Genomic DNA, 72089 nt, shown 5'->3' with positions numbered 1-72089 from the left:
AGACAATACCATATAACTATAACAATACTGATCAAGTCTTATTTCCAAGCTCCAAATGATCATGATCCAAAGATCATTCTGAGCTTTTCTCAAACTGTTCCTGTCACTTATTAAATATTTGCCCATTGCCTCTCTGCAAAGTTCATCCTGCTTTGTAAATTTTGATTACTTTATTAGAATTCTCATGTCTGGCAATAATCTCTATCACACCCATTTTCTTGGGAGACACTGTTATATGTTTGCATTTCTGCTTGCTTCTCTTTATTCTGACTGGGTCACCAACCTTCCTGGCCTGGCCTGTGTTTGCTTATCCAGGCCTTCAACTGTGTCTCTTGTCAATATTTACCTTTTGATGCTTCCTCTATTCACCCTATCCAACTCTTGTGTCCCTCCCCAGGTGAGGTCTAGAGCACCTTCAGACATCAGTGATGGTGCTATTATTGTCATAGGGTCTGTTCTCAGGGCCATGTGACTGAGAGTAACTAGTACATCCGATAGTACATGGCTGAACCTGACATGATGAATCTCCTGTGCAACTTGACTGCTCATTTCAATTACATTACCAGAGATCACCCTTTGGATTTGCTGTCCAAAATCCATGGCACCATGTTTTTAATATCCTCAGTGAACTTCTAATTCAAGATGGTGGACTAAGCACAAGCTTCAGCCTCTTTCTCACCCTGAATCTCTGGAATTGATAGCTAGACAATATACTTTTTAATCCACAACAGAACAAAACAAGATGGGAGAAACCTCCTTGGTGCAGAAATTCTGGAAGCATAAAAACTGATGGGATAAATCTGGTAACGGAAAGAGATAATAGTATACACAAGAGAAGAGAATTCCTACAAAAGGGGGGGCAATATCCTAGAGGGTTCCACATATGTAAATAGTGGATTACATGGATTATGAGAGCAGGAGGAAAAGAGACAACCAACAGCTTGAGGAACTGACTCCAGGGCGGAGTTCTTACCCATCGTCCTTCCCCTTACCAAGCAGTGACTGAAATGGCGGTTCTGCCCAAAGAAGCTGTGGGTGTAGAAGGTTGGAGCTAGAAACACAGGATACATCCGAACCTAGAATTCGAACTGCTAAAATACTTTGGCCAGTGGTGTGTCCCACTTCTCTTTAGTCTTCTGGAAAACAGATAGGACTACAACCCACATAACCTTCATCCTGTCTTCCTCCTACCCCCAGAAAGTGAACAGACAGAGGCAGCCAACTGACTAACATGGAATCTCAGCTACAAAAAGGAGCTCATAATTAAGAATCACCAAACATTTTGTGAAAGCCAATACTACAAAAGAGTCCAAACCTGAGGAAGCAGACTTGCAAACCAATCAAGACAGGACTCCAGAATATATTGGCTTAGCACTGGAGATGCCAGAAGATATGCTATCTGTAAAAATGATCAGATAACAGACATTAATATTTTTATTTTTTTGAAGTAAAAGTCTGAGGAATGGGTTGAAAGCACAAACAAATAGCAGTGGACAAGCTAGGAGATTCAATTAAGGAATTGTCCCAGAATGCAGTATAAAGAGAAAAGAGATGGGAAATATGAAGAAAGCAAGTAAACCTACATACTGTGGGGTCGGGCTCCAAATTCCTCAATAGGACACCCATAGCACAAGAGTTAACATCTAGAATCAACAAATGGGACTTACTCAAACTAAAAAGTTTTTTCTCAGCAAAAGAAACAATAAGAGAGGTAAATAGGGAGCCTACATCATGGGAACAAATCTTTACTCCTCACACTTCAGATAGAGCCCTAATATCCAGAGTATATAAAGAACTCAAAAAATTAGACAATAAGATAACAAATAACCCAATCAACAAATGGGCCAAGGACCTGAACAGACACTTCTCAGAGGAGGACATACAATCAATCAATAAGTACATGGAAAAATGCTCACCATCGCTAGCAGTCAGAGAAATGCAAATCAAAACCACGCTAAGATACCATCTCACTCCAGTAAGATTGGCAGCCATTATGAAGTCAAACAACAACAAGTGCTGGCGAGGATGTGGGGAAAAGGGTACACTTCTACATTGTTGGTGGGACTGCAAATTGGTGCAGCCAATTTGGAAAGCAGTATGGAGATTTCTTGGAAAGCTGGGAATGGAACCACCATTTGACCCAGCTATTCCCCTTCTTGGTCTATTCCCTAAAGACCTAAAAAGAGCATGCTACAGGGACACTGCTACATCAATGTTCATAGCAGCACAATTCACAATAGCAAGACTGTGGAACCAACCTAGATGCCCTTCAATAGACGAATGGATAAAAAAAATGTGGCATTTATACACAATGGAGTATTACTCTGCATTAAAAAATGACAAAATCATAGAATTTGGAGGGAAATGGATGGCATTAGAGCAGATTATGCTAAGTGAAGCTAGCCAATCCCTAAAAAAACAAATGCCAAATGTCTTCTTTGATATAAGGAGAGTAACTAAGAACAGACTAGGGAAGAAGAGCATGAGAAGAAGACCAACATTAAACAGGGATGAGAGGTGGGAGGGAAAGGGAGAGAGAAGGGAAATTGCATGGAAATGGAAGGAGACCTCAGGGTTATACAAAATTACATACAAGAGGAAGTGAGGGGAAAGGGAAAAATAATACAAGGGGGAGGAATGAATTACAATACAGGGGGTAGAGAGAGAAGAGGGGAGGGGAGGGGAGGGGAGGGGAGGGGGGATAGTAGAGGATAGGATAGAGAGCAGAATACAACAGACATGAGTATGTCAATATGTAAATCAATGGAAGTGTAACTGTTGTGATTCTGCAATCTGTATATGGGGTAAAAATGGGAGTTCATAACCCACTTGAATCAAAGTGTGAAATATGATATATCAAGAACTATGTAATGTTTTGAACAACCAACAATAAAAAAATAAAAAAGAAAAATAAAGAAAAGAAAAAAATCAAAAAAAAGAGAAAGCAAGTAAAAAATATGAAGGATGGGTCCATAAGACCAATTTTTTTTTCAAGTCAATACTTGAGAATGGAGGAGAGGCTACTTCCAAAGAAATAATAACCAAGAATTTCCCAGAACTATAGAGGACTACTGAATTCTCAGTAGTCACACAAACAAACAAAAAACAAAAACATAAAAACCCCACATACAGATATCTCAGTGGGACCAATTCTTCACCCCACTGAAGAAAGACTTGATTTGGAAAGGAGTAGAAGGTCATTTGAAACCAAGTATGTGGGAGAAAAAAAAATGGATGATCAAGCTCAGTCCTTGTTGACAATGAGTTAAACTAGGTAGGAATTTAAAATCTTTTCAAGGCTCATAAATTTGTTCTGAAGATGCCTGCTTCTGCTACTAGCACCTGTAGGCAGTTTAGCTAGTATAGTTTGCTATGTTTTCTCAAAACTTCCTTTAGGTTTCTTGTAGCACAGCATGGAAGTACATGAACAAATCAGAAGCCAGAGGTGGAGTGAGGATGCTTCCCAAAATGCACCCAGCTTCTTCAGTCTCCCCAATGGCTTTACTGTTTCCTTCCGCCTGGTGTTTGTAAAGCCCACTCCTCTACTCACCAGGAAAATCCAAACCACCGTTTCAAGGCCAGAACAAATTGCACCTTTCACACGAAAACTGCTTTGACTGCATCTCTATGATACTATCTCCTTGGACTTGTCAATGGCATCACATATGTTAGTTTTTGTCTCCTACCAGCCTGCAGGCTGTCCTAGAGTAGAGAAAGTGCCACACATTTCTTTCATGCCCTCCAAGGACCTGCTGTGGACACCTGTTATGAAAACATTCCCAGGAGAGAGAACATGTTGAAGGGTTATCCCCTGGACACTATTTGGTGAGACAATTTCCTCTGACTGGGCAGAGGAAAGTGGGTGGACAGAAAATGGGGGGAAATGATTCAGAGAAAACATTGTGGGTGAGGATGGACACTGGAGGCAAATGTCAACTATTCCACAATTCTTTTCTGGTCACCTCAGCATCGCTCGATATATAGGTGACAAGAGGGCCATAGAATCACAGAACTATAGGGACTTTAGAGACTATCTGGCTCCTTTGGCCCCAAAGCACACAGCTCCGGAGTGACCTTGGGGACCCAACTCCACTCCAGAGACGGTTCCTTTAGCTATTGCCAAGACTGTCCTTTAATAACTTTTTCTTCCTTATAGACTGAAGACTAATAATAACTTTTATTGAACTCTTCCTGTGTGCCATGCATTCTGGCAAGACCCTAACATGCTCTTAATCTCGTTTTCTCTTCATAGTAACTGTATCAAGAAATACTCCATGTCTTCCCTTTTGCTGATGAAGAAACTGAGACAGAGCTAAAGCAGTGAATGCAGTGATAGAGAGCCCACCTGGATCCAGGAAAGCAAATGGCATGAGAAGGGACACAGGAGCAGTTAGCTTTGAGATTCTCCTGTCCACCTTTTCACATTCTGTCTAGCTGCAGTGCATTTCTCTCAATATGAAATCTTGCAATATAAGATCTGCTCACAAAGCCGTGCCTGACCTTCCCAGAAAGCCACTCCCTCCTCCCTTCCCATGGTGGCTTTTACTTCTGGTTGAATATTTTTGCCATCTGACTTTTACTATCGAAGTATGGGTGGTGCTGTCTTGCCCCAATTAACTCCTGAAGGGCAATGACCTCATTTTTCTATCTTCCTAGAGCCTAGAAGAGCAGCTAGGATGTGCGGATTAATTTAGTTTGGGGACTGAAGACAGTAGCCTGAATGTGCTTGGGTATGCATGAGATGAGACCTGCTGTAGCAGAAGCCCAGACATCTTGTGTGCCTTGATATCTACTGCAGAGCTGAAGTACAGCCCTGGATGGTGTCAGGCTGAGATAGCTATGGTCCTCTTCTTTGGTTCCATGGGCCAAAGAATTCATCACTTAATTATCAAGCCTTCAGTGTAGACTTGGGGTCCAATTAAAATGAAAATCCTCTAGAGAAATTTAATTCACTTACAACCTGGAAACAATACTAATTAGTGAAGATGCTTTTGATCTGAAAAGAGCCTCTAGGATCTTGGGCACCTGAGACAGAAAGTGGAGAAAGGAATCAGACTGAGGAATTCTTCACAGAGGCCCTGTCAATAGATCCCGAGGGTTCCAGGAGCCCAGTATTGTGTTCAATGCATTGCATGTCGATTTCTGAATTTTCCTCAGAGACAGTTTACACAGATTTATAAGATTCTCAGAATGGGCCTGGGCCTTTAGAGAGAACGAGAAGACTTAAAGATGGAGGCCAAAGTCAGTCATTTGGACCCCAGCTTCCCTGACCCCTGGGCTTAATTAACTCTGGGCCTACAGGCACCACTGGCTGGCATGAGGCAGGATGAAGAAGAAAAGAACTCAGGAAGGTTGGGGGCAAAGGACTGGGGGCAGGGGGTGGGGAGTTGATGAAGGTTAAATATGTTGGGCATCAGAGTCAGAACTACAAGGAGTCATGTGGCCCTATCCACTCATTTCATAGATAAGGAAACAGCGGTCCAAGGGGGCTAAGTAACCCCAACACTTTGGGGTCAGCCAGTGGCTTCCTTGCCAGAGAGTGGCCCTGCTCTAGGACATCTTTATGGCCTCACAGTTTGTTCATTAAACAATAGATAAGCTCACAAGAAAAGGCCAATGATGCTGCTGCTATCTGACTGTTTGGGTGGTAGCTATGGGCCTCTGCATTGCTGGAGCTTGACATTTGGAATCACAGATAGGATACTGAAAACATTGCTCTGGGGATATGCGCATGTATCATATTTTGATGAACATAGGCCTGGAAAGCTTAAGATGCTAACCACTCATTCGTCCTCTCACATTTCCTGGGCACTCGTGGTCACCTCTATGGGGGCAACAGACAAAAGATGTGCATTGTGGTCCCAGAGGAACATAATGCTGTGGTAGTGGAGAAATACACCCCACTGCAGAGGCAGTTGGCTGTCCTCAATGGCGAGGTGTGTCCACCCATAGAAGAGCATATCCAGGTGAATGAGAACTGAGGACCTCAGGGTGATAAATTTTGGACACCAAGGCTTAGATGTGGCTCCGGATCATGGCCAGAGATTCCACAGCCTCTATGGCATCTGGGTTGCCCTAAAGATTGTCTATCCACATGGGGATCTTCCATTGTTGCTCCCAAAGTCACAAAATCACACAATTCCTTGTGCCATGGAGATTTTAAAGTCTGAGGAACGAGACTGCCACTGCTGGTGTGAGGTTCATGGGACTTCACCTTACCTGGCCTCAGCATCCTGAGACAGGGAGGGTTCGGGGCAGCTTGGAAAGTGAACGAGGTTACAGGACCAGTTAGCTGCAGAACTGAGGCTTGAACTCAGGTCTTCTGACCCCAAATCCTGTTCTTGTGATGCTGTCACTTCTGCCTTTTCCCTCTTCAAGTTAAAAGCCAAAATTTTGGAAACAACAAAAAATTCCACTGGGCCAGGCAACATGGTAAATCTAATGAAACTGAATTAAAAAGTGAAATGATTAAAAAAATATTTTAGAGAAATGACTTTTTTTCCCTGGCCTTTTCTGCCTCCTCCCTAAGGCAGTACTCCTAGTGAGAAAAACTATAGTTTGGATACTGGGAAGCCCCAATACAACCTAACCTGAGGGCCTATGAAGGGCCTCTGGTCCCCAAATACTACCAAACCTTGTCTTGTGGCCTGAAAAGCATTGAACAATCAAGCTCTAGAAGGCCTGTAAGGCAGTCACAGCCAACAGGGCTTTGGAGCAAGCTCTTCTGGGAGACTGCATCTCCTACAGCTCACTGGGACAACCATGGATCATTCTGCTGAAGGGCAAGAGACACCACTGGAGTGGCAAAGATCAAAGCTGAGGTAAAAAGACACCATAGAAACTTACCCAAGTCCCAGGCCTGCTGCTGGTTGGCCAGCAAGCTCTCGTAAAAATGGGAGTGAGCATTTCCACAAATATGTGACCTGTTCTTCTATGCCAGATATTGTGCTAGAAGTTTGGGGACCTCAAAAGATGAGTTTAAAAGCCCCAGTCCTGCCTTTCAGCTGCCTGAGAGCACTGGATTTGCACGTTCACATGAAATGTGGGTTTAAGCAGCAGGTGTCTTTCATGTACCTCTAGTAGTCTTCCCTGTGCAGTTTGAAGCCTAGGGTTGAAGTCTCCCAGTGGCACCTCCTAGATTTTTCATTCATTCCACACACTGGATTATTGAAGCATGGCATCAGAGGCTGAAAGTACAGGGTGGACAAAGACACTTGCCCTGAAGGTGGTTCAAGCCAACTGCACATCTTTTGACTTGGGCTTTCCTCGTTGGTTCCCTTCATTTCTCCCCTGTCCTAGCTCAAGAAATTCCCAGGAATTAGAAGGTTTCTGGAAAGAATGACCAGAGGCTCTAGTGTCATGACCTCAATGCCAGGGCATGGAAAAGCAGATCCCAGGAGGTGATCACTGATAAACCTTCCCTGCTTTGAAGTGACCATGGACAATGAGCCTTTCTTCCCTGAATCTCATGTAGTTGGTTCATTTTTAAAGGGAGATAATAAGATGATCTGATATCTTATGTTTCTATGATGTGGAAGTTTGTGGGCAGCTCTGCCTGTTGTTCTAGAGAACCATGGTTCTCCTAAGATGTCCTGGCTTAGAGCACTTTTAGTTTGCTCATCTTCCTACCTTCGATGTCTAGAAATAGAACTGAATGTAGTACCACCCTTAGACAAGGTCTTTAATAAATATTTGTTTAATGAAGCCCTCAATGACTTTGATTTATCTAGTCCCTTGGCAGTTGAAAGCAGGAGTACCCCAGGACCCATGTCAAAGAGAAAAGGAGGAAGGATTTTTATAGCAGGTAAGAGATGGCTCAGAGAAGGACAGGAGGAAGCAGACCTATCCTGGGAGGTCAGGGAGTAGGGAAGACCAGGAAGACCAGGAGTCAGCGGGAGGAGGAACCCAGCAGGTAGGATATTTGTGGGTCTATGAGGAGTCCGATGTTGAAGGAGAGAGCCAAGAAATGAGGACGAGGAGGATGAGTTTGGAAGCCAAACGGTCAATTAGAAGCAAAGAAGAGTTTGTAGCAGGGACTGATAGGATAAAACTGAGTTTAACAACCTTGCCACAGTGTGAGGGACAGTGAAAGGGAAGGTAGAAGGGAAAGAATGTCAGAGAGGTTACTGTAGGGAACACAAGCGGACAAAGTCGCAAAGAGTGCAAACTTAGGCAATAGGTTTGTAGTGAGCATGCATGAGGGCCTGGACCCTATTCTACAAATGGGATACAGCCACAAAGGAGAGACACAGACACATTCTTTGGGCAACTTACCTTCTAGAAGGAGAGGGAACAAAAGGAGAGATGTATACTTTAATGTATTAATGACCCATTTTTTTTCCTAAAAGGATTTGAGGAAATTAACAAAAATACATCCAGTTCGGATAAGTAAAAATGATTTTATCTACTTTGCTTGACAACATTCTTTGTTAGATAAAAGTGATGAGTTTTATATGGTTGACCTTGTAATGCCACTAAGTCAGATTATGGCCCTGCAGTAAAGCCTTACTAAACAAAGGCAGTTGCAGAAAGGGCACAAGTGTGTGGTCCCAACGTGTGGCTCCTTGAAAGTGATGGCAGTTGATTCAGACACTGAGGTAAGGCTGCAAACAGCTGGAGGCCGACTGGACTCATGGGGAAATGTTTTGCAGGCCTGGTGGTTTGAGAGGAGGGCTGTGCTGTCTATGTAACATGGCTGTCTGTCCACTACCTCCACATTCACATCACCTGTGCAGCCCCTGAAGGCAATAGTTTGGGGTGCTGAGAGGGGGCTGAGGGTCCAACAGTAGATTTTTCAAGAGGATTTTGAAAACAATTGGATGTCAGAGAATTCAAGGTAAGGTAATTTTTGGCAAGAGTCTAGTAGAAAGATATGAGTTTGCCTTCAACTGGCCACTGAGAATATACTTTGATCATGACTGAGTAGAAGGTAAGGTTTGGGTTCATTATAAAACTTAAGATATGGGGGCAGAAGGTAAAGGAAATTCAGGGAAGCACCATGAGAACATTTTTAAGGAATATTCCTAGAACTTTGTGACTAGACATAGAGAGGCTGAGATAGGAGAGAGAGGTATCAGTAGGAAAGGAAGTAGGGAGAAGGAAGAAAAATACTGAGATTCTGAAGTTGGAAGACTGGATAATGATGTATAAGAAGGTTGCGTTTGGGGAAGGAGCTTTGGAGCAAGTTGACAGATTGGGTTTTAGACCTAACTGTGGGGAGATGGTGAGACATGGTGATGTCCACCAGGCAAGCACTTAGGCTGGGGAAATTCTTGTGTTTGGGGAGCTGAAGGAGAAATAAGGACAGGTGTAGAGGAATAATCAGGAACAATGGGAGAAAAGGAAAAGCTGACCTCCTCGACAGCCACAAGAGGACAAACACAAAAGACAGGGGAATGGTCAAATGGCTCCAAAGCCACAGAGTGAAATCAAGAGGAGAAACAGAAGCTGAGAAGGTACAGATGGGGCAGTAGAAAGGCCATGTGTCACTTCTGAGAAATGGTTTTGGAGCGGCAGAATCCGGGAGAGAAAGGAAATGGGTCAAAAAGAAACAGAAGCTGTGGTGTGAGCTGCTTGGTTTATAAGGAAAAGAAGCTATGAGAAGAAGGGAAGAGGCCAGGGATGTGGAAGGAGAATACAGAGAGACTGGTATTGCAGGATCCAGGAAAGGAAATAAACAGTAGTGAGGTGAGGCATAAAGTACAGCTTAGGTTAAGAGAATGGACATTCAGGTCACATAGATTGTTGATCAGCCCCCTCCCACCTTCACTACTTGCTTTGACAGGAGCCTCATTTCTCCTCTGGAAGATGGAGATATAAGCTTGGGCTTTTTCCATGAAGACATCATGAAGGCTGAGCCATAACACATGTGCTATACATTGTGGAACATTCCTGGAGAAAGGGAGACCAATGCTTACGGTCAATAGGTCTTGTCCACTCTTTTCAAGGGACTATGACACTCTATCCACACTGTTTGTCCTTCTTGAAAAATAGCAACTGTTGTAATCTTTTTAAAAAAAGATTTTTTTCTCATGCCCTTTGGATACTTACTTCAATTTTCCCCCTCTGCTAGTCTTTACTGTAACATCTCAGCCAAGCCTCCCGTCATCAAGGATACTCATACTTAGCCACAGTCTGCTTCTGCTGGTATTCAGCTACTCCTTGGGCCACTCCTTTCCTGCCTTCTCTGTAAATTCATCTTTCTTCCCGGGTTTATCCGTCTCTCATTAAATTTTATAATCAGGACACACTCCTCGGGCTGCACATCCTCCTTGATTGGTGTCTTCCATAGCCCAGGATTTAATTTCTTTGCACATATCTTCAGCTCAGACCTCCCCCGTGAGTCACAGAACTTGGATGATTCGACAGTTTCATAAATTCAAAATGAGTTCCATAAACACTAAATGAGCTTCCCTCCCACACAACACAACACTGACTTTGGCTCACAGAATGGTATCACCATCACTCCAGGTGCACAGTATAGAAATTTTAGAGCCGTTTTAAACATTATCCTCTCTACACTTCTCCTCACTACATTTAAATCATGACCCAATCACATCACTTTAAACTCCAAATGTCTCTTGTCTGGTCCACTTGTCTCTGTTTCTACTACCACTCATGTCTTAAGTAACTGCCTCTCCTACTTGAAAAATGACAGAAGACTCTCCACTGGTCTCTTTTTGCCCACTCTAAGACCCACCACCCCCATTGTATTCTTCTGCAGCCATATGATTTAGGTTTTCAAAACAAATATGATTTTGTTGACACCCTCCTTAAAGCCCTAAGTGGTTTCTCATTTCTCTTAGGACAAATTCAAGCATCTTTATCACAGCCTGTAAGGCTTTACAAAAGTGTCCCTTCCCCCATTTCCAGTCTCAGTGCTCCCTGTATAGTTTCCTGCTTTCTGATCTCTGGGTCCCCAACTTCATCTCTTTTCCTTACTGATGTTTCTGCGTATTAGCATTATGCTCATTCAACCCTTGCCTTGTCCTGCCCAGTGTCATTCAGCAGTCCCCTCACTGCTAGAAATAGAATATTCTCCAGCTATACCACTTCCTGCCCCCAACAGGAAGTTTTTCCTCACTCAGAAAATCATCCACTAAAAGTCAATCATTAAAAATCTCCCTCTTTAAGACCCTGTGAGCTCCCAATGGGCCAAGGTCACATGTCTCTTGCCTCTAATGGCAGCCCTAGGAGTCAGGCCCCCTATGGGGACCCAAAGAAAAGGGAGAATCAGGGGGAACCAACATAGCTGGGTTCTGTTCCCCCCAGAGTGGGGGCATAAAAGAGGGACGGCCCAGGAATGCTAGAGAGAATAAGGAGGGCAGGCTTGGCTTCTAGCCCTCAGACTCAAGGTGGCTGGGTAGATTTCCTGCTGAACATGCCCACCCCTACTCCATGTTGACAGGTAGGATGCAGTAGAATCTGACCAGGCTGGGTTGCACATTTGAGAGTTCAGGGCCTGCCTCCCCTCCCTTCATAGGTTGTACCAGGATATCTGGGAATCCCTTCTGGTACTAAAATGTAATTTAATTTCTTAATAGAGAAAAAAAGTACATTCTGCTACTGTGGGGCTCTGATGTGTCTTGACACCAAGGTCATCAGGACACCTAGGCTGTGTTCTGTCTACTCAGGCTTTTGTCCAAACCAAGATGAGGATTCTGAGTAAGGGAATGGCATTGCCTTACCTTGAGGTTGGCAGGGTATTATGTGGAAGTATTGAGACATCTGTGACTACATGTAGCACAGCATTACAAGCCCAGAGAAATCAGATAGCCAAAACCCCAGTGCCAGCCCAGCATGGGATGCCTAAGCAACAGAGACTGCACTGCAGGTAACAATGGCAAGACCTGACAAGATAACTCTCAGAGGGCAGTGAAGACGGGTGTCCCTTCCCCCATCTCCAGTCCTGGTGCTTCTTGAACAGTTTCCTGCTTTTTGAGGTCTGGGTCTTCAACCTTCTCTCTGTTCCTTACTGATGTTTCTTTCTCCTTATTAGCATCATGCTCATTCAACTTGTCCTGTCCTGCCCACGCAAGCTGAAACTTGGATGCAAGCCTAAAAATCAAGAGAAAAATTATAATTAATTGTAATTAAAATTGTTCCTTGACCTTTAAAATTTTCTGTCTGGGCTGGGGATGTGGCTCAAGCGGTAGCGCGCTTGCCTGGCATGCGGGGGGGGGGGGGTGCTAAGTTCGATCCTCAGCACCACATAAAAATAAAATAAAGACGTTGTGTTCACTGAGAACTAAAAAATAAATATTAAAAAAAATTCTCTCAAAAAAGTTTTCTGTCAAACACTAAAGACTCTCTTATCATATGTTTTAAATATATAGTTTTAAAAGTAGTAAAAACAAGCATGCAATAAATTAAAACACTAGAAACAGCAAATTTTAAATTTAATTTACATTTAATTTAAAATTAAAGTGTAATTTAATTTCTTTTTTAGTAAAAAAAAAAAAAGTGATCAAGGATATTTGGACAGTGTTGCTTTCTTCTATCTCCACAGAGCCTCTTTTTTTGTCTTGGCAAAGTGTCATAATCCTTTATAGATCTGTATGAGCTTTCAACACCTTACACTTTGCACTTTCAATGTTGTGAAATATTTCTGAAAGTTCCCTTAATGTGAAGGTTTTTGCTGGCATTATTTCCTCCAGACATCTTCATCCTTTTGGTTATAACCAGTTTCCTCATTTACACCTTTAACCTTGGTTTCATGTTTTGTCAGACATAGAAACGTCAAAGGTCCTGCTTGTCAGAAAGTCACAGAGAGCTTCCTCAGAATGATGTAAAAATTTTATTTTGGGAGTTAAAAACCTAAAACAAAGAGAACAAACAAACAACCTCAAGCTATTCAAAGTAGCTATTCATTAATAAAGAAGTCAGATGATAACAGATACAATTCTAAATGTTCAGAGCCAACTCATGTATGTTAAAAAACAGCAAAAACAAAATTACCGCACATATGCACGGACCTTTTCAGATCCTTGCACTTAAGTGTTAATGATTATATAAGTGGTGAAATAATAAATGAATCAATAAAATGTTGAAACAACTAAGTAAATTTAACTATCCTGTGAAAATTTTGTAGTTGCCAGAAATTGGTATTTGGATGTTTAATATCTATTATAGATTGGGGGAAAGGTAAAATTACATCTTCCTTAAGCATCTGATAAAATTTGTAGCTCTCTCCCTTCAAAAGTGCATGTGAGCAGACACGACATTTTGGACATTTCAGGAAATTCACAGAGCTCCTGACATCCAATTAGAAGCCCTATCTATGAACTTTTATTACTAGGTAAAACGGAGCCAAAGTCTGTTTCAGAGTATGGCAAGTCCCACCAAATTTCGGCACTTTCTTCTAAATAAAATTCTATTAATTTATTTTAATATTTTGTTCTTAGTTGTAGATGGACACAATACCTTTTATTTATTTGTTTGTTTGTTTATTTATTATTTATCTGCTGATAAAGATGAAGCCCAGTGCCTCAGTGTGCTAGACAAGCATTCTACCACTGAACCACAATCCCAGCCCCCAAATTTGGGTACTTTCTAAAAAAAGACAAACCTTGCAGCATATCAACTGCCACTGGAAAATGGATTTAATGGTGACTTTTTACCGTACCAGTTTATTCAACCAAGGCCTCTTCAACTACTAACTACCACCCCTGAAACTCTCTTCTAGAGTAAAGGTATTATAAAACCTGGCTGTAAAAACAGACTCCACAGCAGATGATTGTTGAAAAACAGCAGAATCAGCAATCAAATTGACAAGGGATTGTATTGCACAGGATTAGCCCTGTTGGGATAAGGCTGCAGAGTGGCCTGAGTCTCTTACAGGTGGCATCCTACTCGGTCTGTCCTCTTCCTTTACTCTTCCCCTCCCATTCTTCTTTTCCCCACTACTTCTAATGTTGACTCCAGGGACACTGCTTAATTAGGCTATGGTGCAGGAGATTTTAGATCCTTATGAAAGTCACAAGAGAAAGACATTCTGCATGAGTTACTTTGAATTCCATAGACAACCCAATGGGAGGCTCTGAGAACATTTCAGTGATGTCCAAGAAGTGGGTCTTGGTCTTGCTGTCTTACTATAGAAACTCACTATTTGGGAAAGTAACGTCTGATTAAGGAAAGGGATTGCCAGATTGTTTTATTTGTTTTTTTTTTTAATTGATTTGGCTTCAAGGAAAAAAGATTGCCTAAACAAAATCTGCTGATGAAGTCACAGAATGATTCCACTTCTGGAATGAGCTTCGTTTTCTTGTATTTTGGTAAGAGATTTGGCTCTCAATTGGGAATGCGCATCACTCTACCCACTCAAGGGCAAGATGATAAGGTTCTATCAGACCACGCATATATGAGAACCTGAGACTCTACCAAGGTCAGAAATGCTGCACTTCAAGCCAAAAGATCTTTCTTGGGCTTGCTTGTTTTGACTTGTAACCACAAATTTGTCTTGTCTAAATGTCCAATCACATTATAAAACAAAGTACTGATCTCCCCAACACAGCATCCTCTGAAGCAGCTGGAGTCATAGACGAACCTGTTAGGGGATTCTCTAATAACTTTTCTGCCCCTTTGATTTCCATAGAGCTCTAAATTGCTGTGTCTGAGGCTGATGAGAGCAAGATGGTTTTGGAAATGCTGAATCCAATGCACTATAATGTCACCAGCATAGTGCCAGAAGTCATGCATGTCGGCACCATGCCGATTCTGCTGCTCATGGGCCTTCTTCTCTTGATTTGGAATTATGAGAACACATCTTCAATACCAGGTAAGTCACTTGCTTATTTCTGTGTCTAAGGATATTGTTTCTTCAGGCTTTTGATTCATGATTGTAAAGAAAATTTTGCAAAAGGACGAAGAGCAAACCCTAGTAAGATCTCTGAAGACCATGGTCATGAGAGCAAATGAGGACTGAGGTTAAAAGGTTTATAACTATTACTTGCACATTTTAAATGAAAGCATTTTAAAAATATCTTAGATAAACTCATCTAGTCTGCACACTACTTTGGAAAAATAGACTTGACACAAGTGCTTTTTAAAGCAAGCTTGAGATGGGGTGGAGCAAGGTAGAATTCCAGGTTTTTTTTTTTATTAATTTTTTAAAAAAATATATTTAAATCCATTCCAATTCTGCCCTGTGGCTGAAGTGTCTCTGGAATCCTTTCTTTCTCCATTTTTATCCCTCCTACTTTGCCTCACCTGCACCCTCTCCCTTTCTTGTATTTCTCCTTTCTCTTTGTTTTCTCTTCTTGGCAGTTTAGTGATTGTGGCATCACCATGAAAGTTGAATGGGACCTGGGCAATGGGAGAAGAAAGGGGGCCACCACCATTTTATAGGCACACCACAACCTGATGGAATCTTTAACAAGGCCCATGGGTCAATTAAGAGTAAAGAATAAAAGAATTATCTAGATAATCCCAATGGAAAAATCCTACCATTCCACCACTACTGCTTTAATTTTCAGATTAATTCAGAATTACCAGAACTGTTGCTTTAGTTTTCAATGTAAATGCCTCCTGGCAGGCACCTGTTCCCAATTCCATAAGCTATCCAATAACACAGTTTCAAGAGCATAGTAATTACATATTTCTAAGTGTGTTGAGCCTCAGAGATACAGGGTAACTGAAAATGGGCACATGAGACTGGTACAAAATATTGCATGTCTGGATTCTTTTCAAAATGTCCCAGTTAACTGCCTGTTTCTCCGTCTGATTCAGCCTGGTTACTTGAATGCCAAATTTATTGGGATATTTAGTTAATTTTGTTCTCTGCTCTCCAGCCTCTGGGTCATCTCCAGAGGAGGAGGCTTAGAGCTGAAGAAAGATTTCCTGGTCTTTGACTTGAACTCCCACTCTGGATGTGCCTCTTCTTCACTGGATTTTTCCTCTGTCTAGTGGGCTCCTAAGTCAGGGTCAATGAACGGTAGGAGTGAAGTGAATGTGTATGGCAGGGAGGGGTGGAAAGATTTTTCCTCCTCTTCCCTGACATAGGCTGAGGTGTTAAAGTCTAATCCACTTATTATCAGTGCAGCTTGCAAAGAGAGAGAGGTCAGCATTGTCTGCCCATCCAGTAAGCCACAGGTTCTCTAACTTTTAGTTATTAGAAGAATCAATGAGACCCAGATTCCCAGGCCCTCCCCCAGACTTTTGAAATGGAGATGTTCCATGCCTGGGAAATTCATTTAAAAAAAGACATCCAACTGCCCTAGATTCTCGTACTGCAAGCACCAGTGATATTCCCTTGAACCCTTGAGTCTGAAGTTCATCTTATGCAGAATAAGTGTAAAAACTGGAAGCCTTAAAGCCCTGGGTCAGGAGGCTAGATGGCATCTCACTTTGTCCTTCACTTCTGGGCCAGGAGCATTGGCAGTTAGATCACATTGATAGCACAGTGGGCCTCTGCTCTGCCAGAGGTGGGGCCCCAGGCTGATGTTTTAAAAACTTTCCTCTGGTAACTTTTCATGGGTAGCCAGGGTTGAGAGCCACAAAGATGGGCCCAGCTCCTTCTTTTGATAAAAGGTTCAGAACAAGTGATCTGCCTTGCCAGGTGACATGTTATGACAAGAGTGAGAAACCGGGGAGTTTTACAAGTGAGGGGTGAAAGCCCAGAGCAGGGAAATGGCTTGTCAGCTCTCCAGTGGAAGGAAGGTGAGAGCATAGGGGATGCCTGGGAAGTCCTCAGTCCCATGTCAATGAGCACTTAGCTGACCAGGGAGTTTCTAGCTTTGTGCTAACTTGAGGTTTGGTTAGAATCTTCTAGTGGCACAGACTAAGAACCTGTGGTTCCTGGTTGGGGGTGGGAAGATGAGAAAATGGTCCTTGTTGGGGTGGTTGTTCTTGCTGCTCTCTTCTCCTGAACTCCTCCTGCCAGCTCCCTTGCATCAGGGATCACTGGGTTCTTGGTTTTACAGGTTCCGGGGAAGCTCAGGGTTGTCAAAAACTGAAGGGAGTTCAGAAGGCATAACGATTAAAAGACCTTAAGTTATAAATTACAAGGCAGATCCACACCCGTTTTCTCTGGTGAGGTTGATGTTAATGCCTATTTCTGTGGATCAAAAAAACTGAGGTTCAAAGAGGGCAGATGTTGTACTGTTAGTAGACGATGGAACTGGGACTCACATCTAGGCTTCTTGTGTTTTCTTAGAAGCTCTCCCAGGTCAGGTGTTTAAGGGTAGAGGGCATGTGAAGACAAGAGGCGTGGTTTCTGGCCTGGGAAGTGGCTGACAGTTAGATGGCACAGTGCCAAGGAGGGGGCAGTGAGAATCTGGGGGAGGAAAGACTTCTGTGGGGGATAGGGTTGTAGGCTTCAGTTCTGAGAGATGCCCTAAGGCCACTGATCTCCGTCCAGGACTCTCAAAACCTGGCACCTGGCAGCTCTCCCTTCTCCAAGGACACACAACCATCCTAACCTTGAATGTGGGTCCTCTCCCTCCAGATGCCACACTCTGCCCTGGGCACCACATCCCCAGAGCAGGGCACTTGGAAGGGGACATGGCAACATGTTCTTTTTCCCACTAAGAAACTATTTCACAGAAAAGTGCACAGTGTAATGGAAGATTTGCCATCATGGTCCTGTACAAGAAATAGGATGTTAATGGCATTCTAGAAGTTCCTCATGTGCCCTCTCAGTCACTCTCTCATTCCTGGAAGTAAATTCTTTCCTGGATTTTGTGACAGTCACTCCAGTACTTTTTTTTTTTTTTTAATAGTTTGGTCTCCTCATTTTATATTCCCAGACAAAATGGTTTAATTTTGCCTAGTCTTAAGTGTTTGAATAATCAAAGCATTCATGTATTTATTCTTCTGTCTTGCTCCTTTGCTGGATATTATGTTTGTAAGATTCATCCATGTTGTGGCATGCAGCTGAAGTTTGTGTCATGGCCACGTGGTATTGAGTCTATGAACATCTCATGGTTTAAAACCAATTCTACTGTTAAGGACACTTTGGGCATCTCCAGTCTGGTGGATGGCATGGCTGTGAACACATGTATGCACAGGTTTGTTGGGATATATTCTGAGGTGTGGAATACAACAGCTCTTGATTAGAGCAGCGGGTGAGCAATCCCAGCTGTTGGCTTCAAGGAGGCTGTCTCTGCACAAAAATGCAGTGAAGGATTTACTACTCATCTTAGGGTGTGAAAGAGGCTCCTGCAATCACTGCATGCCTAGATAAGCATTCCCAAAGCAGACAGCAGAGTAATGTGGAAGCAATCAGAATATTCCCCTAATATTTTACCCAAGTTTCTATCCTCCCAGAGCATTTTTCCTCTTCAGCGGGGTTAAAACACTAAGGTTCTCAGCCCAAACTTCAGGGTTATTGCAATTTCCCTTTTTCAGTAGATACAGCTCTCCACAGTCATATCTTATGTCTTAAAATGTTTTCATTTTGAAATTTTATGTTTTGCAAATAGGTTTTTTAGAGTGATGGGGGGTCTCACTATGTTGCCCTGGCTGGCCTTAAACTCCTGGGCTCAAGTGATCCTCCTGCCTCAGCCTCCTGAGAAGCTGGGACTCTTGGGGTGTGCTACCATATCCAGCTCACTGTTTTACATTCAGTTGGAATGGTGGCTCCCAGATAATAAGGTTTTCTTCATGGCACCAACCTTTAGATAAAAGAAAGATGGAAAGAGCAGTGTTTTATTTGTATGTCTTTGTTTCTCATGGGACTTGCATATTGAGTGAGTGAATGCTGAATGATTCTACTCGAATTCAAGTAGCTATTTGGCTCTTGTGAACTAAATGTGTGTTATATGATATTTTTTTCCATTTTTTATCAAAATGTAAAATACCTTAAATAAGAATAACATTCAAACTTCATTCTCTATGTTATCTGCATATATTTATGAATTTTGAATTTATGAATTTTGAAAATTAAGGAAATACTGAGCATGCAGTATGGCTAAGCTATAAATATCCGGTGATATAGTTTGTTATTACCTATTTTAACTGATGAAAGTTTTCTATATCTGATGACATTTTAGGGAACTATATGTTCAATCAAATCTATTTGTTCAAATCTTTTTTAAGAACTCAATGAATTATTTTAATATGAAATTATTTTAATAAAGTCAATCGTCTACTATATAATATATACTGCTATTAAAATAATCACAAGATTAATGACCCTTTGATAATATTTTGGTTTTATAGATATTAACAAAGATCTCCTTAAAAGGGGAGAAAGAGCTGACAGTATTGTTCTTATTAACTCAGTCATTGCAAAATATAAGGTTAAAAATTGTTTGGATAATTCCAGTGAAAGTTTTGATTATCTAGATTATTGTACAGCTATAGCCCTGGGGGGTGAGGGTGTTCTCTTATACAGTCAGGCGTGTTTTGGCTTCACAACTATTTAACTGACAGAATGGAATTAAAGAAGAAAGATTTACAAAAATGACTACTTTGCAACTCCTAAGACCATCCTGAATGTTTTTATTTAGTTTGTTTGCCAAAACCAGTAAAGTCAAATGACCAAGTTTGTTCTCTGCTGTAAGCAACATCAAGTTCCCCAGTCATTGCCTGGATTTGGGTTCTTTGAAATCTTATCCCTGACTATATAAGGAAGGATGTGAGTGGCCACTGCTCTTGCCTAAAACGAGATCACGGGACTCAAACTAGTTTAGACACTGAGAAGACTTGTTGCCTAATCCCTCAATTCTTAGCTTTATTCATGAGACTTAGCCTAAGATTCTTTTCTTAAACTGAATCTTTTTTTGAGAGGAAAAAGAAGATGTGAATGTTTTTCGATTAGACATTATCTTTGCAGATCTTGCTTCTCTCAGTTAAGAGGATTATTTCCAAACTGCCCAGTTCTGACATACCCGTTCTGTCAACTGGGGCATTCAAAACCAGAAGTTTTCAGACAAAACCAAACTGCCAAATAGTTTTCATGGGTTCCACACTTGTTACCAATAAGACCAATTAGCTTGTATGCAAAACACATTGGCGCTGTGTGACTTGGGAAGAGATCAGCACACAGCCTCCAGTTCATTGAGACTGAAATGACTGAGACCAAATGGAGCTAGTGTGATGGGCTCCTGAAGTACTTTTCACTCACAGAGGGATGAAGAGCCCAGGTGAAGCTTGTCTTGGTTTCCATTTTAAATTGCTTTCTTAGTGAGTCACAGATAGATATAATTTTGTAAAATTTTGTAAAAGGGTTTTAATGTTTAAAGGGTTATTCAGAGGATTATGTGTCACCCCTAAAATAGCCCTAAAGAAGGCATGCAACAAGTGGCAGCTACTTTGCTCACCTACTCTCATTATCCACAGACCTGGGGCCCTAAGACGTCATTGAGCTAGAATTAGCTCAGCAGCTTTCCTTTCATATGTGATAATGTTTCTAAAGGCCAACAAAACACATTGAAGATAGCACCCCTCCCCAAAAAAGAACATTTAGATATAAAAGAACAAGTATTTCTGGTTTGCTAAAATACAATGTTCTGATAACTATCCTAGGTCCTGGATACTGTATGGGAATTGGGCCCCTCATTTCCCATGGTAGATTCCTGTGGATGGGGATTGGCAGTGCCTGCAACTACTACAACAAGATGTATGGAGAATTCATGAGAGTCTGGATAGGTGGAGAAGAAACACTCATTATCAGCAAGTAAGTTTGTTAATAAAATCAGAGACACAGGGGTGGAATGTGGCTCAGTGGTAGAGTGCAAGGGTCTGGGTTCAATCACCAGCACCCAAGATAATCATCATCATCATCATCATGCGTACTTTAAAATCAAGACTGAAGTTTTTGCTATTTAAAAAAAATGTAATTTTGATTCCTTGATATCTTGGTAAGGATATGTTTTTACTGCTATAACGAAGGTGAGTAATTCCTAGGTAATACTGCATGCAAACAGAATAATTGGATTGAAGCCAGAGGTACATAGATAAAGAAGTCTGGAAAGTTGGGAAATTATTCAAAACTTCTGAGCAGTGGATGTGGAAGCTCAGAATCCAAATGATATGGTGTTGACAAAACAGACTTTAGGGAGAGGCATTATCTTTTCTGCTTTTCTAAAAATTTGGTCTTATCTCTACAAGTAAGCATTAAACACACACACACACACACACACACACACACAAGAAATTTAAAATAAAAAATTAGAACAAAACTTGAGATGCAGGATCTGACCAGTAGTTTTCTAGAGTGTTTCTAACACTAGTCTCAGAGTCCTCGGAGACAGCAGACAGCAGGCTATGGCACCATTCAGGCGCTGCCATCCCTCTAAGACTGTGTGCCAGTATCCTGGCCTGGCAATTCCAAATAAGTCAGGAGCAGCATCACCCATTAAGAAACATTGTCCTAACTCCCTGCATCATCGTGTTTGCTGAGTTACCTTAGTATGTTGACCTCACTCTAGAATTAACCAAATATATATCAACTGTGCACTAGTTTTCTTGATTATTGATCTTAAAAAAGTGAAGCATTTCAAAGAAGGCATAATTCACTAAACTTCAGATAACTTGACAAGAACTTTAACAAAGCTATCTTCCAACAGTGTCTCACTGATAATTTTTTTAATTTACAATCCCTGACAGAGCTTTACCCACAAACGAAAACTCACCAAGGCGTTTTAGTAATTTGTTGGAATTATTCATCCCAATACATAAACTATTGATCAAAATGTAAATAAAGCATTTCTGGAAACTGCATGAATTTTTCAGGCCAAGGTTATATATTTCATTTCATTAAATATCATGGTATCCTCAAAGCCCAATTCTTTCAAACAGATTCTGAAAAAAGGAAGCAGTGAGAGAAAATGTGTTGTACTTCCAAATATTTCAGACTACCTGGTAATGTTATTTTGGATCTGTCCAATACTTCATTTTTTGCCAGGGTTTTTTTTGTTTCATTCAGTTTGGTGTTGAAGCCCTTTCCAGAATAGCTAAGGCAGACCACATTTATACAACTAAACATAAATGGCTGCAGGTGGACATGTCATTGCCCTGAGTTCATTGTAAAACACTGCTATAGTGGTTCTCAGAATGTTCTTCCTGGACCAGCAGCCTCAAACAACCTGACAACTTGTTAAAAATTCAAATTCTTGCCAGGTGTAATGGCATACACCTATAGTCCCAGCAGCTCAGGAGGCTGAAGCAAGAGAGTTACAAGTGTAAAGACAGCTTCAGCAACTTAGCAAGGCCCTAAGCAATTTATCAAGACTTTGTCTCAAAAGAAAAAAAAAAAAAAAGACCGGGGATATGGCTCATTAAAAGTGTTTCTGGGTTCAATCTCCAGTACAAAAAAAAAAAAAAAGCACATTTTTGGGCCCCACCTCGACCTACTAAAAAGGAAAGCCTGAGGGTAGAATCATATAGCCTGTGTTTTGATAAGCTTTCCAGGTAATTATGAGGCACACTTGAATTTGAGAACCATTGCTATATTCAATAGATCATAATTACTCTTTGATTTTACTTGTCCTAGTCAATTGAGCTCTGGTCAGTCAAATTTGAGTGAATTTGATATCCTTTTTTACTTTTTATATTTTGGTACCAAGGATTGAACCCAAAGGTATTTAACCACTGAGCCATATCCCCAGCTCTTTTTTTTTTTTTTTTTTTTTTGTTTAGAGACAGAGTCTCACTGAGTTGCTTAGGATCTCACTAAGTTGCTGAGGCTGGCTTTGAACTCTTGATCCTCCTGCCTCAGCCTCCGGAGCTGCTGGGATTATAGGTGTGCACTACCATACCTGGCTTGAATTTGATATCTTTGTATGTTCTCATTTTAAAAATCAGTACTTACAATCACTTTTAAAACTGGTTACTGTCTCAAAAAAGTCCCGGAACTGCTGTCCTTTGGTTTGGGGATTGAAACATTTTGCTTTTTCAGCCCCCAGCTCAGCATGCTGCCTTCCAGCCCTCCTCAGTTCTGCAAGTCTGCCTTCCCTGACACCTGCTTCCCTTGACAAGCAGGTGAAGTGACCCTCAGAATATTTATCCAACAGGAGGTCCACCCATGGTCAGCATTTGAAGCAGTGGCTTCTCATCCTAGATGCATAATAGAGTCTCTCAGGGAGATTTAAAAGCCCAATGCCCAGGCCTTTGAGATCAGAATCTCTGAAGTGGGAACCCAGACATTAGTGGTGTTTGAAGCTCCTCAGGACTCCTCAGCAGCCTGCAGAGCTTGGGAACCTCCCATTTAAAGAGAAAGGAAGAGGACGAAGGTTCTGGTACAAGAGGGCTTTTGTGGTGGGTTAGGGGAAACAGCTAAGCACAGTTGAAGTGGCATTGTCTTGTTGCATTACCCTTGAGTCCAGCCGGTGGTGGTGCCATAGGACTAAATTGGGAGTGAAGAATGATGGATTTGAGAGTGGAGAATCAGGCAGAAATCCCTCTCAGGAGATACTCAGATGGTACACTGAGGTCACCAGATACATTTACTGGGTGACCAAAGACAATCCCTGCAGTAGGATGCTTGTTGCCATTAGGATGGCCTCTGGCCACTCTGCCTATCTTCATTAGGAAAGTGACCATAGCCACTCTGGCCATCTCAGGCACTGATTCACACAGAGGCGTGGACACAGCCTACCTGCCCTTCCCCCAGCTCTCCGAGTCTTTTCTTGTCCTGTTCTCTCAGGCTTTTCACTTGTTGGAGTCTTTGTGTTCTCCTTAATTGCCTCAGAGCCGCTCAATTTTGTTGTTAAAGGCTGAGCTCCCCTCAGGAATAGGACATGTTTTTCCCCATCTCCTTTCCCTGCCTGCTCTTCAGGTCCCTTCCAGAACTACCCGTACCTCTTGAAAAGACCCCATCGGACCTCTGAAAGCTTTTTATTTTTATGTGAATAGTTTGCCATATTACTTTTTTCTTTTTAAAATTTGAAGTCTGTAGTCATTCCAACCGTGTAGCATTCAATACAACTTTTCCAGCCAGCTTAACTCCAAAGTGTTAGGGGCTGCAGAACTTCAGGGAAGGAAGTCAGGCATGAGTGCTATTGTCATGCTGCCTGAACAACCTGGGGCTTTGAGATAAGGTCCCTCTCTGGTCATCTGTGGATGAAGAATGCACAGTTCCCCTGCCTAGCTCCCAGGCAGCTACACTTAAGCGAGGGTTTACAGATGCTGTACTTGATATCATATGTCCACTGTATGTACACATTAGTTCTGTCATAAATACCCAAAACCTTTGAGTAACAACCATAAAGAGGAATTAGTAATTAACATACTAATTCAAGTTTTATATGTATATCTTCTAGCAATTAATATACTTATTAGTATTTTATTTGCATACTTTTCTTAAGTATGTGTAAAATTACAAGGGATTCACCCAGTTATTCTTTCAATACCCATCAAGAATCTATTACATACTAAGCACTCTATGATTTCAAGTTTTAATAATCATAATTGGCTTTCCATTCTTTCATTAAATAAATATTTACTAAGAACTTGCTCTGTCTATCAGGTATAGTTCTACACTCTGGGGAATCAGCAATATTTTACGTTGGGAATAAATTAGCCAAATATCCTTATCTTTGTGAAGCAATACATTGTTAATATACCAATATTAAGCAAGTAAAATATTTAGTATGATCATGTGTTACTTAACAACGGGGGAATATTCTGAGAAATACATCATCAGGCAATTTTGTCATTGTGTAAACATCATACAGAATACTTACACTAAGATGACTGTGATGTCACAAGGTGATATAATCTGATAGGACCACCATCATACATGTGGTCCAGCATTGACTGAATCAATCAATGTTATAAAGTTATGTATCAATCAGAAGTGTGACCAACAGTCTCAATTTGCCTGAGATTAGGGGATTTTCTAAGATGTGGGACTTTCTGTGCTAAAACAGGGACAGTCCTGGACAAACCCGATGCCTGGTCACATGATTGTTAGGTGGACGTGTACTAAATAGAAAAAAGTAGGGAAAGAAGATGGATGTATAATTGTAAATTAACAATTTAAGGCAGTCCTCACTGGGAAACTAGCACTTAAATGAAGACCTAAAGGAAGTGTGGAAGTGAACCACGTCGAAATCCAGAGAAAAATTATTCTAGACAGAAGGAATAACAAGTGGTGAAGTCCTGAGATAAGAATGTTCAAGGACCAAACTACAAAGATAGTATTAGAGTAGTTGAGTGGAAGCACAAAGGACATGAGATTAAAGTGATAATAAGACATCAGAGCTTGTCTGCCCTTGCAGGATATTTTAACAATTCTGGATTTTACCCTGCATGAGTTTAAGCAGAGGAGTGACGTATCTGGCTTGTTCATGTTTCAGCAGAATATTTTGACTGCTCTGTTTAGAATTGGCAGTGAGGGGACAAGGGATGGGCGCAGAATGACCTGTTCAGCAAGAGATGATGGTGACTGGTTCAGAATCCAGCAAGAGAGGTGGTAAGATGATGATTTGAGATTATGGTCACATTTTGAAGGAAAAGCCAATAGGATTTGGCTGTTGGGTTAGATGTTGGGTGTGAAAGAAAGAATAATTAAGTGATGCTCATTTTTTTTTTTTGTCTTGAATGCCTGGATGAATGAGAACATCATTACCTGAGTTAACAGGAACAAGTGTGGAGTGGGGAGATATCCAGATCATGTCTAGCTTCAGACATGTTGGACTTGACATGCCCAGTGGACATCTGAGTGGATGTTGATAGGGGAGACTAGTATGTATCCAGTTTAAGGCAATCAGAATCTAGCAAAGGAGACTGAGAAGAAACAACCAAACAGAGAAAGGAAAACCAAGGGAGAGTGGGGGTCTGCAAGCAAGGTGAAGAATGCATTTTAGGAGGAGGGATTGTCAACCATGTCAGATACCGCTGATGGGCCAAGTAAAAGGATGGACACTTGAGTGTTGCTTCCAGACAGGTCATGGGTAACCTTGAAGAGAACACTTTCAGTGGAATGGTAAGGGGAAAAATTCTGGCCAGAGGAGAGAATAGAAGGTGATGAGTCAGAGGTAACAAGTGTAGTAACTTTTCCAAGGAGTTTGACACAAAGGAGGTAGGAGATGGACCACTAGCTGGAGAGGGATGCAGTCGAAGGAGTTTGCATGTTCACAATAAGGAAAATCACAGCATGCAGGTTGTGGTGGGAACAACCAACCAAAGAGTGAAATTGCTGATACAGGAGAAGGAGAGGGTTTGCTAGGTGAGATGTGAAGGAGTCCCCAAAGCAAGAGGAAGGATTGGCCTTGAATGGGACATAGAATTTCCTCCACAGTAACTGGGGGGAAGACTGAATATGTGGATCCAGATCCTAGTGGTTGTAGCTTCTGGGGATTTTCCTCTAGTTGCTTCTATTTCCTCAAGAAAAATAGGAATATAACCTCTGGCTGAGACCCAACAGGGTGGAGTGAGGGTGAGGGTGGAGAATAGTCACATAGACGTGTGAATAGACTTGGGAGATGGAATTGGATTTCTTGCTGCACTAAGGGCCCATCTGAATTTAACTGAGACCTGTCATCAGGGTGAGTGTATGAGTATGTGTGCATGAGTGTGGTGCACACATACTGTGTGATCTGTGCAAACTCGAGAGTAAGCTAAGGGCTGGGTTTAGCTTGATTTGATCACTTGGTTAGGGTGGTTATGGTAAGATCTCTGTTATGAGAATGGTGTTTCTCTTGCTGCAGCCCTAGACTTTAAGCTGGGTTAGTGTTAGAATGGGCAAAGGACAGTGAAGAGGTGACGGGACTGATAGAAATTGTGTCTCAGACGCAGAGGAGTGTACGCATGGGCAAGTATTCTTAAATGTTTGTTTCCAATTATTTCCTTTATTGCCTTCTCCTCTTTCTAGCACTCACCATAGTCAACCTGGCCACAGGTGTGTAAATTTAATAAAATAAAAATTGAGGTATTTCCTCCCTGCCATCTAAGAGCTTACTACCTGGCTACTTTTCATTTTGATTAGACAATAGATTTACCCTCTTTGGAAATGTCTTTTGACTTTAGTCATGTTTAAAGAAGAAGAATGACCCAAATAACCAGATATCTTACACTGTCCACTGTCCTTTCTAAGCCTGAGGACTCAGTTGGTGTCTCCTCAGTACTGAGAAATCCTCGCATTCCCAATGGTATGAAGCTTTCCTCAGCCAGTGTCACCGGCCAGCCCACACAAGGCCAGGGCCAGGAGGAGTCTGGGCTGGGGTTCCTTTCTCTTCCTTAACCTTATCTTCTTCACTCTCCCAATTTACTTTGCTTAGATAGACCCAGCCTCACTTTGATAAATAACCTTGTTTTAAATTGCTCTCTTGTGGCCAGTCACAGATACTGCACTCTGGGTACCACTTCTGCCTGATTGGCTTTGTCACTAGCCAAGTCTGAGCTTCTGACTGAAAATAACTGAGATGTTGGCGCCCCCTAAAGGGGACGCAAAGATTTAAAAAGTAGTGTTAACACTTAGTTGGGTCTTCGACTGAAGTTTCTTATTCCTTCTTTTTAAAATTGATGAGCAAATTCTTCAAATAAATAAATCGATATTATTAACATACTTTCCAGAATCTCTAGGGGCCAGATCAGGAAAATAGTATTCTGCTTGTCCTCGAAGTACTTAGAATTTCTAGATACAAATTTATAAACAAAAAATATAAAATTTACTTACTTTCTGCCTTAATTATAGAATGAGGTAGGAGAAGATAAGAAAAGTTAAGAGTTTCAAATATTTTAATTACTAAGAATTTCAGTCATTCCTTTAATATGGTTTTTCTATGTAGCACACAATTTTAACTGCCAGTAAAATTAATTTGCTGGTATATATATTGGAACATCTAGATTCTCATTTTCATTTTTGTTGCTACTAAGAGGATAACTTGTCCAAAACTTGAAGTCATTTGGTGAATATTCTCTGGAGTAAAATCAGGAGAATATTTTATTTTATTTTATTTTCTAAAAAGTAATTGTTACTTACATAATAATGGTTTTTTTTTCATTTCTTATCATTGCTTTTATTTCAGTGGTAAGAAAAATTTAAAATTCTAGTAGGACCATGGAATATACCACAAATATGTTTGATTAATATGGAGTTCGCTGCCTAATCCATTCAGTTAGAGCAAAGCTCTTTTGACACAGTAACTTCTATGGGAAGGTATTTTGGCAAGCATTATCTGAACAAGCTCACTAAGGTAAAGTCATCCTTTAGGAGCCAAGTGTCAACTCTGAGAGGGAAGAGCAAGTCTCAGGATAACCTCTCCAGGCCAGATGAGAATCAGTTGTGTGTAGCCACTCCCAAATTTTAAGGGTTATGTGTTCTGAAAATCTCCATAGTAGAATTTGCAGTTGAGAAACAAAATTTCAGAGAAGTGGGGAGGGAGAGACAAAGTGGCACTGAATACATGAAACCTTGTATAAATATTCAATTCACCAGAATTTTTTAAAAAATAGCCACATCTGAAATAAAGAAAATAACAATGTACTTCATGCATCGTGAATTTGCATATTGGGCACCATGCAAACTGCACTATCCCTATACTTGTAACATCCCATATTTTAGGAGAAAACTGTTACCCTGGAGACCTTGATAAGTCATTATGGAGACAAATTGAGACACAGTGCTCATAGATAATTTCTCTCATCAGCACAGTGAGCCTTCCAGGCCAGCCCATCCAGGCTCTGACCAAGCCCAGGGCCAGAAGTACCCAAGGTGATCTCCTCTGAGCCTACCCTGATACCATACTGGAGGGACTAGGCCTGATGGGAGACTTTAGGGGTTGGGTGATAAAGTCAGAAATATTGGTTCCAAACTAACAAAACAAGACCTCAATATTTCTAGCAACTTCCAATTCTGTGACTCACTCTTACAGGCAGTGGCACTGTCTGAAATGGGGCCAAATGGAAGCCAGGAGGCTGGAAGCTCTCCTGACTCTTGTGGTGCAGAGGATCCTTCTTCATAACAGCCTTGCAGCTCTGACTTTGGTGGTGGTTAATGAGTTGGTGACTTGGGGTTAGAGAAGAAGAGGAAATAAAGAACAATGTGGTGTTTGTTTTATTGTTTGTGATGCTCAGACAAGGAGTCAGTAGGCAGAACTGATTCAATTGGAGATGGTGCTCTCATGCCAACAGATGTATTCATTCAACCTGAATACTAGAAACTAGGCATTGCACCTGAATTTGCTAAGGGAGCCATCACAGTCAAGATGCATCACCATGATTTCTCTCCATGGTGAATTAACACCGCGGTTTGCTCTCTTTTCAGGTCCTCAAGTATGTTCCATGTAATGAAGCACAGTCACTACATCTCTCGATTTGGCAGCAAACTTGGGTTGCAGTGCATTGGTATGCATGAGAATGGCATCATATTTAACAATAATCCAGACCTCTGGAGAGCAGTACGACCTTTTTTTATGAAAGGTAAGCAGGGGCTCAGCTACATATTTCTATTTTATCTATGAATGTGACTTTCTTAAAATTATATTTTAGGGGCTGGGGCTGTGACTCAGTAGTACTGCACGTGCCTGGTATGTGTGAGGCACTGGGTTCGATTCTCAGCACCATGTATTAAAAAAAATAAAGATCTATCAGCAACTAAAAAAAATTTTAAAATTATATTTTAAATTTTGCTGTCTCACAGCTTTGAAATAATACTAATAAGAAGAAGGGCTAATGCTCTTTATACCTTTATTATATCTTAGATATTGTTCTAAACACTTGATATTTTAATCCCACAGCAACCTTATATGATGAATTCTCTTATCACCTGCATTTTCCAGAAGAGAAAACTAAGGCATAGAGAGGTTAAGTAACTTTTCCAAGGTTCCAACATTAATAAATCGTAGTCCCCAAGATGTAACACCAGAGCCTACATTTATAACCACCACAAATTCGGTTCTTCCTGTGAACATAGAAAGCAAATTCATGAATGTGAAGAAGAAAGAGATTGGTATACGTAGGATAATTTCAATTAAGAATTCAGTGTCAGCCTTATGTTTGATTAAACATGATAGAACAGAGTGGTTGTTGAATCATTAACAATCATGACGTTTCAGGAGAAAACAATTTGTGAAGAAAATTAGAAAACTTTAGGACAGGGAAGGACTGTGTATCTTGCCTCATCTGGTCTCTTTGAGTTTTATAGTTAAGAAAATAAAGTCCTAGAGGAGTGTGATTTTCACCCAGGAAGCACAGCAAGTCCTGCAGGAGACCTGATTTCAAGCTTCCTTATTCAGTGACTTTCTTCTTTTACTATGTCTTCCTCAAAATGAAACTGTTGGGAATATTAACGCCCATCCTTTGACATTAATATTAAGCATCAAGAAAGATAAGTGTGCCCTGGAAATCTTGTCAGTGATGTGATCTGGAGCTAGGTGGACTTTAGATACTCAGTATTCTTCCTTAGTTAGCCTCTCATATGATAAGTTTGGGTCACCTGGATAATCCACAATAATTTCTTCCTCTCAAGGACCTTCACTGAGTCATCCCTGCCAACTCCCCTTTTCCATTGTAACATATTAGTAGGTTCTGGGCAAATCAATATCCCCAGGCCTTACAATACTGCAGAATAGATTAATGTACAAGTGTAAGACTCTGGGTTATAGGTTGTTCATTCAAATCCCAGTGTTGTCACTAACTAGCTCTATGACCTTGGGCAAGTCACTTAGCTTCTCTGTACTTCAGTTCTTTATTCACAGAAGTTGATAAACATTTTAAAACTTACACTCTTGTGCTATTGTGAAGAACATATTAAATAATGCCTTAAGATCCCATAGAAGAGTAAATTTTATTTTACCTTGTCATTTGACTCTAAATAAATATGTGAACTAGTATTTAGGAAAGTGGTTAACTTTGGGATTGGGAAGGGGCAGGCCAGCACATGACCAAATACTGTCCTAGATGACAGTAATGCTCAAGGTGTGCACAGTGCTGCAGAGCACAAACCAATGGGCCATCAAGCCACCAAGGGATAAAGACAATTTTCAGAGGAGTGGATGCTTACCATGAATTTTGAAAGAAGTTAAAGCTACTAATTAAGCAAGTATAACAAAGACATTCTAGGGGCAAGCAATAAAATATGCCAAAGCAAAGAAGGATAGATCAACATGACATATCCAGGGACCTGTCAATAATTCCTGGTACCTGGCTTGGATACATGCAGGGATGAGGTCACGTGGAGGGAGGGGTCAGATCACCAAACCCTTCTGAGCTCTTGAGGTTATCTCAAGAGCTTTGAGGAATCACTAAAGATTTTAGCAAAATGACATAGATCTATGTGTGTTTTTAGAAAAACTCCTCTGGCAGAGTGAGTGATTAATTAGGGAAAAAAAAGCATGATTATCAGCAGTGAGAACAGTCAGGAGCTACTGAAGTGATTCAGGATGGATGGAGGGGAGTCCACAGGTATACGAAATGTTAAAAGAGTAGAACCTAAGGCCAGTGTGGTGGTGCATACCTATAATCCAAGCTTTTAGAGAGGCTGAGGTAAGAGGATCACAAGTTTGAGGCCAGCCTTAGCAACTAGTAAGACCTCAAAATTAAAAAATGAAAAAAAAAATGGCTTAGGATATAGTTCAGTGGTAAAGTGCCCCTAGGTTCAATCCCCAGTAAACCTCCCACACACACACACAAAAAGAGAGAGAGTAGAAACTGTAGTACTAGCAAATTAAATTAATCAAAACATCTTTGTGAATTTTTGATTAGATTAGCCCTATTTATGTAAGATCAGATTTTTAAAATAAAAGTGCTGCAGTTGCACCCAAATTAAATGTCCCAAACTACCAAGCTAAGGGCTTATTGAAAATTCATTGTGGTGTCTCACTCTTCATAGTCAGTGAGAGTCCTGAGCATTTTTTTTTGAGGAATCTCTTTTTGGAGTTAGGTTCCTTGTTGGTTTTTCAGATACAACAGAAAGGTGGACACAGGTTTTGGTATCAAAACCAGTAACATTTAATTAATGAAAATTTAAACTTACTGGGTGTGTCTACAGAAAAAAAGCTAAGTGCCCCTTAGGAAAGGGTTTATCCTAGAAGGTGGTGGAAGAGGCAGGAGGGTGGAAAGAAGGTATATGTTTCCTGAAACTACCAAAAGTTTGTCCATGTTGATGAAATTTGATTACTTGCTCAATTTTTTTGGCCTAGATAAATAATATTTTTAAACACATTTTTAGAAATTAAATAATATAATCACTACTGCCTATAAGAAATGATATTACATTCTGCCTATCAGTGTGAAATGTGCCTTCAAGCTCTTAGACACAGAGGCAAATCATGTATCACCCTAGAAGAAAGCCACCAGTGATTTTGGAAGCTAACCTTCCATGAAAAGGGTGAATCATTAAGGAATTATTTGTTCCACTTGCAGATGTGATAGCCACCCAGAGAACAACAGTGCCTTGGCCCTTCCTGTCTGCTGGGTTCTTCCTGAAATCAGAAAGAATGCTCCTACCTCAATCTTCTTTTTTACATGTATGGAAATCTTAAAGGTCTAAACCACTCCTCAGGGCTCCTTTCTCAGGTGCAAAGTCTGCCTTGATGTATGGGCTGTTGCCACTTCAAAGTTTTTGTTGTTGTATTGTTGTTTTATTTTATTTGTTTCCATTCTTCTGAGAAAGTGACCTTCTGGAGTTACCTACAAAGTTCCTCAGAATTTATCATCTTGTCTGGAGGACTCTTAACAGCAAGTCTGAATAATAAAAGGACCTACAAAAAGACACTACTCCTAAAGGAAGCTTTAAAAAAAACATATCAAAGAGGGGCAGAGGAGCTTAAGCTTTCATATGGACCATCAGGACCTATAATCCAAAGCCACTGCCCAGGTGGTCAGGAACAAAGCAAAGAGGAGGGCAGGGCCAGTTCACTCTACCTGTTTTCCTTCATTCAGCCTCCATTTGGCAAACAATGTATCAAGGGCCTGGTGTACTGTTGACTAATAAGCAGTTGCCACTGAATTTCCAGTTCCATGGGAAACATTGAAAAGCAAACTAGGAATCACTTAGCAAGTCGTTGGTTGAGTAAAATAAATCTGGAAGCAATTTGAAGAGAAATTGAAATTAAGACAAGGACATTTTTGGTGATTTGAAAAGCTAGCATTTTTACAACTATAATGTGCAATTAAACAGGAAGCACCTTGGGTCAAATATTAAGGGTCATTTTCACTGGTTCTGTAGTGGTATCCTTCCACCTGTTGAAACAGAAAATAATTATAACCCAGGCCAAATCTAAACTGTCTTTAAAGGGGAAATGTATAAAACAAATATGAAAAATCACTGATCATGACTATGACCACAAATATTAAATGTTTCATTTGCAATCTCACAAATGATTTGCCAAAGCATGAAGGAAAGCTTAAGTTTGAATAGCTTGTTTAAAATAATATCCATTCATCCACTTTTAACCATAAAGTTAAAGGAATGCTTGTAGAAAATTAGGAAAATACGGGAAAGTATAAAAAAGAGTACGAAAATTTCTAACCTATCATTGAATGCAAAAGTGAGGACAATTGAGCTCCAAACACAAAATGCCAAAATAGCCTGGTGGTTTGTGAGCCCTGGAGTGAGTGACAGCTGATTCTCTGATGTTTGTTCTTTAGCTTTGACAGGCCCTGGCCTTGTTCGCATGGTGGCAGTTTGTGCTGAATCCATCATAAGGCACCTGGACAGACTGGAGGAGGTCACCAATATGTCGGGCTACATTGACGTGTTGACCCTCATGCGGCGCATCATGCTGGACACCTCTAATATGCTTTTCTTGGGGATTCCCTTGGACGGTACTGAACTTTTCACTCTTGTGATTTGACATTCTACCCTTGATGAAACAAGAGGATGAGAGGGATAGCCAACTAAACATGTTATGTTTTGTATAATTCTCTTGTTTAAACATTTCTAAGTATTCCTAAGGCACCCCATCCCCCAATGTTTCTGCCTTGTTCACTTATAAGATATAAATTTCCATGAAGTAGGGGCCAGCCTTTCTTTGGTATCTATCCTCATTGCTTTAAGAAATAGCATTCTACTCTGATTAAGACTTAGCAGATAATTTGGTCATTAACATATCCTACCACCAATAAAACAGGTATATTTAACCATTTCTGACCATTCTTTTGGGCATGATATATGTGTGTGTGTATGTATATACATGTACATATATGTGTGTATGCATACATGTATATATGTGTGTATATATATAGATATAAAAGCTACCAAATATGAAAACTTGATTCTGTTTGATAAAAATGGTGGTGATGCTGCTGTTGCTGATAATGATAGAAATGATGATGATAGCTGCCATTAATTTAGTATCTACTATGTACCAAACAGTATGAAAGATTGCTTTCCATGCATGCTTGCTATTTAATACTTATAATAACCCTGACAAGATGTCTCACTTTCCTCACTGTGTTACATAAGTGAATACTAAAACTTTTTCACCAAAAAGCAATGAAATAATTGAATATGTTAATTCCATTCTATTATTGATGTTACATCCAGGTTAATGTGATTTTTCCTGAATTAATTTACAGCAGTGTTCATTGATTCACACTTTCATTCAGTAAATACATATTGATGATCTATTTTATGCTAGGCACTGTTCTTGGTTCTGGGGATACAGAAATAATACAGGTGAAGTTTTTACCTTCAAGGAGCTTACATTCTAAGGGAGATATGGACAATAAAACAAGTAAATGTTGAAAATTTATTAGACAATAATAAGTGCCTTGAAGTAAAAACAAAGCAGGGTAAAAAAAAAGAGCAAAGCGGGAGCAGTGGGGGTGGACATGGCTGGTACAGAACAGGTGATCAGGAAAGGCCTCTAGGGAGAGGGCATCTGAACGTGGCATGAATGGAGTGAAGCCACAAGCCAAGTGCAGATCAGAAGGAAGAATGGTCCAGGCAGAGCAACCATACATGAAATTTAGCATTTACCCAAACCAGCTGAGATAGACCACTCATGGCCTGGTTTGTCACATTTGAGCAGGTAGACAAGCTGTAAGCTTTCTGTTTCTCCTCCCCAGCTCCCATAGCCTCATCTCTTCTGCTCTAACTGGTCCTTATTAGAGCTATAGAAATTTCATCTGACTGCCAGGTGGATAGGAGCCTCTATTCACTCTGAACTATTTTAGTCACACCCTCTTTCTTGGTCCCTTTCCATCCTGTTCTACATACCTCACTGCCCTGCTCCTTGGTTCTCCCAAGTTTCAATTGTTAGGAAGGATTCTGTAAAGGGAATTGAAAATCTCTCTGTTAACTCATGAATACAGAATGTGATGTCAGAAAACCTGCACAATGCATATGGGGATATGTTTATTTCCATTTATACTGGGAACCTGTTAAACTCTCAACTTGCCTTTGGGACCCGGTGCAACGAAGAAGAGCATCATCCTGAAATCAGACAGAACTGGGCTCCAGCCTGAGGATCTTCCTGTCACACTGGCTGTATGATGTTGGTCAAGTCTCATTTTTTATGAATTGCAATTTTTTTCATATGCAAAATGATAAAACTACTACTCCCCTGGTAAGATGACAAGAATTAAGTCAATCTTTTGTAAAGCACCTAGCATGATGGCTGATATTTGATAGTTGAAAAATGTTTAGTTTTTGTCTAGTGGTACTCATGTGACTAAATTGTTAAGTGGTGATGGAACCTTGCTCAGCTTAGAGCCCCATACTGGAAGGAGAATCTGTAGGGAATATTCTCTGCTCAGAATGCTCTTCTTAGGCTCACATTTTGCTCAATGGCTCTATTTTTGTTTTTGTTTTTCAGAAAGTGCCATCGTGGATAAAATCCAGGGTTATTTTGATGCATGGCAGGCTCTCCTTCTCAAGCCAAACATCTTCTTTAAGATTTCTTGGCTATACAAAAAATATGAAAAGCCTGTGTAAGTAACACAAGTTTGGAAGATTTATAAGTGCAATCAGAAAGAATTTTTTTGTTTCTTATTTTCCATTGTGTCTTTGCTGTTGTTGGCCTCTTTGGTAAGTTTTACATTTCTAGAGCCCATGGGGATTTTTGAATAAGTTGCCAATGAAACACTAATAGCAATTTGGCTGTTTTTAGCTAGATGAGAGAGTAAAAAAAGCCATTGGCCAACCAGCTTCTCAGCCAGGGTGCTGAGTGTGTGGTCCGAGAGCTCATTTCTGGAACAAGGACACTGCAGTGTACTTGAGAAAGGTTGGCTAATCCTATCATTAATATCTGTGAGAACTCTTTTCATATCTGGAAAAATGGAAACACAGAATCAATTTGTAGTTGTATTGCTTCTGAATGCATTTAACATAATTCAAACCAAAGAATTGATAGTAGTCCCCAAAGAATTATTTCATAATGACTATAATGAACTTCAATAAAATGTGTGATTTTTTTGTTACATATTTTTTGTTTTGGAGGTCCTGAAATTGTCATTAAATGGCATTGTTTTATTCTTAAAGTAGTCCAGTAGAAAATTGGACAAATGCCCTAAAGCTTACAGACTAATTATGGGTTTTTAGAGTACAGCTCCCCAGCTACCAAACACTGCCTCCTCTGACCACCAGTGGAAAACCCATGGGATCCAGAGGCAGAAAGTCCCAGTTTGTATCCTCCCATACCACTAAATGGCCTTGGGGAGTTATTTAAAGTAAAATATAAACCCCTCTAGAGTGAGAATATAGGTTTCTAAGGTCATATATAGAGAGCAATGAGCTCTAAGCACAATAGAGTGGGCATTAAATATGTTAATTTCCCTTTTTCCTATATTTATATCTTCTTTAAGCATCCCTAACCATCTTAAGTTCTTCAATTCTAAAATGTCCCAGAGTGTTTTGAAGATCCAATTTTATCCTTTCTGTGGATTTTGAAATTCAATAATATTAGTTTCTGGGGAGGAACCTAACTTGATGTTGCTTTGCATGATCTCATGTGGTTGGTGAGTTTTAGGTAAATGATTTGCACAGTTGGTTCTTTACACATTTCCTCTTCTTTCACAGAGCTTACTGTGACTTTAATGAATTAGATAAAGGATTTATCTCTTCACTGTGATCAAACTTGGTGGTGGTGGTATTCTGAAGAGTCTCATTGTGTTCTTTTAAGTTATTAGTTTAGCCTTGGCCTTGGCCATAGAACAAAGCAGTAAACTGTGTATTTATTTCTCTCAGAAGTCTATAGAAAGGAGCTCAGCAGCAATTCCTCTGTATATCACAGTTGCCAATGATTAGTGCTCTAATTTATATCTCCTCTAGTAATACAGACCTAGAGAAATCTTTTAATCTCTTCCACCTAACCCTTAAAATAATGTCAGTACTTTTTAAAAATGCATTTACGGGAAGATAAATGGACACCTACCTCTACTTATTCGATTTTATATTTTTGCTTCTTTTAATTCCAAATATCATAGTAGTATTGTTTTCTATGTTTTGTTTTTGTAAATGTAAAGCTTTTCAGCCCCATAATACCATGGAATAGGTGTTTATAGTCTAGGCTGGTAGCCTAGTCTTTAAAAATGTATTCAGAATTCCAAACAATTGATTCACAGGTACATTCTCGATATACATGCTTGTAAGTCAGAGATTTCCTTGTTCCTGAAAACTGTCATTTAACTCAATTCTTCCAGTTTTGAAGGGCATATAAATTCAGATGCATACATTTATGCAGTTATTGGGGCCAACTTGTAACTTGAATAGGAAAGATCCTAATTTGCATTCACAGTCCACTAATGCAAAATTTTGAATTCTGGCTCAGGAAGGAAGTATATGCTCAATAGTGGCTGCAGTTCTATGAAAGAACTGTTTATGAATTCAGAATGTAGGGGCATCCAAACACCTTCCAGGTCATTTTGGGGCTAGTGCTCCAGTAGAAATGCTATCAGCATTCTAAGCCTATTTGAAAAGAATCATCATAGCTCACCAATTGAATAGATATCTGTCTTCCTTATGTAGAAGATGCTCAACCAATATATGCTGAATAAATGGATGGGTAGGTGAATGAATGAATGTGAATACATCTTTGGTAGATATCTGGAAGGGTGTGTATGTGTGTGTGTGTGTGTGTGTGTGTAGGTACACTCATAGAGATACACAATACATGCATCCTCATTTACAGTCACACAATTACTCTCTCTTAAAGTGTTTAAATATCTTCCTTATGATATTGAAAAGAAATTTTTTTTAAATGAGGAACATTGATGGAAGATTCGTCTCTTACTTGATGAACTGTACTAAAAATAGAGGCTATTGATTTGTGACCATATCAATAAGAATTTGAAATAAAGATATGTACATTTAATGTAACACAGAATATTGTCCCCTAGGATGAGGGAACAATATGCTTATACATGAACACATACATGTAAGGACTAAGACAAGAATGGAATTTAGACCGCAAGGTGACCTTATTGTTCATCTAGTCTGGTCCTTTTACTTTAAAGGAAACATAAGGCTTGGAAATGTAAAGTAGGTTACATAGAAAGTGAGTAACCTGGGCTAGAACCTCACCGGTTGTCCAAGGAGCTCTCCCTTTACCACAATATGCATACACATATTCATGCTACTACTTATTCCTAGTGCTTACAGTATGGCAAAAGTCACAGGTTTGAGAATAAATATCAAGAATAGTACCCACCTGAGTTTACTGTCTAGTACAGGAATTTTATACTCAATAGTCTTCAGGGCCTGGCAAGTAAAACTGGGCTGTGAGGCTATAAGAAGGCAGGAAATGGAAGCGCCTACCACAAACTGAAGAGTGCTTGCCCCAACCAAAGACATACATGGGCTCTTACTTTAAACACTGCCTACCAAATCAGAAGTTGCAAAGCAAGGCTGAGCGTAGCCTTAACAAAGTATAAACATATGTAATTTAAGAATGTTAGTGAAGAAATAAAATATGAATTTCTTTATTCATGACCACCACTGGCTTCAAGGGAAGCAGGACATTTTGTTTAAACACACAGGAAAACAATGTTTTTCTAGAGGCTTAAATTGAGATTATATTTTGACTTTTTTTTTCCAGCAAGGATTTGAAAGATGCCATAAATATTTTGGTAGAAGAAAAAAGGCAAAAGGTTTCCACAGCAGAGAAACTAGAAGACTGTATGGATTTTGCCACTGAATTGATTTTTGCTGAGGTACTGATCTAGACTAACCATAATTCCCTACCCAACATGTTATGACTGTTCATGTACATGTGTGTGTAAAGATTCCCTTTTATAATAGTTGCATATTTCTGCTTTTAAGTATTTTCTCTAGAAGTACTATAAACCCAACCCAAACATCCCATGCAGACATTCTAGTAAAACTGGTCTTTAAAATTGAAAACTCTTCTGTACCACAATACAGCATATGAAATCAGGAAAAAGGAATATTAAAGACCTTCAATATAATCATTCCACTGCATTTAAGGGAGTTCATCCAGAACCCTTTTCAGATACTCAAATGCAAGGATGCTTAAGTCCCGTATAGAAAGCAGAATATTTACATAAAACCTACACATATCTTCCCACAGACTTAGAATCATCTCTAGATTGCTTATTTGAATACAGTGTAAGTACTATGTAAATGGTTGGTATACTGTATTGTTTAGGATATAATGACAAGAAAAAAGGTCTCTTTATGTTTACTACAGACACAATTGTTTTTTCAAGTAGTCTCAATGTCCAGGTGGTTGTTGAATCCAATTTTCCCCCTCTTTGAATTGTTCAGAAACGTGGAGATCTGACAAGAGAGAATGTGAACCAGTGCATATTGGAAATGCTGATCGCAGCACCTGACACTATGTCTGTCACTGTGTACTTCATGCTGTTCCTCATTGCAAATCACCCTAAAGTTGAAGAGGCAATAATGAAGGAAATACAGACTGTTGTTGGTAAGAATTTATCAAATAAATAATAGAATTTAAAAGATAATCCTCTTGATTGTCAATTTCTTATGTCCTAAGAAGGAGGTCAAACACAGAATTCTTTTTATAATCCACTTGGAGAAAAATAAAACAAGTAATTCTATCACAGTTGGACTATGCCAGGTAGGTTGAAAAGTTGGTTCTCTCTGTTTTTTACCATAAAAATAATACATGCTCATTGGGAAAATTCAGAAAACAGAGAGAAGTATAAAGTAGAAAATGATAGTTCCCAATCCTTTCCACTGTCCTTCCTGACCTCATTGCCATTCCCAGAGCTAACCAGTGTTAATTATTTGCTGTTTATTCTTCAAGATCTTTTTCTATGTGTATACAAACCCAACTTGTGGTTGGATTTGTCTTTCAAAAACTTGGGATTGTGTATGCTCTGCCTGCTTTATCAGTTCAAAGGCCTTTGTGGGTCCACCCAGGAAAAATGGCTGCTATTTACAGCATTGTTTCTGGATTTCAAGCAACTCAGTCACAAATGAACTTCCAATTGGTGACAGAAGGAAGAGGAGAGAATAACAGCAAAGACAAGGGAGTGAAAAGTTTCCTTCTGGACTCCAACCCAGTGAGGCTCACCCTCATCCCTGATGCCTCTCCTCCTCCTCTGCAGGGAGCCACCAGGTCTCCCTCTGCTTTTCCACGGCCCTGCCTGTGTCAGCACCAACCTGTAGGAACTCTCCACAAAAGCATTGCCACAGTCATAAGAATCAGACAGCCTTCTGGGAAAAAACAGAGCTCCTTATTTGGAATCTCCTTCATATTGATAATCTTTGCAGGAACACACTTGGGCTGGTGGGAGGGAGAGGACACATCAAGCCCAGTGGAGTGAAGAGAAGGCTGGAGTTCGGGGCACAGAGGGAAATTGCTTTTGAGACCATGATACATAAGCCTTTAATATAACTTTGATACAATTTCCTCAAGAGGTGAAACGTGTTTGTACTTATTGATGTTCCCCTGATCCTTCAGCAGACCTCTGCAAAGACAGAAAAACAGCAGAGCCACTTGCACATATGTCTGTCCTCCTTCCTGTACTCATTTGCTTCCTAGTGGATGCCTTTGGTTACCTTCCCCATCATCCTCCCTTCTACCTCTCCACTCCAGTTAAACATACTCCACTACATCCTTGGGTACAAAGACCAATACATGTGGGGCAGGGCTTCTTACTTTGGTTAGAGTTCTCTGACCAATTAGATCATTCTTAGATGGCTTAGTTGTATAGGACACAGGGCTGACTCAGAACTCTGGGCCAGTTCTGATCCTTCAAAAGTGGTGGCCCATTTGAGGAAATGCTGAAGCTCTGCCACCTCTGGGACTAATTCAAGCCTCTTTGAGCAATGTCATGCCAGTCTGAGGTAGTGAGTGTGAGTGCCCATCAATCCCCAGTCCAACCAGGACTGATCTGAAATACCTATTTTATTTTGGAGGGGAGTTCTTGCCACACTACTGTGAAAGGTTGTTCTTGATGAGATGTGGAGGGAATATCAGTGAGACATGTGGGCAGGTGACTGTACAGTAACCAGAGGAAAAAATGTTGTTGCAATGGATTAAATCCACTGTCTCACTTTGACTGTGCAGCAGCCCATGTACCCTTTTTGGGGATGGTTGTGCTGTGAGTTTGCTCACAAGTCCAAAGAGGAAATGAATGACTCCTAGAATTTAGAGTTAGGTGCAAAAGTCAGATTTCAGAAGCCAGGCAGATTTGAATGGTGTATGAAGGGTACTAGATATGGTCCACAGGACCCCTTTGAAGGGGTAATCAGCCCCTCATCTCAGCCCACTGTTGCCCTGTGGGAATGTGGGTCCAGTGTTTCTGACTTTTCAGGAAATCTCAACGTTTCTATGAAATCTTCCAGGTTTTAAGATAACTGTCTTGGAATCTGAATTTTTATAGACATAATTATTTTTCAGTCAAAAGCAAACTGTTCTATGGAAAAAAAAAATAGGAGTGTCAGTACCCAACACATATTGAAACTAACATTACCTTCCTTGCCCACTTTTCTCTCACAGGTGAGAGAGAGATAAAGATTGACGATATGCAAAAACTAAAAGTGATGGAAAACTTTATTTACGAGAGTCTGCGGTACCAGCCCGTCGTGGACTTGGTGATGCGCAAAGCCTTACAAGATGATGTGATTGACGGCTACCCCGTGAAAAAGGGAACTAACATTATTCTGAATATTGGAAGAATGCATCGACTCGAGTTTTTCCCCAAGCCTAACGAATTTACTCTTGAAAATTTTGAGAAGAATGTAAGAGCCCTTCTTAAAACTGAATGTGCCACTCTCGGCCAGTTTCAACTGTTGAATCTGCTCTTGGTCTGTGTTTGCACCACACGCTTTTCATTCTTCTTACCCATTCCTGTCTGCCAGCTCACTCGGAGCACACATGTTCCCTGGCCCTAAGCCATGGCTACCAAGTTCTTGCTTAAGCCAAGTTTGCTGGGTCTCCAACTCTGCAAAATATCTAAGTGGGAGCAATATGGTGGCTCAACATGTGAAAAATCTAGGCCCCTAATTTTGCTAAAGTGAGATAAATTATATTGAACCCAGTGAATCTACTTTTCCATTTAAACTGATCACTTTGTCATCATCCAGATTCAGCTAGCACTATTTAAGCAAAAGAAATCCATTTCTGCTTTAGATAGAAATTAAGTGAGACCAAAAGATCTGACTTTGGTTCATCGAATAGCCTTATGAGCAGCAGGTCTCATTCTAAGTAAGACTCAATAGAGTGGAAGAGATTCTGCTTTTTCTATACTTGACTTATATTGGAGATTCTGCCTCCATTCTGTTAAATTTTAGGCAACAGTATTTTTAAAAAAAATTTTTGGTTGTCAATGGATCTTTTATTTTATTAATTTATTTATACGTGGCACTGAGGATCAAACCCAAGATCTCACGAGTGCTCTACCACTGAGAGACAACTTCAGCCACAACAGTATTTTTAAGCCTGAATTATCCAGATAATTCAGTGCTCTCTTTTCCTACTTGCATATATTGTAGAAACATGAAGTTAATTCAGTACTTTAATTTATCCTGTTTCTATATAGGCAATCTAGATAATATTACATAAATCAGTCAATTGGTCAAAAAAAATGTATTGAACATCTATGTGCCAGGCACTATGTAAATTCAGATGCGAACAAGACAGACGGACATGGTCCTCATTAATTTTCTTCATAACTAAAAACAGTTGCTTAGTACTGACACTTTTTGTCTGCATTTGTCCCTTTTCATCAGGCTTATATGGCATCACACAGAAACAGTCTTTGCGTTGGAGACTTGCAAAGCAGCAGGAGAGCTGTGGGTACTCTCCAGAGCTAGTTGAGTACCCCAGCATTGCCTGTAAAAAGTTGATTTGCTTTGCTTTACTCCAGCTCATTTACATGAATGGCAAAAGTGGAGACTGAGGGTGAGTCTGCACAAAAGGTGAATCACAATGGATGAGAAAGGGGTTTATTTATTCAGTCCTTCAAGTCAGTGAAGAAGCAGTATGACTGAGACCCCAAAACAGAGTGTTCTGACTGACCAGTGTTTTCAGAGTGAAATCAGAGACTGTATTGCATGACTCTGGCCTTGAACACTCTGGCTAATGGTCTGATCATTTTCATAGGTTCCTTACAGGTATTTTCAGCCATTTGGCTTTGGGCCCCGCAGCTGTGCAGGAAAGTACATTGCCATGGTGATGATGAAAGTTGTCCTGGTTACACTTCTGAGGCGATTCCATGTGAAGACATTGCAAGGAAAGTGTGTTGAAAACATACAGAAGAGAAATGACTTGTCCTTGCACCCAGATGAAACAAGCGACCTGCTAGAAATGATTTTTACCCCAAGAAATTCAGACAAGTGCATCAAACACTAAAGAAGGTTGTTCAGTGACTACTCTGGAGCATTTCTCATCAGTAGCTCACATGGGAACCATTCACCCTTGCCAGGTAATATCATTCTCACAGTGAACATTTGGGCCCAAGGCATACCTCCTATGGGCCTTCAGCAAGATGGGAGCTATGGGACATCTACGCTCGTTCAAGCTAGAGAACCAGGATGCAAGAGAAAAGAGGCCATGGGGAAAGCAGTCAGTGAAGAAACTACAGTCCAAAAGGACCAATTCCACAAAATATGCTTTGGAAAAGATGAGTAATCCACTGCACCTACATCTGGTTTCCTACAGGATCTCCACTGCCCTGCCCCAGGGCATTTTAATGTCTGGGCAGAAGCACTGGAATTGATTAGAAAATCCAGGCCAAGTCTGAGTACCTAAGGCCAAACACATCTGCTAGTGTGAATAAAACAGCTTTCTTTTTTCTTTTCTTTTCTTTTTCTTTTTTTCTTTTGTGATAATAGAACAGCAACATTCAGACACTTTGAAGAAATACTTAGACAATTTCAGCATTTGACTTTTCTCGTGAGTTAGGCCCAGTTACCTATTATGTATCCACATGTGATCTGTTTGTGGCAAAAGTTGAATCAAAGAATATCCTTTCCCAGTCTCTCCATTCATGTCTCAAATACCTCTGCTATAGTAGGTATAGATTCAGGTAATATAAGCTAACTTAGTAATAGCCTGGGTAAAATATAACTAGGACTCTACATCTGATATTAGGGGGTAGGGGATAAAGGGTAGAAATTACATGATGTATTCCAAATTCAAATAAAAATCCCTTTTCCATGTTTGCATTGTTGCTCAGCTCCCAGATAGCATGGCTAACAAGAGATGACTTTAAACAGTCACATAGCCCTTACCACAGCATCAGTCATTTAGGAGTGAGAAAGCCCTCTGAATCTGTATCTAGTACTACAGCCCAGTGGTTTCTGACTTCTAAGGAGATCTCCTGTCACCTCATTCCTTTCACATTGTCTCCCTCCCTTTCCCCTCTTCCGTGCCCCCAAATCCAAGGGCAACAATCAGTAAGGAACATGGTTCATGTAGAACCCCTGCAAACCATTTTTTTAAAAATCCTACCTCAAATTTAATAGTTACCTTAGAAATTTAACAGTTATCTAGTTTATTGAATCATTGTATGTAGCTATGGATAAAATGTACACCTGGAATTTGTTCTGTATAAGGAATCAAATAAATGGGTCAATTTTCCAAATACCACTTTACTTGTGTTTATAGTCACTTCAAGTGTATTTATTGGATATTACTAAAAAACTGAGAAATTAAGCTCATTTACAAATATGTTAATATGTCTACTGCATCAACAGCCATCACATTCCATCTGAGCATCCCTCACATCCTACTGTTTAACAACAAGGCAGCTGAGTAGAAACTGAGTATAAGTTCCTTGAGAGCAGGAGCTGTTTTCTTTCTCTTATCATCTGTCCCCATCCTCATTACCCTAGTCTCTCCATATTTGCTGTCAAGATGAATTTCAAAGAGACACTCTTGCCCTTAGATACTTTCAATTGACCCAGAAAATAAGCCAAGAAGAGGTAAGTATTCTAACAATCAAGGATGTGCATTAGTGGAGAAGGAAATACTTGAGCTTGGAATTATTTGGATTCTCTCTATGGTCTAAAGATACCTGGAATATGCCTGGGTACTCGAGCATGTCTGTGGTCAGATCTAGACAATTCTCCAAATAATTTAAGCCCCTGAGAATAAACCAGAATTTGAGATTTAATGTATTGATGTTAATTCACCGGATGATTATGGACATGCTGTTCACATTGCCTCTGGTTAGAGTTGCATGGTAGAGGAAGAGGCTGGATCCATTTCCCTCACTCATCCAGAACTTCCCAAACACTTGTGTATTTTATATGTATAAATGTAGCCAAGGACTATATCCATACAGTGAAATGAGAGGTTGAAATACTTGTATATAGATAATGCAGCAGAAAATATGTTGGGGAGAATCTGGAAGTTGGGGGCTGAGAAACATGGTTTGAATGATCAAAGCAAGCTCTCCTAGAATCAAAACATCTGGGTAATTGTTGAACCCCCCCCCCCACTTAGCCTGTGTAGAAAAACCCCATCTGTTTGCACAGGGTTAGCCTAAGAAACTTGGAATACCATTGGCTTTTCAGTAGGTTGATGGACATATATTTGAGAGTCCTGCCATCTCTTCAGACTTTGCCTCATTGTTAAGTACTTAATTGTCACTCTTTAATGTGTTGTCGATTCTGTTTTCATCAGTTCTGAAGAACTAGAATGTGTAAATTGCCAGTGAAATGCATGCATGTAAGGGCTCTATGACTGTCAAATGTTAAGGACAATAGTACCTTCATATCCTCTCAGGTGTGCCAGACACTCTCACTTCAGTGCCTTCATTGAGATCACACTTTTATCTCACCCAAGTAGAAAATAATCAAATTCAGAAAGCCCTCTCATTATTGAGAAATGCCAGTTGAAAACTGTTATTTTTATTTCTAAGCAGCACTTTTCTCTGTTCAAGTTGCAAATATTCTACATGAGTGTGTAGCATTGACCCACTGAAAGAATGCTTACTGGACCTTTCTGTCTCCAGTGTCAATTGGGCTCTGGGGTGACTCTGACCTCCACTTCTAGAAATGCTTGCTAAATTAAACTTGTTAATGAGTTGAACAGAATTTATGATACTTATCAGTTACACAATTATTTAATTCTCCCAACAATATGATGAAGTAAGTATTATTCCCATTTTACAGATAAGGAAATCCTCCATTCATCTATTTTTATTCTCCTGTTAAAATGTAGCCAAGGCCTACCTGCTTGGTAGTTTCCCTCTCCTACCCACACAATCAAACACATGTGGCCAATGTCTCCAGTTCTATTATCAAAAACTGTTCTTGGGGCTGGGTTTGTAACTCAGTGGCAGAGCACTTGCCTAGCACGTGTGAGGTACGGGTTCAATCCTTAGTACCGCATAAAAATAAACAAAGACATTCTGTCCATCTACAACTACAGAAAAATAAAAATTAAAAAACCACTCTCAACATTGTTTTAGCCTGCTAAAGTTATCTACCTAAATTATAAAGCAAAGCTAAGCCTCAAAATGTTGTCTTCCTTTCAATAGAGGTGATTTTTCCCCTAGAGAATTGCACAAGAGAATTATAGGCATCAGCAGGCACGGCTGGTAGAAGGAAAAGAGGAGGGGGAGGAGGGGGTCCCTTCCAGATACCCCTAAAAGGCACTTCACCACTGGTCCTACCTATACAGTGTTTCAGTCACAGGTGTTCATAAATCAGAATGTCCATAGGAGGCAGGCAGGTAACATGTCAGATGATCGGGCAGCTCTAAGAATAACCTGTGTGGGAAAGAGAATGCTGAGAGTAAAGGCCTTCAAATTCAATGTTCCTAAAACACAGTGCCAGCCAAAGCATACCCATCCTTGACCTGCAATGGACCTGTGACTTACAGTTTCTAACATCAACCCCTTCACATCGAGTGTTCTATGTGTACCCTCTACCCACGCACTCACACACCCAGTGAGGAAGGAAGAAAAGTCCCCATTTCACTGAAGCAGAAACTGATGCACAAGGAGGCTGAGTACTTTGTCCAAAGTCACACAGTAAATGCCAGATCCTGGGGATGCAAGTCTGGGAGCTGTTTGATTTCACCCAGTTTGACTTCTCTGCATCACTGTACATATCCTGATGATTATTTGTTTGCCCTTCACCAATTCAAGCCTAAGTAGAGCCATTTGTAAGTATGCATTAGGCCAGAGGAGCTTTATAGTAATGTCCAAAACTTCCATTAAGTTACTAATGTGCTTTATAACACCAATTTTCCCCCTTTGTGTTTAAGCCCTGATAGTAATTTAATGCATATGACACTCTCACTTTCAGGTCAAACATGCAATTTGGTCTCTGAAAAGATGATTTGAGCATCCATTGTAAGTCAACTGGAACACTCCAGCCCCCCAAACACTAATATGTCTGCATGTGGCCCTAACATTGCCACAGGGGGAATGAGGATGTTTGTGGAACACATTTGGCTCACAAATAATTATCTTATTCCCTACTTGGACTTCTGAGTAAGCCAATGTATTTGGAAATAATCTCTTTTTCTGAGTGGTTTCATATCCAGACTAATTGAATCACTAAGATCTCAATAGTATCTCCTTTCACTGCTAAGATTCGCACTCTATTTGGGCAAGAGCAACCCTTCTGTAATGTTTATCACCTTCCCAAAATGCAGCCACTACTTTTACCACTCATGCAGGTCTAGCAAGCAGGCAAAGAGAAATGAACTCTCACTCTGGAGAAATTCTACCCATGACAATTCAGGAATGGCCTGTGCGTCTTTGCGCATGGTCCTTGAGGCAAGTGACAAAGAATTACTATAAATCATTAAGGATCCAGCATATCAGGTCAGCAAAGGTGCTGAATGTCCTTTCTGCTCTGGTGGCCCCTAGGAAAATGAATGAACATCTTTTCTTTTTCTTTCTCCTCCTCCCTCCTCCTGACTTAGAGGTCTTTCAAATAGTTCATTTTGAAGAAAATACTGTCCTTTAAGAGGTCTATATACACAGATTGCCACATCAAAATAAAACTATGTTAACTTAAAAAAATCTAAGACCAATTTTATAAATCTCCAGGATAGTGTGGCACTTCTTCCTATGCTTAAACAACTTCCAATTACAACAGAAGCAATTTATTCTTGTCCTATTAATCACTTATTTCTCCAACAAACATTTATTGAACACATATTACACAGCAGGCCCTGCCCTAACTGCCTGTTCCTTTGCACCTTATATGTCAAAACAAAATAAGTAAGGTAACAAATAATAAACAAGATTATTTTAGGTAATGTAAGGGCTATGAAGGAAATAAAGGGAATGATGAGATAGTAATGTGGGAGGCGCTCTATTTCAGAATTGGATGCCCAAGCATGGTTTCTCTGAAATAGTGAAGTTAAGGCCAAAAGGGCAAAGAATAATCAACCAGTCAAAATCTGGAGAACAAAGTTCCAGGTAGGGGGGGACAGCAAATGAGAGGCCCTCACATGGGACCAGTCATGGAGTCTCTGATTATATACCCAGTGTGACTGCAGTGACATTATCGAAGGGAACATAAAACAAGGTGACATTGGCAAGATGGGAAGACCTCTCTGGGCCTCAAGGGACATAGAAAGAAGCTGAATTTTAAGTAGGAGGGATATACTGGGTCTAGGTCATTCTAACTCTCAAGAGCCACTTGGTAAATTTCAGGAGCTCTGTGAAATGATTAATGTCAAGTGGGTAGTTTGTAGAAGTATTTATACCATGAACATTGGCAATTATTACAAATTCAGGCTCTTTTCCTTTCTTCTAGATTGCCCTCCAGGATAGCCAGTTGTTAAATATTTCCCAGCACACCACTAATATATGTGCAAATTAAGCGCAATTTAAAGTCATTGGATGGTTTGAGCGGGAGGAGGACATGGCTTGGCTTATGTTCTGTTCAATATGGCTGGCTGCTGTATGGATAATGGTTCTTGGGGGGTGGGAGTGAAGGACAGAGGGCTCAATAGGAGAGACTCAAACCCAACTCTGCAGACCCCAATCCAGCGATGGGCATTTAGATTGCTTTTACCTTTTGGTCATTGTAAATAATGCCCTCATGAACACCGGGCATATACAACTACCTATTCAAGGTCTTGCTTTCAATTCTTTTAGTCATACACCCAGAAGTGGGATTTGAATTCTAGTTTTTGAAAATGGCTGAACCAATTTGCATTCCCTCCAATAGAGCGCAGGCTTCCAATTGCTCCACATCTCTCCAACACTTGTCATTTTCTGTTTGTTTTGATAGTAGCTATTCTGATGGGTGTGAGATGGTTGAGAACCAATTTATAATCTCCAATTGGATTAATCCCCCCACCTCAATTCTGTGTCTAGGCTTGTTCTTCTAGGCAGAGGAGTCAGATGGGGAATTCTCTCAAAATTTGTATCTGGCCTATGGAATTCAAATGAAACAAAAAACCAGACTTTCCCTCTGGTTGACCTGTCAGATTTAAACATTAGTCTCTACCAGCATGGGCTTTAAATCCCTGACATTCAGCAGAGCTCTGACGGGTGGGTGCTCTGGTTCCCCTGCAGCTTACTCCTTTTGTAGATTCCTGCTCTCCACTTTCACACTTAGGGTTTCCTGCCGTCTGATCTCAGGGTTACCCCAACACACAGAGGGGTGGGAAGTGAGGAGGAGATTAACTCCCACACACATTCTTCAAAAGTGGCATCTTTCCATGGCTGTTGAAAAGATATTACAGAAAGCAATGAGAAGAAAAGAGAATGAAACATCAGACCATGAGGCAAAATAGAAGGCAGACAGAGGAAAGTGTCTACTTTGAAGGGGTTGCTTTGCCTGCCCCAGGGGCCCTCCCATCTTTATCTTTTTTACTCCTTCCTTTTCCTTATCCCTATGCATCCCACTCCTCAGGATAAACAGGTAGCCACACCGAGCAGCTGGACAGTGCCAGGAGAAGCTGGTGATGAAACCTCCCTTACAGCCAGTTAGCACCCTCCTTAGCTGAATTCCTCAGACTGACAATGTGACCTCTCTCTGTCTCATTCATCCAACCAACTGGTCCTGGAGATTCAACTCGGGCTTGAAAATCATATAAACATGTATAATTTTCATGGAAAATAAAATACATTAGCAAAGTAATTATGTCATCCATGTGGCTAAAACCTTTTATGTATTGGTCTGAAATAATTCATAATACTTTTTCAGTGCATAATATGGAGACTTCATCTATACAGAGAAAGTGGAGCAAACAGTTGAGGATGTTCTCCTGTGATTGACAGATGGGTTAGGAAAGGTGCCCTGAACTTTGCCACAAACCCAGATGAACTGCAAATATACAGGCCCTGGCAAGCACAGTACAGAGCAACCAGCAGGTTTCAAAGTGAAAGGAGGACCTCGTTCCAAGTGAACAACTCAGATTCCATGTCTCTGGTACCTCTACTCACTGGGTCACCCCCTCTGCCACCAGGTCCTGGATCTGTGATCAGTGCCTCAGTTGTCTCTCATCTCTCCTACAGATTGGGTTCTTCCCATGACTTAGGTGGGGCAGCAGCTATGGAATGGCCATTGGAGGAGGGAAACTAACTTAATAAAACTGGAGTGTTGGGATGATGAACCTAGAGAACACATCGTATAAGGGGAAGTGATGGAGGAAGAATGGGTCACGTGATGGATTGGAGAAGGGACAAGGAAGTGCTTAAGTATATTAACCCTGGGGATGCTCTGGAGCACTATGTGCCTGAGACTTGGAATGATGGCCAGGACTTCTAGAACACTGGGTCTTCTGCATGACAGACGAGTAGAAGTTAGAACCTGAACTCTAAGGGTGTTCCAGCATAACCAATGACAGAAAAATGGCATTATCTATTTATAATAGTAAGTAAATTTAGGGCATTATCCAGGTATCCTCAGAGATCTCAGATTTTGAAACAAATGCATTTATATTTTCCCCAAATATTTGCTTCACATAGTTTCCACTGGTTGTTTTACCTATGCCTGAATTGACATAGGAATTTCTTACGATTCTATTACTTTATACATTTCTAGAATATTCTATTTTAATTATTTCCAGGAATCTAAAGTTACTGGACACTATAAACAATAAAATTTATTAATATAAAAGAGTTTTGGGGTTCTCATTATAGTGCAACCAGGACTTCTATTTCTTCAGGACAGTTGATTGCTTCCTTCTGAGGGTGCTGGCCATGTCCCTAGATATCTCTCCTGTGGTTTTTCTTTTGACACTTGGTCAGTATCTATGATTTGGGTGCTTTGAAATGAAGAGAACTGTGCCCCTCAAGGTGTGCTAAGGAGGGCATCTAAGGCTGTATCCACAGATTGCTGGGAACAGACTGCTCCATTCCTGTGCTGCAGCCACTGCCTTATAAATCCCTTCTGCTTGGCAGTCACATTTATACTGTGGGTGACCAGCTTGTGAAATGGACCTCTATACACATGATTTCAGTGATTTTACCAGACAAAATACTGAGCAAGTAGTAGGTGTGATGCAGTGTGGTGTTAGGAGTTGTTACTCCTAAGCAGAAGAGGCAGGAATACAGGGCAGAGGTGCTGAGGACACCCAGGGGACATGTAGGGACATTGGCCTTCACCAATGTGAGGGGTCAGGGCAGCAAGAAATTTTTTTCAAACTGTGGCCCAGATGACTAAGTGATTAGAGTCCCAACTGTATGTGATTTTACAAATCCTCCAAGACAACCTCATCCTTTGTAGTGGTGATTGCATTGTGACAACTCTTAATTTCATTGTAACTATCACTGTCTTTTGTGGTATTTAAATCTTCAGTGGGGTTTGGGATCTTTGTTTTAAATGTGCCATCAAAGGCACTAGTAGTTTAAAATGTGTTTGAATGATGTGACTGTATCGAATTACCATAAAGTGTGTTTGAAGTGAACAGGAAGTTAGGGACACTTAGGCTGGAGCCTTTTAGGCCAGTGGCATTTGTCATTCACAGTCAACATCATTTCTTATCATTTCTCTTCAAAACTGTTCTCTGAAGGCAATGCCAAAAAAAGGCATTCTAAAAATGTTCTGAGCAGTGGCAGAATGATTAGAATAACAGTGTGACCCCTCAACTGACTTTAGAATGTCGGCTGAACACACAGGCACCTTCCTTTAAAATGACACCTCACTCAGGCCCCTGCGTACTGGCTACTCCTTTAGAGTGTCATGGTATTTCCTAACCTGAGGACAATTTTAAAACGAGATTGCTAATGTACCTAATACTTGAGATAAAAGAAATTCTTATTTTTTAATCAAATAAAATGCCATTTGCTTTGTAGCCAAAGTCCAAAGTCAAAGCCAAAATATGAAATGAAGTTAGGATTGAACGCTGTAAATAAACAGAAAACAAAAGAAAGGTGATGAGCTGCCCACTGTCCATTCTTGCCCTGTCTCCCAAAAGTCAATCCCTGTTTGTTGCCATTTTTCTCAGTAATGCAACTTTGGTAATGAATGGAGTATATGAATGGAGTAATATGCTATTTATTTTTCCTGTAGTTTTTATTATCTGATCACTTTGAACCTGTTCAAGTTTAAGGGAGGAGGACAATCTCTCCAGGGATGCTGAGAAACCCAGTACTGTCCCTCAGCACATCATGGTCATTGTGGACAACTACATATCTTTAATGTGATGGTATCATTTGGCAAGTGTGGTGTGGATAAATAAAGTGCTACAGATTTTCCTCTTTCCCTCCTCGAGGAAACTATCCATATGTTACAAATTACTATCTCTGTTGTAGTTGTGAAGATTTATTTCTTCTCCAGAGAATCCAGAATTAAGAGCAGCTACTGCTTCTCAAAGTGTGTGCACAGTCTGAGGCTGGTCTGAAAACTGGGGTTCCTGATGAGATGGACACAGATGTGGAGGTGGCATTTAGCAACATGTGACAATTAGACACGACCACCTCATTCAAGCACAAGATCAGAACGTAGTTAAGATTGTTTGGTGGTTTGGATTTGTTTGTTTTAAATTTCACTTTCTAGTAATTTATTTGTGTTGTATTTTTTTAAAAGTCTCAATTCATGATGGGTTGGAAATGAACAGAAATAATTTGTTCTTTATGACAACCTTGCCTTAGACTCTACTTAGTACACTGTGTGCGGTCCAAAGTAAATAATCAAAATTCTTTGCAAACTCTTTTTTTCTCCAGATAATACTAAGGTTGAACATGAGGTCATGTTAACAGCCATAGCCATATCTGGCTGGTTCTAATTCCCATCCCTGATGGTTCAGAAACTCTAGCCCCATATTTCCCTTGGGAATCTCTAGATTTCACAGGCATCCATTACTGGATGACAACAACTTTAGGGGCCTCCACAGACTCTCTTGTCCCCAGCTTTCCTTGGGACCTCAGCCATTTGCTCAGTGAAAACTGCTAGCAGCCATGATCCCTAGGGCTGGTTCAGCTTCCCCTGGCCTGATTCTAGCTCATGCTCCATCATGAATGCCATTACTGAAGCCTCAGTAGACCTGCCCCCATGTTCCACCCTTCTCACAGCTTCTGGGAATGCTGTAAACAGCTTTTTCCAAACATGTTGTTCTTCTCTGTCACTATATCTGGGTGATAGGTGTTAACCTCCTCATCATACAGAGAGGGAAACTGAGGTTAAGGAGGATGAGATTCATCCAGAGCCTAACTCTAAATATACCCTGCACAGGTACAGATCAGGCCCATCTTAGATTAGGATCCAAATCAGGAGGCCCAAGTAGAGGACACATAGAAATCCATAATAATCCAGGTGCAGAATTGTTCTAGAAGGAGAGTAGGTAATATCCAGGTGCTCCCATTAGGAAGAAGAGCTAAGTCCACCTTCACTGAGACCACCTTGCTCTCAACCTCCAGTGTCTGGGGCACTTCTGGACCCTTGAATTTCCACTGGGACAAACCCTGGGGGTAGGGTAATGAACCTGGCTCTGGGTCCCAGCCCAACTATGTGTAGAATGATCATGGACCTCATTCGTAGCTCTTGAACCTCAATTCCTTTATACAAATGTAGGTGATAGAAAAGATTTCCTTAAAGAGTTGCTTTAAGACTGCTTTTTAAATTATTACATTATGCAAATGTTCATTATGACATCAGATTCCATCTTTAGTGCCCAAGAAGATATCATATAAGTTGTGGGTTTCTGTTTCTTCTCTTTCTAAATCTTGGGTTTGTTCTTACCAGGATGTCAGTGGAAGGCTGGTGCCGATGCCAGGAAGTGCAGCCCAGTTTACTTTCTGAACCACGACATTCCCATTCTTAGCTAATGGGAGCCTGGGGCCTGATTCTCAGGTGGTTTGGCTCTGAGAGAAATGGGCAGCACCTGGTGCCAAAGCTCTCTCCAGGAGCTGGGGCTGTGGCTCAGTGGCAGAGTGCTTGCCTAGATGTGTGAGGCACTGGGTTCGATTCTCAGACCCACATATAAATAATTGAACAAAATAAAGGTCTATTGACATCTTTTAAAAAAAACTCTGTCCATGGGGATATACTGGCCAGTCTGGTCATGTTCTGGGGATGGTGACTGAGGAGGAGGCCTGGGGTGAGAAGGTAAGGTCCAATGAGGAGACCTGACTGAAGAAAAGAGTTAAAGGATTTACAGGTGGGGGTTTGGAGCCACTATAGGGCCATTAGAATGGTATAGTCTAACCCCTCACTTTGCAAATGAGGAAACAGATGCAAGACAGATGCCTGCCACTCAGACCCATGACCCTGCTGGGACTGGAACCCAAGTCCTAAATCTTATCCCAATTCCTTTAAAAAAAATGACCATTAGCCCCCACTTTGCCTCCACCCTGTACTGAGTGACTATACAGCCAGATTTTCCAGGAGAGAAACCAGTTGTAGAACAGGTCCCAATTTATACACCACTGCTCTACAATGACAGGCCAGGCGGCCACCCAAGCAGCACTCTCATAGAGGATGCTCTTCCAAGGACCTGGAAGAGAGCCCTGCTATGCTCACATCGGCCAGCAGGAGGAAGACATGGAAAAGATTTGTCAGTTTTCACATCGGGCAGCTCCCAGCAAAGGGGAGCTCATCCTGCCTATGTTTCCTGCAGAGGCTCTATCTAAACCTGGCTGCCGGCCCGGGGCTAGTAGTGTGAGAAGCCAGTGTGGCTGGTATTACTGTCTGATAAAATGAAAATACCCCAAACACCCATTTACTCTATCATTTAAAATCCTTAGTGGCTGGCTCCAATCAGGGTACTAGAATCTAAGTTATAACTTGGCCATTAAAGAGCTGCGATCGATTATGCTAAGTGAAGCTAGTCAATCTTTAAAAAACAAATACCAAATGACTCCTTTGATATAAGGGGAGTAAACAAGGACAGGGTAGGGACGAAGAGCTTGAGAAGAAGATTTACATTAAACAGGGATGAGAGGTGGGAGGGAAAGGGGGTGAGAAGGGGAATCACATGGAAATGGAAGGCGATCCTCAGGGTTATACAAAATGACATATAAGAGGAAAGGAGGGGTAAGACAAGATAATACAAATGGAAGAAAGGATTTACAGTAGAAGGGGTAGAGAGAGAAAAGGGGAGGGGAGGGGAGGGGAGGGGGGATAGTAGAGAATAGGACAGACAGCAGAATACATCAGACACTAGAAAGGCAATAGGTCAATCAATGGAAGGGTAACTGATGTGATTCAGCAGTCTGTATACGGGGTAAAAGTGGGAGTTCATAACCCACTTGAATCAAACCATGTAATATGATGTATTAAGAACTATGTAATATTTTGAAAGACCAATAATAATAAAAAAAAATAGAATGACTTTAAAAGCTAAAAAATAAATAAATAAATAAAGAGCTGTGATCTTGGGAAAGTTACACTCTATGCTTTGGTTTCAACATTTAAAATTGGGGCAACCAGAGTGTTCACCTACTGGGGTTGTTGAGTTAAACTAATTGAAAATTAGCTGCCACATAATAAGTACTCAATACATACTGGCCAGCAATAATAGAGATTTTTACTTGGTTAACTTAGCCTAAATAAATATGTATCAAGCACCTAATATGCACAAGACCCTAAACCAGGTGTTTTGGCGACAGAAAAATGAATGAGACACTCTTTCAAAAATATTGCAGTTCTACTCAGTGAGACCTTGTCTCCAAATAAAATACAAAATAGGGCTGGGGATGTGGCTCAGTGGCCAAGTGTCCCAGGGTTAAATATTTTCACCCCAAAAAATATTATAGTTCTTATTTTTTGTCTCTTATGTGTTATCTTAACAACAGTGACACTATAATCTCATTTATTTTATTGTCCTTGTTATGAGGAAGCTCAGCACCCAATCTAAAGGCCAGTTTTTACTGTTTTGATCCTATGACCACCATGTTTGCATTCTTCTTCTTGTTTGGTTCTCATATTCTGTCTATGATCATATTTTACTAAGTCACTATACAAATCTTTGACCCAACCTGCTCCATCCAGAGGTCTGGGCTTGCTGCCTAACTAATAGGAAGTCAGAGTGGAGCACTCTGGGTACAGGAGGGCTGCCAATCCCCGAAAATAATTTTTTACAGGTAAGGAAGTGACTAATGGGGCCTGAGGGGAAGCAGAAACAGCAATAATCAAAATGCTTTTGAGAAAGACAGGATGGAGGGTTCTGAGAATGAGGCAAGTGGTGAAAATAAAGACCCTGCCAAAAGTTGACCTACTATGTAGGCAAAAAAGAGGAGGGGGTGGCAGAAGTGAGAGCTGAAAAGCACAGGTTAGGAAAGAAGTTGCTTAGAATTCATTGCAGGAGCAGATCACAGGAAGGGAAGGCAAATAGCAATAGGTTTTCCACAGAGGGACAGAAAGGATCAGGGAGCAGAAATCATTGCCTCCGGAGTGGAAAAACACTATCAACTGAATGTCCCAAGGGGGAAAAGTGATGGGGTCAGCTGCTGAGGCAGCTGAACTTCCAAGTTCCCCCATGATTGGGGGCCAGCCTCGGGAAGCTGATGCTTGTGTCCCCTCATCCATGAAGCAGTATGGATGTATATATAAGGAGCCAGTCACATGCATCTGTTAGAAAAACAACAGCTATTTGGCCCTGCTCAGCACATGTCAAAGAGTCGTGCAGATGGCTTGGCACCCTTGACGCAGAGGAAGGAAAAGTACAAAAGAAAAACAGCTGATTGTGGCAAAGGAAAAAACAGGCTGACCCATCTGTTAAGTCTGGGTCAAGAAAATGTCTTGGCCAGACAACTCAACACTTTTTCTTTTAAAAATTAAGCAGATCCCACAAAAATATGGACCACTCTGGCTAAGAGGTATGTGCTGGAATCATAAACTGGAAACTTCGTAAATGTCTGTCAATTGTAGAATGAATAAATAAATTGTACATTCCTAAAGCATTGGGAATGGACAAACTACCAACTACAGTTAACAATGTGAATTAATCTCCCAAACAGAACTTTGAATAAAAGAAGCCACATGCACCTACATACACATCCAAATAGAGACTGTGTGGTTGCCTTTCCAGGAGATCATAAACAGCCAAACCACTCTCTGCTGCTAGAGGCCAGGTGGGTTAGTCAGCTTTTCATGGCTGTGATCAAGATACCTGATGAGAACAACTCGGAGGAGAAAAAAGGTTATCTGGGCTCACAGTTTCAGAGGTTCAGTCCATGGTCAACCAACTCCGAAGCTCTAGGCCTAAGATGAGGCAGAGCATCGTGACAGAAGAGTATGGCCAAGGGAAGATTCTCAGTTCATGGCAGCCAAGCAGCAAAAAGAGAGAGGGAGGAGCCAGGGGCCATATGTATACTCCCCAAGGGGACACTCCCAGTGATCCACTTCCTCCAGCTGCACCATACCTGCCTACAGTTACTGTCCAGTAGAACAGTCATTTCAAACTATTAACCCATCAATCAAATGATTAGGTTACAGAGAAATACACTGATTAGGTTACAGCTCTCATAATCTAGTCATAATTTCAGTTCTGAACATTCCTGAATTATCTCACATATGAGCTTTTGGGGGAGATCTCATATCCAAACATAACACCAGGGTAGCCATCACCCCTGGGGAGGTAGTGGCTGGAAGGGGCCACTGGTTTCGGGCATGCTGGTCATGACCTGTTTCTTTGAGTTGAGGGCTGCTTCCATGTGTATATATTCACTTGGTGAAAATTTACTGAGCTGTGAGTAGATTTCAATAGAGAGTAAAACCAGACAAAAACACAAGGGAAACAAGCAGACCTCGGGGCCTTGACACACCAAGACTCAAGTGAGAGCCGTGGGTCACGTGCCCTTGCCCCAACCCAGTGCAGAATGGGTCGTGAGTGACCAGGGAACAAGGAGTGACCACAAACACAGTAGCTGGCTTCTTACCGTGGTCAGTCAGCCCACAATGCAAGACTTGGTTGCACTAAGGAAACTAGGCAATACAAGCAACCCTTCACGGGTGCTGGTTGAGTATGACACTGGGATCTGGCTGCCCAACGTTAAGTCCCAGCTCCAATAGCTTGACCCTGGTTCAGTGCCCTAACCATCCTAGGCCTCAGTGTCCACACTTGAACCATAGAGATGGCAATAGAGTTGAATATGTTTAATTGAGAACTGTGCCTCACACAGAGTAAATAGCAAATAAGGGGTAGATGCCATCCTCACCACGTTCCAGAAACTTTGATCCTCACAACGACAATAAGACTCAGGGATTGAGTGATTTCCGCGAGGCCACATACATACAAACAATTCTTGTCTATAGACATGTAAATAAATTCTGCACACCCCCCCCCAATAATAAAACGAGTTCCAAACCCACATATAAAATTATTTCAACATTCTTTTATTCCACATAAACTTGTAGTTCTTTTGGCTTCTCCTTTGAGCCAGTTACGTGTTGCTGATTGCCTCATTCAGTTAGTGAGTCCAATAGAATCTTTAACATGTGTTCATTTTACTTTACATGAGAACTCTAATTTACTTTTTAAAAAATTATCCTCTATCACATGGAAAGAGGTCAGGCTTAGATCTGTGACCCCTGGCTTTCCTGAGGAAGGCTCTCTCTTTGCTCTACTAAAATCTGCTGGTAGGAGGCCAAGTGAACCTCCCAGGGCAGGCATGAGGCTAGGGTTCCAGGTTGGGCCTTGTGTTCTGCTTCCTGGCCAGGATTGGAGAGGATACCAGAAGGCTAGTTAGACTTTGGAATGAACTCTGGCCAGCCCGAAAACCATTGAAAGTGAGCAGGAAGAAATTCTGGCCAAGCCAGAGATACCGGGAACCATCTCAGGCTGCCTCCTGGCTCGGGAACCACACTGGATCACTGGAGTTTGGTAGTGCAAACAGAAACATGGATATAAATGGGGAGGCGTGAAGACTGGGTCCTGAAGGTTAAGAGCTGAGTACTTCCTCTGTTCATGTCCTAGTGCTGTGGTTTTGATTAATGGTTCAAATTGCCCGCTATAGTTCGGATCTAAGTGCTCTCTAAAGGACCCCTTGTTAAAGACTTCATCCCCGGCATGACACTGGTGGGAGCTGGTGGAGGCTTTGAGAGATGGGACCTAGTGAGAGATCTTCAGGTCATGGAGGTGTGACCCCTAAAGGGGTTGTGGGGTCCCGGCCCCTTCCTTTTACTCACTTCTGCTTTCTGCCATGAGGTGAGCCATTCTGCTCCACCGTGTGTGCTCCTGGCCATGATGTGTCTCCTTGCCACAGGCCAATTGAGCATGGACTGGAACCTCTGAAACGATGAATCAAAATTAACCTTCTCTCTTTACACATTGGTTATCTCAGATACTTATTATAGTAACAGAAAAATGACTAATACATTTCCCGAGTATCATTTCTTCCTCTTGAACATGTCAATGATACTACAATATCTACCTCTCTGGTGGGGGGAGAGGTCTGTAAAAATTAAGTTAGGTGATATATGTAAAGCTCTTAGCACTGTCTCTGTCCTTATATGTGATAAATTTTCTTTGTTATTGTCAGCAGGAGAGTGACATTTCTGATGAGGATGCAAAGAGTAAATGCTTGTGACTCTTGGGGGTGTTTGGGTCAGTAGAGCGCTATTTATTACCTTGATATAAAGAAGGCATTATAACTCTCCATAGGTGAAATATAACCCACTCTAAAAAAGAAGTCAAGTTCTCATTAATTTATCAAAGCAAGAAATAAAAAGAGAAAAAAAGACATTTATCAAACTTGCCTTGCATTTTTGATCCTTGACCACATGAACAAAGGTAAGTAAAGGGTTTTGTTTTTTTTTTTCTTTAAGACAAAAGACAGCTAGTGATGGCAATAGTAATGGTTGGTACTTTTTGAGCCTTTGTTTTCTGCCAGGCTTGTTCCTAGGGCTCAGCTTGCCCTGTCATTTTCAGTCCTCTCTGATCAAGGCTAAAGGCAACCTCATGAGCTGGGGAGTTTTGTCAACCTTTCTATTTGGGAAATGAAGCAGAGCTGGTATTCAGACCCGGCTTAAGCCAGTCAATCCCACTGTGTATGGAGGGACCCCGGAGCCCTCATCCTAGATTCTAGCATGTTAGGGTGGTCTCCAGGTGGTACTGTCCAGCCAGAAGCTGAAATGTAGGACTAATGCCAAAGTGAGGTCAAATATTTTATTCATTCAACAAACATTTATTTATTGAGGGTCTATAATGTGATAGGCACTGTTCTAAGCTGAAAAAAATGTGGGGGGCGGGAATCCCTATTGTCATAGAGCTGAAATTTCAGAGAGCAAGTAGATATTAAACAAGTGGCAGGGCAGGTTGTTCTCTGTCCCTCATGGATTCTGGGTCCATCTCTGAGCTGCAGAGAACCACCGGTAAGGAGCATCATAAGCCCCTCAACTTCCTTCAGACTTTCCTCAGAATGAAGCAAATGCCACCAGAAACAGGTTCTGGTTTTTATTGCTGCATTAAAAACCATCCCGAAAGCCAGTGACACAAATAATATTTTATCATGTTCTCAGATTCTGTGGGTCAGTAACTCGGGGCACCATAGGAATGGCTTGTCTCTGCTCCGTTACGTCCAGGGGTCTGCTGGGGATCGGTGGCTACAAACTAAGGCAGAAATCATAGCAGAGTAGCTGGGAACCTTGGAAAAGAAACTGACAGGGAAACCAATTCACAGGAAAATCTCAGGGGGATAAAGCAAAAGCAATCTAACCATAAGTCTTCTCTCTCTTCTGGTAAGTACTAGAAGGCCTGAAATCAGGGCTTTGATAAATTGCCAAGTGGGAGAGGAGCCTGCTAAGTTTTCCAGGCCCACTGGTTGCTGACAAGTGCCCAGTTGTTGAGACCTTCAGCATGTCCATAAGTCAGGACACCAATTAATGCCACTCTGATTGGATTCCAATCCTGACAACACCCTTAGGTGGCATTTCATGCTGACCGACGATCTGCTCATCCACTCAGCCCATCTCCCTGCAGCTGAGGAAACCTCTCAGCAGTGATCAGCATCTAGAATGGATCCTCTTTTGTTCTTATCCATTCAATGTGTTTATTTTCAAGATTGCGTTTGTGGGAAGCATTGAAACAGCACCATTTAGGAGAAAACAAAAGTCACCAGATGGAAAAATAGAATAAGAAATACACACACAAAAACTCTGCAAGCAATATAGGCAGGGTGGCGGGAGTTATTGTTGTGGATCATGCAGCTGTGTTGGAAAAGCTGTCTGTCTTGACAGCCTAGAATTTTCAAAAGGGAACTGAACATGGGTCAACAGAATTCTGTGCTGCGATGCACTTCTCAGAAAGTTTGTCAAATTTGCTCCTAGTCAGGACACAACAAGAGTCACAGGACTACATATATTGAATAATGAAGCACAAGCAACTTTTTCTTGGAATAAGAAAAGTTTAGCCCCCATCTTATTTGGACAGGCCCCTTAGCCATTGGCTGGTGGCAAAGTCAGGCTCATATGAAAACGAGAGATAGTGGCTGTTTCTGAGATTGAAATAAACACACCTCCCATCCACTCTGGAAATCAAGAGAACCAGCTGCTTCCTCCCCTCTACCTGCCTCCTTCAGCATTTTGCCTACTGAGAGGCTGAAAATTTTCATCAATATACCACAAGTGGCAGAAAGACCAACTGTCATTCACAGTAGGTCCTGACCACTACTCCTTCGCTGATATTCATTCCCCCAATGGCCAACACATGAGGAGCAGAGATAGGGCTGTTTACAGTGTCCATATCCCGACTGGTGTTCTGGGTTCTGTGAGGAGGTTTCTTAGCATTAATTTTGCCTGTACTGAGCTTATCTGGACCTCTAGCCTCCAAGCGCAGTCACTCTGTTTATTATATGCCCAGAAGAGGAAAACAGGTCATAGCAATGGCCCTTCATTATGTAGGTTGGCAGCCTTGGCAATGGATAGAGGAATTTTGAGCTCCAAAGTCAGACACTCCCCCTACCTGTTACTTATCAACTCTGTAACACTCTGTAATTTATTTAACCTCTCTGACCCTCAATCTCTAAGTGGAAATAGTAGCTTTTGCCCCAAAGGGAATCTTGGAATTAAAAGAATATGTAGCATCTGACACAGCCTCAGTTCTCTATAAATGGCAATTCTTATTACTACTGTGGGAATGCGGTTGCAGTTTCTAATACTGTGAGCAAGTATGGGCTAATAACAGCTGTCTCCACAGTTGTCAGTTTTAGGGGCTCTTCACATGATTCTAACTGTGGGTCTTAGAATAATGAGGACTTAGAGAAACCAACTGGGATTTCACATTAAGGAACTAATCACATTAAGGAAGAGTGGTGTGGAAGGCTCCGGGTGGATGGCTAGGACAGCAGGAGGGCATGGGGAAAGGGACCAGAAGGTCCTGGTCATCAAGAGGGCTTCCCAGGGGAATGGCCCACTTGGCCTGACAAGGATGCAGGAGTCAGAGGAAAAGGCAGGCTCTGACACACAGAACTCTGTGAGCCCTGGAGCAGAACCAGCACACGCAGCTTCTATTAAACACAAAGTCACGAGAAAGACAATTTTTTTTCCCCCACAGGCTGAGGCTATCTAAGGAGAAAGGAGGTTAAAGGCCACAGACGATGTTGTCTTTTCAGTGCCGAGTGTCCTTGCTGGGCCAGGCCTCCCTGGGCTCTGCTGCCGTCAGGGTGCAAAAGCAGGGCAGGGGGATGCACTCACACCCAAGTGGACCAACGCCCTTGGCCAGATGGAAAGGGCAAGGAAGCTTCTGAAAGTGCAGAGTAAGTGTCCCTGGAGACTGATCCCATCAGCTGACCTCCAGCAGAACTTGCGTTTTAAAGCATCAATCTGAATCCTATTCAGTGATACCAAGCACTTTTCTCTTCATCCTTTTTAGACTATAGGATGACCACGCACAGCTGGAAAACAACACTGCCTTCAAGAGAGAGCTCCAGAAATGGGGTGTTTCTTTGAGAAAGAGGCAAAATGGTCAAAGACTTTAGCAGGGACTATATTGAAAGAGTTTCCCTTCCAAGAATATTCTAAAGAATACCCTCCCTGAAGCACACAGAGATTAGTCTGGGCCACCAGTGGAACTCCAGGAGGTAGAAAAGCTGCCATCATGAACTCTGCCAGGCCAGGAATTATTTTCAACCCATGTATTTATGTTGATTAAATAAAATCACTAATTTGCATTCACTTACTCCAGAAATATAACCTTACTTCTCTCTCACCCTAACCTGTTTTCTCCATCCTCCCCCATCAGAGACACAGCAAATTCCATGTCTTAGACAACACAATGCTCTGTCCTGCCAAGACACTGCCCAAAGACTCAGGCTCCCTGTGGAATCCATTAACCACACCAATCATGACCAGGCCCTCCTGTCAGTTTTCAGTCCATCAGATGAGTCTCTGCCATGTTTTATGAGCCTGTGGCACAACCAGGTCTGACCAACAGATTTAAAAGCAAGCAAAAGAAAATCTTTTGCAACAGCCCAGCATAAGTCTATTATATTTTGTAAAAAAATAGACTATTGTAAGGTTTTTAAACATGTTTTCTCCACCCCAACCAAGCGCCCACACTCTTTACATCAGCTTGGCATGTGTCATTAGTATTGCAATTTATCTCACCTGCAGTAGCCTGCTGGTCCATGGAAGTGCTGCCATAGAAAGAGCATTCGTTCTGGAGCTAGAAATGACTGGGTTCAAGCCCTGGCTCATGCCCAGATATGGGTCTCTTTCCTTATTTAGAAGAGGAGGATAATGGTATCCACCTTGTGAGATGTCATGAGGGTTAAATGAAGTAATTTCTAGTCCCCAGGTTCTTCAGCTCAGCATCCAAGTCACAGAAGATTAAGGAAGGCAATCTCCTTGCCAGGTCCCAACCAAACCACAGTCAACTGCATGAACATAGAGAGCTGAGTAGGTATTACTGGGCTCCAAGTCTACAGCAGGGACCCTAACAGTGAAGAGGAATGGCTGCAGGGGGCAATGCATGATGTCCTAAGACCTAGACAAGGGGTGGAAGTAGTGAAATAGGATGGAAGTCTTCCTCTAACCCAGTCTCCCTTTCTTCCTTGCTGACAAAGCACTGATTTTGTGGAGGTGTGAAAACTATATTTCTCAGCCTACCCTGTAGGTAAGGACAGCCACAAACTTAAGTTCTAGCAAATTATAGATAAGTATGTCATTGAATAAGACATTGGGGGAGACTTTTTAAAGGAGCAGCTAATTTGATTCAAAAGGAAGACCTTTTGCACTTTTGCATTCCTTCTCGATAACTGCAACTCAGACATGATGGCAGGTGCTACAGAGGATATCTTGGAACCATGAGGCAACCCTGTGAGTGCAGAAAGATAAAAGGTGCTTGGGATGGCCTTGTCTACATCTAGACTTATTTCATATGGAAGAAAACAAAGCTCTATCACTTATTTCAGACCTCTGTTACTAACAGAGTATGATAACCAGCTTCCAAGATGGTTTCCAATGGCTCTTACCTTTCACCTCCTAGGATGCCTATTCTTGCATAATCGTTTCACAAGTTGGAAAGAAGTAACCTGTGTAACCAATAGAAGACTGAGAAAATAATAGTGTGTGGCTTCTGAAGTGTCATCAAGGACATGTGGATTCTTCCTTGCTTTCTTTTTAATCACTCATTGCAAGGGAAGCCAACTGTCATGCCATGAGACACTCAAATGGCCGTATGAAAAAGTTCACTTGGCAAAGAACTGAGGCCGCCTGCCAATAATGAATATCAGCTTGCCAGGCATGTGAGTGAACTCTTGGAAGCAGAGCCTCTAGTTCATCAGACTTCAGATGGTGGAAACCTCAGGTCACATGTTGACTGCAATCTCAAAGAAGACTTCAATCAGAACCCGTATGTTCAGCCCATACAAACTATGTGAAATAATGAATGTTTATTGTTGTTTTAAAGCACTCAATTTATTACATAACAATAAATACATAAATCACAGACATATTCAACTCCTAATTGATAGGAAACCTAAAAGTTCAAAGTGGCAATGATTACTTCCGATACCTATATGATCTATACTATGCAACCTGCCAACTACCCATCCTGAGAGGCATGGCCTCCTTCCTCTTACTGCCTCCTCCTGAGCAGGTGTGAAATACTCATATCTTCCTGTGCACTGGAGGGCAGACGCTGGTGCTCTCTGTAATCAAAGGAATGAGTCCACGCCTCTCTCTCTACTTGAGGAGCCATCTGTGACAGCTCTTCCTTCGCCTGACTTGCTCAGGGCAGGAGTTCTCACCCCCATACCACCTTCCCACTCCAGGTATCCTCTGCTTCACTGTATTAGTCAGGGTTGCCTAGAGGAACAGAATCAACAGGAATATAATTATAAAAAGGGGTTTTATTAGGTTGGCCTATGTGACCAGAAGCTGGATAGTCCACATTGGCCATCTTCAGGCTGGAAGAACCAGTAGCTACACAGTCCAAGAGGCTGACGCCCAGAACATGAGGGACCAACAGTGCTACCCTAGTCTGAAACCAAAGGCTTCTGGAAATTCACTGGTAGAATCTGCTTTGAAAGAGTGAAGAAGTGAGAGTCCAATATCCTCAGACAATGGCAGCAGCAATCAAGAACCCATTCAAGAAGAATCCAGCTTGCATCTGCTGCTGCTTCCTTGTTTTTCCAACTTTTATTCTATCCAAGCCACCATCCAATTGGATGGTGTTGCCCACACTTAGGGAGGGTCTCCACTTCAGTTGGCTATCCCACATGCCAATCATTCCTAGACACCCTCATTGACACACCCAGAAGCCTCTTAATTGTCAGCATCTCTTAACCCAATCAAGTTGAAAATTTAAATTAACCATTATACCCATTATACCCAGAACACTAGCAGACCCACTACTTAATAGTGGGTCTGCTAGTGTTCTGGGCTATTGTGAGTGGGTTGTTATTTTAGTCAACTCTTTAGTAGCTGTGACCAAAAGACATGACAAGAACAATTTTAGAAGAGGAAAAGTTTATTTAATGTTCAGTTTCAGTGGTCTCAGTCCATAGATTGCTCTGGGCCTGAGGCGAGTCAGAACATTGTGGTAGAAGGGCATGGAGGAGGAAAGCAGTTCAGGACATGGCAACAAGGAACCACAGAGGGAGCTCCACTTGCTAGGGACAAAAATATAAACTCCAAAGGCATAACCCCTAGTGACCTACTTCCTCCAGTCACACCCTATCTGCCTATAGTTACCACCCAGTTAATCCCTATCAGTGGGTCAATCCATGGATTATATTACAACTCTCATAATCTAATCATTCCCCCAAATGGTCTTGTGTTGTCTCACACATGAATTCTTGGGGGACACCTCATATCTACACCATAAGAGTTGTCCTTGTGAGACAGCTGGGAGTTGAACCAAGTCGGGGGGAACAGAGGAGAGTCTCTGAAGCCAACTAACTCTGGTGGGCTGTCCTCCCTGACCAATAAACAACTAGACTTACTCATCACAACTGGCTCCTAGAACCAGAGAAATTGAGCTGAAAAGGACAAAGCTCCTTAGCAATCTTGCTGGTGTTTCTACTCCATTGTTCTCCCCAAAGCCAAGGAAACTTTTTCCAGTCTGAGGGATCAGAGGCCTAGAAACTCTTACACTGAGATCTTTGAGGGTGAGGGCCAGGAATGTGCTGCTGCTGCTGCTGCTTTTCTGTGATGACCCCTCTCCCCTCAAAGGAGGGGCTAAGTCTTTTCCAATTGCCACCTGGCAAGAGAAGGAAGGTCCTCAGAATAGCAGTGAAGAAAAATGATGAGCACAGGATAGAGGCAGTGGAGAACAGTAATTGATGTTTTGAACACAGATCATATTAGTCAGGATTCTCTAAAGAAATGAAACCAGTAGGACTTAGATTAGATAGATAGATAGATACATACATACATACATACATACATAGGTGATAACAGATTTACAATGATATTTTTATGAAGAATTGCCTCACATGATTATGAAGTAGAAAGCTGGAAACCCAGGAAAGTCAATGGCTACACCTTAGTCTAAGTCTGAAACCCTGAGAACCAGGAGCACTGATAGTGTAAACCCCAGTTCAAGGGCAGAAGACCAAAGTCCTGCTCAACAGTCAGGCAGAGAATGGGAATTCAACCTCCCACCACCATTCTGTGAATTCAACAGGTCGAATGGTGCCCACCCACACTGAGAAGGGTGATCTGTTTTATTAAGTCCACCAACTCAAATGTTGATCTCATCTGGAAACACGCTCATAGAGGTACCCAGAAATAAAGTTTAACCAGTTCTCTGGGCAATCAAGCTGACACATGAATTTAACCATTACATAAGTAAAAGCTTGTCTGCAGAGTACATGTTACTTCCTGCCTCACAACCAGTGCTCTGAAGACAAGAACCTCTGCTCACATATCATGCTATTTCCCTTCCCCTCCCTTTTCTCACACTTTTCTAACCAGAATGGCCTTTTCTTACCTTCACATTGGGTTAAGTTGTATTCATTCCTGCACTGGACAACATCTGGGGGTAAGTTGGGGGCCGGCCGCTCCTGAGTGTCCCACCCTCCCTGAGCTCTTTCCCGCTCTTCCTTGCTGCCATACACCCTGTACTGACCAGGACTCTCAGTCACAGGCTCCATCTGTAGCCCACCCCACACTGCTCCTTGAGGACAGGAGCTTTGCCCAGATCATATCCACATTTCCAACTCCATCCTCTAGATGCTTAAGCTATAAAGTGCCCTCAAGTAATATTGGGGCGGGGGCTGCTCCCTGTCGTTTTCTACTTTTAAAACTCGTCTTTGAACCACCACATTACTCAGGAGCAAGAATTTCACAGCACTGCAACTTTTCTAATTCAGCTAAATCTAGCTTTAACGACTCTCCAGAATGGTGAGAAAGTCAATCTTAGTCACACTTGGGGGTGTCAAAGCATACTTTTCAAAATGCTAAGAATGCGATTTTTTTTTTTTTTACAAATATACAAGGAGCTAGTGTCAAAGATTTGCATATTCATTAATGAGGGAAGGCAGGCTGGAAAAGCTGGCTAAAAGGGTAACATGAGAAAATGACACAGAGTCAGTAATAAAAAAGAGTCCGGGGGCAATTGGTACCTTAGACCCAGAACCAGTTAATGCTACACAGCATAAAGCCATCACTCAGGGGATAACCTTCCCCACCAAACGAAGCAGCCGCTTTCAATCAGACAAAAATCATTCACCTCCTTTCAGTTTTCTATAAACTAATATCTAATTCTATAAATTCTGAGCCTTAATGATCAAAGCTAAAGCAGAAAGCTCAGCAGAACCACCTTTCCGCAGAGAAGACAAGTGAATCCTTCTGTGAACTATTCTATCAATGGAGAGATTCAAATGAGACAGAATGAAGTGAAGCCTGAGGATTTATGTGTTTAAGATAAATATGCGCCTATAATCTCAATGGCTTGTGAGGCTGAGACAGGAGGATCACGAGTTCAAAGCCGGCCAGCCTCAGCAGTTTAGTGAGGCCCTGTCTCAAAACAAAATATAAAAAGGACTGGGGATGTGGCTCAGAGATTAAGCACCCCTGGGTTCAATCCCCAGTACCAAAAAAATAAGGAGTGGGGAGGATAAAGGTAAAAATGAGACTGAATGATTAAATGGAGGCACAATGTGTGTCTGAGGCCGGGGAGCAAGTACAGGGCAATGCGACCCCCTGAGTGAAGAATGATGTGAGTTGTTGTAACCCTGACACTAGAGCTAACGCAACTGCAAGAAAGAGAAACAGCAACACAGCTGGTGTTTTCAGATGTGACCTGATGAAAAGACTAACATGTTACACCGGGCAAGTACCCAGTGTGTTTGATGATAAAATGTTAACTAAGGGCTCTGTTGGTAGTTGAGGATGCATGTCTAGATCCTTCCTTCTGGGGTTCTCTGCTAACAGAACTGTCTGCAAACAACTATAAATGTGAATTAAAGCAAGTTTTCTCTCCTTCCTCTTCTTATGTCTTCCCCAAGCTGGAAACGCAGGGTCTACAGAATAGACTCAGGGTCCCCTGAGTGTGGCCAAGAAGCCAACAAGATGCTTGGTGGCCACTAGCCCCTGAAAGTGGGCCTGGCCCTGTACACTTTCCACGAAGAAGTGAGAAATGTGAGATTTCTGAAGGCTGAAAATTTGCTGATAAAACTTGATTTGAACTGATGGAAAGAATTCACAGCTTTTGTTGGTCTCATGCTGTGGTGTCAGTGTGTCACTTGAAGCTGCTGTGATGGAAACTTGATCTCCAATGCAATAACACTGAAAAGCCAGGCCCCAAGAGTGGTTCTGCCTCAAGAATGGGTGAATGCTGTTGTTGCTGGGCTTGGGTCCATCATCACAAGATCAGGTACATATGAAAGGATGACTTCGTCCCTCTCAGAAGTACCCATGAGATGCCTTCCAACAGGTTATGCCTTCCAAAGGGAGGGAGAGGAAGTTAACCTTATTCTAGATGTTTTCCTTAAATCTCTCTCAGCCTCTGCTGCTGCCTCTCCTAATACTCTCAATACTGTACCTTCAGAAGCCCAGTGGGGATATGAACACTCACTATACAGTAGCCCCCTCTTAACCCTTGCTTTGCTTTCTACAATGTCAGTTATCCACCGTGGCCTATAGTCCAAAAATATTACATAGAAATTTCCAGAAATAAGTAATTTATAAGTTTGAAACAACTGATTACAGTATGTTATTAGAATTGTTCTAGTTTATTATTACTGTTGCTAATCTCTCAGTGTGCTTGATTTATAAATCAAATTTTGATTCAAATTTCGCTAATATGTATGTTTTGGAAAAAACAGTACATATTAGGTTTAGTATGATCTGCAGTTTCAGGCATCCACTAGCAGTCTTGGAAAGCACCCCTCTAATAAGGGGACATTCTGTGTTGCATTCCCCCAAACCTGGAATTCCTTGAGCTATTTGATTTAGGGACTTTGCTAACCTTCACTATTGTAAAAGCAGTTAAAAAATTCCCTTTCTACCACCTATTTTCTTATTCTAGCAGGATGTGACATCCTCTGCATATTCATTTATTGAGGTCTGGCTGAGAAATTATAGGAAAGGAAGATGAAAATCTCCAAACCACATTAGATGTCTGACCTCTGATATGACCTTCTGGATCATACCCAAATGAAATAGCTAGGGGCATATTTGTGAAGACATCTGCTTGCAAAATCCTCCTCTGACTCTAACAAGGTCTTTGCTTCTTGATAACTTGACCCTAGGAACGATTCTCAGTCTCCCCTCTAGAGCAGATCTCTAGAGGTTGGAGTACGGGGGAGAAACAAGTTCTATGCTGGTGCTCCATGATGGGGGTGAGGGTGAACCAATCCCCAGTGGAGGTTTTGGATGAGATGAGGCTGCTCCGAATAGGCTAGGACAGGAGTTGTTCACCATGACAGACTTTGGCTCTGTCCACCTTGATCTTCATCCTCTGATAAATCACCTTCCCAAACACTGAGGGTTATCCTGGAGAGGAATGAAAGAAAACAGTCCCATGTGTTTGATGATAATCCCCCAAGGGAGCCAGATTCATTAATTCTGGATATGTTTCCTCATACTCACTCTCTATTTATAGGGATGACACTTCCCTGGGGGATAAAATCCATGTTATAGGGTTCCTTTTAAAGCTCTTTCCTTTTGAATCATAGTTGCCAGGGTACAGAGCCCCATTCCGTGACAAAAACTAGGCTGCATGTGTTGGCACAGTTTCTCTGTGAACTCAGTTGTGAACTGTAGGCCTTGTAGGGAGAACCCACAAAGCTGAACCTCTCTGTGATATTTAAATTACCTTCTTCAGAGGTGGAAGTAAATGAGGAGTGGACAGGGAAGAGCTAGACCTTGGGAACTCATTTTGCTCCCTCCTCTTAGTTTCCTTTTCTTGCCCCCAAGTCTAGGTCTCTGGGCTGTGCTATTTGCACCCAGGCCTGAGACCCTGCCCCACCCTGTCCCTCCAGATTTCTCAGGTTCACACTCTTTTTTCTATCTGAGAAATTATAGGAAATAAGACCAGTAAGACCAGTAACTCTCACTGCCTGATCTTCCTTTCTCCTTTACCCAATAGTCTCCACTATTCCATTCAAACTTCAAACACATGAAAGTCATCAAATCCTACTTCCACTTCCCATTTCCATAGACTTACTGGATCTGGTAGTACATCTTAAAATATTATATTTTCCGGGGATATATCTTACCCATATCCAGGATCTGACTGTACCAAGTTAAATTTTATTGGGAACTTAATAATTTTTAAAAAAACATTTTCATTTTAATTCTCAATTTATAATCAAATTCCCATTTGACTCCCCCCCCCCTTTGGTACAGGGTCTCACAATGTTGCTTAGGGCCATGCTAAGTTGCTGAGGCTGGCTTTGAACTCACGATTCTCCTGACTCAGCCTTCCAAGCTCCTGGGATTAAAGGTGTGCACCATCACTCCTGGCTTCATTGGACAATTTCTTATGTACCTTAGTATGATTGCTTTTAGGCTTCATGACTGTAAGTTCAGACTGATTTGTATCATCAAATGACAAGTAGTTTAATGG

The 72089-nt window shown here is 41.3% G+C and overlaps 1 protein-coding gene across 1 annotated transcript; it reads left to right on the top strand.

The window, feature by feature from the left end:
- The first annotated feature begins 14631 nt into the window (after positions 1 to 14631).
- Cyp19a1 (cytochrome P450 family 19 subfamily A member 1) lies at positions 14632 to 43619 on the top strand. Its single transcript, XM_026392325.2, has 9 exons — positions 14632 to 14776; positions 20467 to 20617; positions 29153 to 29307; positions 33478 to 33654; positions 35649 to 35763; positions 38868 to 38982; positions 39557 to 39719; positions 41766 to 42007; positions 43371 to 43619. The coding sequence occupies exons 1-9, from the start codon at positions 14632 to 14634 to the stop codon at positions 43617 to 43619; spliced, it is 1512 nt and encodes a 503-aa protein (XP_026248110.1).
- Positions 43620 to 72089: the final 28470 nt, after the last annotated feature.

The sequence above is a fragment of the Urocitellus parryii genome, chromosome 6 (genome assembly GCF_045843805.1).
Source record: "Urocitellus parryii isolate mUroPar1 chromosome 6, mUroPar1.hap1, whole genome shotgun sequence".
In the NCBI taxonomy this organism is placed as follows: domain Eukaryota; kingdom Metazoa; phylum Chordata; class Mammalia; order Rodentia; family Sciuridae; genus Urocitellus; species Urocitellus parryii.
Note: the sequence above shows the minus strand (reverse complement) of the source record. Positions and strands in the feature narration are given on the sequence as shown.

What these genes read in the sequence shown, in the direction of transcription:
- Cyp19a1 (XM_026392325.2), top strand. Translation starts at nt 14,632, where the DNA reads ATGGTTTTGGAAATGCTGAATCCAATGCACTATAATGTCACCAGCATA. An exon ending in GAACACATCTTCAATACCAG is followed by an intron (nt 14,777 to 20,466) that starts GTAAGTCACTTG and finishes TAACTATCCTAG; the next exon opens with GTCCTGGATACTGTATGGGA. An exon ending in CTGAATTGATTTTTGCTGAG is followed by an intron (nt 38,983 to 39,556) that starts GTACTGATCTAG and finishes TGAATTGTTCAG; the next exon opens with AAACGTGGAGATCTGACAAG.